Source organism: Bombina bombina, chromosome 6 (assembly GCF_027579735.1).
Source record: "Bombina bombina isolate aBomBom1 chromosome 6, aBomBom1.pri, whole genome shotgun sequence".
NCBI classification, from domain to species: Eukaryota; Metazoa; Chordata; class Amphibia; order Anura; family Bombinatoridae; genus Bombina; species Bombina bombina.
In genome coordinates this window covers 386,756,981-386,829,069 of record NC_069504.1, presented here as the reverse complement: position 1 = coordinate 386,829,069, position 72,089 = coordinate 386,756,981, and positions in this window count along the sequence as shown.

The following is a 72,089-nucleotide window of genomic DNA, read 5'->3' as shown; positions in this document are numbered from 1 at the left end:
CTTGACTCCTGGTACAGTATACCTCCGGTAAACCTTATGCTATGCCTGGGATGCTCTGGTGTTGGCTAACTCCAGGGTGCCCTTTCTACCTACCTTACTAAAGTAAATGTGTTTGTTAATCTGCTGTGATTGCACCCTGCCTTTCCTCAAATTGTAGTGACTCAAGTTTATTCCACTATATTTTCAATGGTATGCTATGTTGGATTTATGCGACTCAATTTGTAGTCAAAGTTTATAATTGCACCCTGCCTTTCCTTAATTTGCAGTGACTATTAAGTTTATCCCATTATTTTTAACTGTTATGCCATGTTGGATTTTTGTGACTCAATTTATAGTCCAATTTTTTTTAGAAGTTCTAGTTGCAACTGTGTTCTTGTGTGACATGTAGTTATCCATGTAACTATCATAGAACGCTATTTAAACAAGGTAAAATATGTTGTTGATTCATACTATCCTCCAACATCTTAGCCCTAGCTGTACCCCACTTACATAGCAGCCACTCTGTAACACCTGAGGAGTGGGTGAGGTGAACCCATTTGCTAATCTCTAACTCCCTAAGCATCACTTCCAGTTTAATGTAATCCTATTCATAGGTGCTACTCTAACGCTAAGTTAAATCACTTCCTCATTGTCTGCGGCCGAGGCAGGGGGAAGTGCTAAATTAAGAAGTGGTTCAGGATGAGGAAATATACTAGAAACAGTACATTGGATCTCAACAGAGATGTAGTGAGAACTCCAGATGGAACAAAGCATGTGTCAGCTGACCCCTAACAAATAGACAGTTTGGAGATACACAGTGTATATATTTAAGAAAATTGTCATTGTCACTGGTTCATAACCCCATAACGGAGTCACTCTGTTAATCTATCATACCATTCTATAGTTCTCAATTAGACTATATTTTAAAACATCCCATTCTCTAGCAGATGACCTCATTGACATTAAGTACTTGCTCTTGTTCCTCTAAGTCACCTAGCGGCTCACTTAGCTTAAAAACCCAGCTCTAATGGCATAAAATAACTCCCAGATCTTGACTAAATTATACAGCAAATAGCTGTAATAATCTGTTGATAGTTTTAACCCACAACAAATTAGCACAGTTTTCTTACCTCCATATTAGCTCATTTATCAATTATCATTTAGAATGGTATATAGTTTTCCTCCTACTATATTATATATTAGTACACTTCAGAGCCCAAAAGTGGCTTTATTATGGAGGCTCAAGATTTACTAAAGCATTACTAAAAGGAGGTTCACCAACTGGGACCCAAGAGTGGTCTCCTTTTGACAAAAACCACCTTCTCCAATTTCTTCATCCTTTGTGCCAAAAGGAGGTCCATAAGAGGCCCTAGATATTATTTAGAAGGTATGCAGTGCAATAGGCAAATTATCTACTCATATATGTGCATATGTTAGCAAGTATATGTCTATGTATATATCAAAGTTCTCAAACTGTGTCATATAATCGTTTAAAGTATATCTACTTTACATATTAGTTATATGTCTTGAACTGAATTCTCTATGTACTCTTACCATTGACACATATTTTTCAGAATTCCTTTAACTGAACCTCAATAAAAATAAAATTAAAAAAAAAAAAAAAATTGTCTAAATCTTTCAGAACAAATATTCAGGGAATATAGTTTTCCCAAATATTCATTGGCTACACTATTCAGTATTGATTTTGTTTTTAAATAAACAAATAATAAATATTTATAGAACATTTACATTAATTTTCATTAAATTAATGTAAATGTTCCAAAGCTAGAGATGAAAAGGTTCACCTGTAGCTTTATACCTACCTTTAATGCACAGGAAATCCATGCTGAGTCCTCTTCTTGACAGAGCCCCAGCATCTTTTAATAGGTCATCTCTGACTGAGTCCCAATCAGTGCTTGGAAATTTTGTACGAAGACTTAAGCAATCCTCGTTCCATCCTGTTTTGACCTTGGCCAAGTTTACCTGTCTGACCCTTATCTGTGCTGTTACCTGTGGACTGATTATTTGGCTAGAAATCCATGAAACTGTTTTATGGTTAAAGAGCTTGTTTTCTACCACTGTTGTGACACGTGGTTTTGACTGATCTCCTGGTGCTGACCCCTGGCTTACCTACAAACTACTCATCTGTTTCACCTGTATGTGCCAGTAAACCTTGTAAAGTATGAGCAAAAGTTGAGAGTTGCTGATAATGTTATAATATTGGCCATTTCTGCTGGATCCATCAGAAACCATGCATCACAACATTGGGAGAAAATTAGCTCTTTAACAAGAAAATAGTTCCAATGGTCTTTGGCCAAATAATCACTCTATAGTTAGCAGTAACAGGCATTTGTCAAAGAGAAGGATGTCTGTTCCTGCTGCAGTATGGTGTACTGTACCTTTAAGGAGGATTAGAAGACCAATAAGGTATTACTTATAGTAAATATTAATTAATTATAGCAGTTCCTATAAGCTCTCTGTTTGCAGCATTATGCTGATTGTGTATTGAGAGTGTTAGCTACCTCTTACTCCAGGAATTTATTATTTAGCTTTTCTGGTTTGACTTGTTTTTTCTGACTTGCTTTTATTTAATCCCTTAGTTTAGACAGACTTTTGATAATTGATTTTGGCTTACCTTTTGGATTTTGCCTCTGTATTCTGTTTTTGTACTGTTTTCCCTGTGTGGCTTTGACCTTGATTGTCTGAATTTGTATTCTCTTATTCTTACCTAAGTATAGTGACTTTGTATACAAAGAGATAAGCGCTCTACCAGGAACGAACAACAGCTCAGTGGCTTGTTCTATGGCGATTTACCACCCGGAAGCAGCCTCTTTTAGACCAGTGTGCTTTTCACAGAAGAAAACTTTCCTGAAGTATATCAGTCTGATCCCGCCAAGTAAGGTCAGTCCAGCCCCAAAATACCAGGCAATTCTCCTCTGAACAAGGAACATGACAACCCCAGACGATCGTTTCGGCCTCCTATGGGCCTCGTCAGTGAGGTGCAGCCACATTCCTCTAAGGACACTGGGCAAGGAGTCCACGTCTGGTTTCCCCCATCACCCATAGGGAGACTTCCCCAGGGTCATAATAATTTGCATACAAAGAGAGAAGCGCTCTACCAGGAACGAACAACAGCTCAGTGGCTTGTTCTATGGCGATTTACCACCCGGAAGCAGTGACTTTGTAGTTTGATTTTTGTATTTGGTTATTTATCTACACTGTTGCTGCTGATTTCTGCATCTTCAGTGTCCTACAGTCTTAATACCACAGATGCCTCTGTTCTCAATAGATCTATATTAAAGGACCACTCAATGCCACTCAATGTAGTAGAATTGCATAGTAAACAAGTACATATTAAAAAGAGAATGATTTAACATCTACTATGAATTTCAAATAAGCAGTAGATTTTTTTCTGACAAATGTATTTTTTCTCCCATTTTCCGGTCCCCTGTATCATCCGACAGATATCAGCCAATCACAGACTAGTATACGTATACCCTCTGAGTTTGTGCACATGCTCAGTAGTATATTGTTACCCAGAAAGTGTGAATATAAAAAGACTGTGCAAGATTTGATAATGGAAGTAAATTAGAAAGTGACTTAAAACTACTGCTCTATCTTAATCATAAAAGTTTATTTTGAGTGTTTATTTAAAGCTATTTATTTTTACTATTTACATTCTGCTCCCTTCTAGAATTTACTTGTTTCTTAACCAACTTTTTTGTTATTTCTAGCTATCAACGCAAGTTTAGATTTCATCTGGATAGAACAACCATACTTTCCCAAGATATTTTTTTTTACTCCAAGGAGAGTAAATAAAACACACTTTATGTCTGACCGGTTTTGGTAAAATGACCATATGAGTACAGTCATTTGACTGAAACCGGCCAGACTTTTACCTTTAACGCTTCTGCTGGGGGATTTCTTATTTTCATTTAAAAGATATTACAATAAAGTGTGTTTTCTTTTACTCTCCTTGGATTGCATTTTGGACTTTTTTTAAAGTCCTCTCTGGATAGAACAACCATACTTTCCCAAGATATTTTTTTTGACTCCAAGGAGAGTAAATAAAACACACTTTATGTCTGACCGGTTTTGGTAAAATGACCATATGAGTACAGTCATTTGACTGAAACCGGCCAGACTTTTACCTTTAACGCTTCTGCTGGGGGATTTCTTATTTTCATTTAAAAGATATTACAATAAAGTGTGTTTTATTTTACTCTCCTTGGATTGCATTTTGGACTTTTTTTAAACTAAAGTTAAATGGATTGCAGGGATCCTTTTTCCATTACCTCTCCAAGGCAAAATAATTTAATCTGTTCAATGATTAATAGAAGCAGTGTTGCAGACCCTTCTCTGTGATGTCATCTGGTATGTCTCGGTTTGTTTCTTCAACATGCAGCAGTGAGTACTTTTTTCATTAGCTACCCTGTGGAGATTTCACTTTGTTTACTTTAACCGGCATTGGGAACTACACTGTGATGGGCGAGTTCTTGTTATAATGGTGTCCAGAAATATAATATTTTATATTGGATGACCGGGGTTTTTAAATATAAACTGGACTCATTCTCACATCTGTGGCGGGTGGGAGCAGACAAGAGGGCCGATTTACTATGATGTGGGCGGACATGATCAGCTGTAGCGGATCATGTCCGCCCAACATTGTAAAATGCCGACAGCAAACGCTGTCGGCATTTAACATTGCACAAGCATTTCTAGTGCAGATTCGCGGCCAATCGGCGGCTAGCAGGTAGTGTCAATCAACCCAATCGTATCCGATCGGGCTGATTGCTGTCCGCCGCCTCAGCAGTGGTGGACGAGTGGAGAAAGCCAATGGGCTCTAATTATTTATCATGGCTGCTGCTTGTGCAATGCCGCCCCTGCTCATGTACAGCAAATCATGTGCGCGCAATCATCCAGATTGGATTAGATTGGGATGATTAAACTCATACTTTAGGTGGCATTGATCTTAAGACTTTACTAGCATTACAGGCGCTGAGGTCTTAAAGATGCATCCACAGCTTAATAAAGTTTAATAAATGGGGCCCTATAACTTAAAAGATTAAATATATATATATATATATATATATATATATATATATATATATATATATATATATATATATTGTATCCCATGAAGCCAAGGGATTTCTGAAAACAAAACATTTTTTTCAGAGCTTCAAATCATATTTGAACAGGACAGAGATTAGCTTTGCATAAGAAAATAATTGCAAGTAAACCAACCTGAAATTTCAGATAATCATTATCCACACATTTTTACTGAAATGCAAAATCTGAGTAAAAGTTTTTTTAAAAATTGCAAACCAAATTCATTTCTTCACTCTTGTTACCAAAAATGCCCCAAAATCTGTAATAAACATTTACTGTTAATTCATCCAAGCCACTGCTTTCATTTTTCTGAAGACCAAACTGGAAATCCAAGGGTGTTGCAATTTTTGCCAGATTAGGAGTGGAGAGCAATTTAATGCTCCCACTTGAGCGTTAATTGTGCTATAAATAAGATTTTTGCGCTCGTCGGTTTGCGCTCATATTACAAGTTGAAAGTAAACTGTTTTTGCTCTAGAGGTAACACAACTAGCGCAAAAATTCGAAGTTAGAATATTGCGTGCGCATTCAAGTATTCCTCCTTAGAAATCAAGGGAGAAAAAAAGAAGAAAAAAAACTAACACCCCACTCTCTTGCGCTAACCCGATATGAAAATATGATTATTTCCCATTCCAATTTTTGGCACATAACAGAATATGTTATATTTATTCATAAATACATATTTCTACATATATCTGATGGTATTTTGGTAGAATATATATCTAAACCTATATATATATATATATATATATATATATATGCATGATTATATATAAGTATAGATTTATACAGATATTTATATATAGGAATATCTAATAAAAATGCAAAGAACATATTTTGCTATGTGCAGAACATTGGAATGTGAAATATTTACAGTAAATAAATAGTTAAAACCTTTATTAAATATGAATATTGCATAAATATGTTTTAACATGTTTCCATCTACTTAACGGTAAAGGGATCCAATGCACTTATATATATGTTTATGCATGTATACAGATGTATTTACATATATATTTATGTGTTTATATTTGTATATATGTCTGTAAATACATATATATACATCTAAATACATAAATATATATTTACACATATATAAGCATGTATATATACAAACATATACATTTTTTCTAAAACCCGAGATCTCGTATCTTTGAGCCATTATAACTTTTGTGTGCAATGTTTTTTTTTAAATATTTTGTATTAAATAGTGTTATGATGAGTGTAAGTGTACTTTTTGTAATGTATTTTTGATGTGTTTTGTGCAACTTTTATGTTTTGCGAAACAGTTAACCACAGCTCTGAAGTAGCTGTAATGAATCTAGTGTAAATCACGATTGTGCTCACGCGATTGTGTTTACTTTCAACGTACAATATGAGCGGTAAGCCCGATGAGCATAAATATATACCTCTTATCGCTCAGGTGCAAATGTTTGCGCTCCACTCGTAATTGACCCTATATTTTTTAAAGAATATAATTAAAATTCATTTAATAACATAAAAAATATGTAATATGAACTATAGCAAGTGAAATAAATGAAGGAAATTGCAAACTATAATTAAGTCACTTTTTACATGATTTTAAAAACAAGTATCAGCAGAAGGCATTTGCGATTATGATCATTTGAAAAACACACTGACAATATGGGCTGAGTTTTAAAACACAAAATAGCCTGTATCAGGAAGGTTAGATTTGAGGCTAATTTAAGCAAAAATACATCATAAGCAATGTTTGTAGTCCATTGGAATAACCCTGGATTGTAGTGTGGATGTGACCAACTAATTTAACTGCAATACAGTAGAAAACAATTACTTGCTGGTTAATAGTTGAAGGTCACAGATGGTACTCTAAGCTGATTAAATAAGGGTAATCAGGCAGGCCAATGTCATACAAAGAGAAGCAGTCAGAACAGGGCTGACAGCACAAAATGCAAATTCAGAAGCATAAAGAGGAACAGACCAAGGAAATTTACAAGAAAGCAGCAAGGGGTCGATCCGATAAAAATCGTCGCCTGCAAAAGTCGGCGACGCCAATATTTGCGCAGGTTTGGTATCCTATATACGGCGTAACCTAGAAGTTACGCGCGTATATATCTGCCGTCGCCCATAGTTTTTTGGGCCATAGGCAGGTATACCAAACCCGCGCAGTTTGGTATCCAATATACAGCGTAAGGACTTACGTGGCGAAAATGGAGAAATCTTACTCCATTTTCACCTCGCCCAAAAAAGCAGCCGTAAGAAGCCTTACGCTGACTATTGGAGCTCCGTAACTCCCTAAACTGGCTGCTAAAATAAACCTAACACCTAACACATGCGCAATGTCTATCTCCCTGTCAACTGCGATCTGCTAAAATAAACCTAACACCTAACGCATGCGCAATGTCTATCTCCCTGTCAACCGCGATCCCCCGCCGCAATCCATAATAAAGTATTTAATCCCTAAACCGTCGCCATCTACATAAACTAACCCCCTACTGTGAGCCCCTAAAACCGCCACCATCTAACTGATCTATCCCCTAATGTGAACCCCTTACACCGCCGCCATCTATATTAAAATTATTAACCCCTAATTTAATCTACCTACCCCGCCGCCAGCTATATTATCTATATTAACCCTAAGTATATTATAGTTAATATAGTTATTACATTATATATATTAACTATATTAACCCTAATTATATTAGGGTTAATATAGTTAATATAGTTACTATAGTATTTATATAAACTATATTAACTCTATCTAACCCTAACACCCCTAACTAAATTCTTATTAAATAAATCTAATTCATATTATAAACTAAAATATTACTATTTAAATCTAAATACTTACCTATAAAATAAACCCTAAGATAGCTACAATGTAATTAATAATTACATTATAGCTATGTTAGGGTTTATATTTATTTTACAGGTAAATTGTTAATTATTTTAACTAGGTATACTAGCTATTAAATAGTTATGAACTATTTAAGAGCTACCTAGTTAAAATAATTACCCAATTACCTGTAAAATAAATCCTAACCTAAGTTACAAATACACCTACACTATCAATAAATTAAATAAACTACAAATATCTATCTAAAAATACAATTAAATAAACTAAACTAAATTACAAAAAAAAAACCCACTAAATTACAAAAAATAAAAAAAAGATTACAAGATTTTTAAGCTAATTACACCTATTCTAAGCCCCCTAATAAAATAATAAACCCCCAAAATAAAAAAAATTCCCTACCCTATTCTAAATTAAAAAAAGTTCAAAGCTCTTTTACCTTACCAGCCCTTAAAAGGGCCTTTTGTGGGGGCATGCCCCAAAGAAAACTGCTCTTTTGCCTGCAAATAAAAACACAATACCACCCCCCAACATTACAACCCACCACCCACATACCCCTAATCTAACCCAAAACCCCCTTAAATAAACCTAACACTACCCCCCCTGAAGATCTCCCTACCTTGTATTCACCCCGCTGGGCAGAACTCCTCATCCGATCCAGGCGATGTGTTCCAGCAAGCGGCAGTGAAGTCTTCTTCCATCCGGGCGATGTCTTGAAGCGAGCGGCAGAGAGTCTTCTTCCATCGGCGACGTCTTCAAGCAAATCGGCATCTTCAATCTTCTTACTTCGGAATTAAGGTAGAAAAATCTGATTGGCTGATTGAATCAGCCAATCAGATTCAAGTTCAATCCGATTGGCTGAACCAATCAGCCAATCGGATTGAACTTGAATCTGATTGGCTGATTCAATCAGCCAATCAGATTTTTCTACCTTAATTCCGATTGGCTGATAGAATCCTATCAGCCAATCGGAATTCGGCGGACGCCATCTTGGATGACGTCATTTAAAGGAACCTCATTCGTCGGGAAGTCATCGTGCCGGATGGATGCTCCGCGGCGGAGGAGCGAACAAAGATTGAAGATGCCGATTTGCTTGAAGACATCGCCGATGGAAGAAGACTCTCTGCCGCTTGCTTCAAGACATTGCCCGGATGGAAGAAGACTTCACTGCCGCTTGCTGGAAGACATCGCCCGGATCGGATGAGGAGTTCTGCCCGGCGGGGTGAATACAAGGTAGGGAGATCTTCAGGGGGGGTAGTGTTAGGTTTATTTAAGGGGGGTTTGGGTTAGATTAGGGGTATGTGGGTGGTGGGTTGTAATGTTGGGGGGTGGTATTGTGTGTTTTTTTGCAGGCAAAAGAGCAGTTTTCTTTGGGGCATGCCCCCACAAAAGGCCCTTTTAAGGGCTGGTAAGGTCAAAGAGCTTTGAACTTTTTTTTAATTTAGAATAGGGTAGGGAATTTTTTTTATTTTGGGGGTTTATTATTTTATTAGGGGGCTTAGAATAGGTGTAATTAGCTTAAAAATCTTGTAATCTTTTTTTTATTTTTTGTAATTTAGTGGGGTTTTTTTGTAATTTAGTTTAGTTTATTTAATTGTATTTTTAGATAGATATTTGTAGTTTATTTAATGTATTGATAGTGTAGGTGTATTTGTAACTTAGGTTAGGATTTATTTTACAGGTAATTGGGTAATTATTTTAACTAGGTAGCTATTAAATAGGTAATAACTATTTAATAGCTATTATACCTAGTTAAAATAATTAACAATTTACCTGTAAAATAAATATAAACCCGAACATAGCTATAATGTAATTATTAATTACATTGTAGCTATCTTAGGGTTTATTTTATAGGTAAGTATTTAGATTTAAATAGGAATATTTTAGTTTATAATATGAATTAGATTTATTTAATAAGAATTTAGTTAGGGGTGTTAGGGTTAGATAGAGTTAATATAGTTTATATAAATACTATAGTAACTATATTAACTATATTAACCCTAATATAATTAGGGTTAATATAGTTAATATATATAATGTAATAACTATATTAACTATAATATACTTAGGGTTAATATAGATAATATAGCTGGCGGCGGGGTAGGTAGATTAAATTAGGGGTTAATAATTTTAATATAGATGGCGGCGGTGTAAGGGGTTCACATTAGGGGATAGATCAGTTAGATGGTGGCGGTTTTAGGGGCTCACAGTAGGGGGTTAGTTTATGTAGATGGCGACGGTTTAGGGGTTAAATACTTTATTATGGATTGCGGCGGGGGATCGCGGTTGACAGGGAGATAGACATTGCGCATGCGTTAGGTGTTAGGTTTATTTTAGCAGATCGCGGTTGACAGGGAGATAGACATTGCGCATGCGTTAGGTGTAAGGTTTATTTTAGCAGATCGCGGTTGACAGGGAGATAGACATTGCGCATGCGTTAGGTGTTTATGGTTTATTTTAGCAGCCAGTTTAGGGAGTTACGGGGCTCCAATAGTCAGCGTAAGGCTTCTTACGGCTGCTTTTTGTGGCGAGGTGAAAATGGAGTAAGATTTCTCCATTTTCGCTACGTAAGTCCTTACGCTGTATATTGGATACCAAACTGCGCGGGTTTGGTATACCTGCCTATGGCCCAAAAAACTACGGGCGACGGCAGAAATATACGCGCGTAACTTCTAGGTTACGCCGTATATAGGATACCAAACCCACGCAAATATTGGCGTCGCCGACTTTTGCGGGCACCAATTTTTATCGGATCGACCCCCAAAAGTCTAAGTCCAGGCAGAGATGAAACAAAGGGGAAGAAAACAGTTACTCGCACCAAACAAGAAACCAACTGATACACAGGGGCCGATTTATCATTGGTCTGTCTGACATGATCCGCTCAGCAGATCATGTCCGACAGACATCAATGAATGCCATCAGCATACGCTGTCGGGATTTATCATTGCACAAGCAATTCTTGTGAACTGCTTGTGCAATGCCGCCCCTGGGCCCCGCTAGCAGGAGGTGTTAATCAGTTGCATCATAACTGCTGTTTCCGGCAAGCCTAAATGCTTGCGTGGAAACAGGGGCATCATGCTCTATTCAGAGCTTGATAATTCAGCCCCACGGGCTCTGAGATGCCAGTGACACCTGCAAAAATGCACAGAAAGATCTTAGGATCAAAGACACAGGCATTATTTTTCATTCTCTACAGAACACATTAAAGGAACATTAATTACTTTGAGATGGTATTGTAAAATGATGAACTGTATATATAAAAAAAAGCTTTGCAATATACTTTCATTATTTATTTAGTCTGCTGTTCCTGTAATTTCATTCTGACAATTGTGTGCTTTTTAGTGCCTGTTAGAAGTGGAAGTACAGAACACAGTCATTGGCTGCACACTCTAGTGACTTTTTTATAACTATCTCTAATCGGCCTCAGCAGAGAAGAAACCTAAGTTACAACATGGCAGCACCCATTGCTTCATATACACTAACATTTTACTCTTATTTTGTCAATATTTAAACAACTAATTAAACTTAAAATCCATCTACATTTTATTCTCAGACTAATCTTTTCTTTGAATGCTTAATTCTATCTAGAATTTATTTAGGACTAGATAATGAGTGGAACGCAAAATTGCGCTAACGAGAGCGCCATATTTGCGCTCCCCTCATAATACCAGTGCGCGCAAATGTGCGCTGGTATTTGAAGTCCAGAGCAAAGTGAATGCAAGCTAACGTTTGCATTGCATGGAAGTTTTGCACTCAATAGAGCGTGCTTCCATAGGCTGAAATGGGGGTCTCGTTCTCATGTTGTGAGACATGGTATGAGAACCTAGCGCAGTGAAGGGGGTAAGTTGCGCAGCGATGGACAGCAAATTTAAAAAGCTTGTAGTAGCAATAACCAACCACTTGTAATGGCTGTTTTTTTATTGCGTGCCCGAAAACGGCACATTTGCGATAAATTCTCCCTTTACTTGTAATCTAACCCTTAGGGGTCAATTTATTATTGACCGAATTGGACCAATTCACCCTGTTTCTGTGCGAACCTTTAGGCTTGCCGAAAACAGGAGTTAAGAAGCAGCAGTCTATAGACCGATGCTCCTTAACTCATACGCCACCTCTGAGGCTGCATATAGTAATCTGCCAGATCCTATACGATCGGGCTGATTGACACCCCCTGCTAGCGTGCTTGTTCAATGCTGAATATGGACAGCGTATGCTGTCCGCATTCAGCGATGTCCACCAGACTTTAAAGGGACACTGAACCCAATTTTTTTCTTTCAGGATTCAGATAGAGCATGCAATTTTAAGCAACTTTCTAATTTACTCATATTATCAAATTTTCTTCTTTCTCTGTATCTTTATTTGAAATGCAAGAATGTAAGTTTAGATGCCGGCCCATTTTTGGTGAATAACATGGGAAGGCCTCTAGAATAATATATCAGCACTACCACCCTGAAGCATCTGCTGTGTGCTGTGATATTTCTACTGAGTGGCAGCACAAGGGAAAGAGGGAAAGATGGTGTAGGCCCTCTGTATGTGAGAGTGTGTCATTGTCCGGTGTGTGAGCTTGCACACTGACAAGCAACTATTGAGTGCTTCTTTGATGTTCAGTCATAGTGAATGGGCAGCCGTACAAGCAAAGTAACACACATGGGAGTGAGAGGTAATGGGGTGGTTGTGAAGGCAGAGGTTTGATGCGGTACTGCCTGTGTATCTGTTAAAATGCTGCGCGCAGGAAGGGAACAGTTGCATTGGCTACCAAGTCCACTCCAGACTCATTGAGTGAAAAAGTTAATTAATTATAAATAAATAAAATTAAAATAAAACTAATTTCTTAGGGAAAGGCCATGCAAATAATGTGTGCTTTGTACACAGTCCACACGGTAGTCTGTCTCCTTCTATAGTCACACAGTGAAGTCATAGCTAAGCCATAATGTCTGAATCAGTCAGTGTCAGTGTGTAACTATGTACAGTGCACAGTATGCACAAACTACTTACCAACAGATATAATCCAACTTCTACTGGCTCTGGTTGTATGTTTAGGGCTAGGACACCCCCAGGACCATGTCCTCCTACAGTTCTCCATCTCGTATGGCTTCAGATTTGAGCATCTTCTCTGTCATCCCTTTGTCAACATGAGAGGGGAACCCCTAAGGGAACCGTGATCGGGGTGTGCTAAGATAAAATGTTAAAATGTTAATAAATGATATCCCTTTGTCAACATGGCTGCCTTTTATAGAACATTCTTGGTAATCGCCCCCCCCAAAGCTGTCAGACAATGGGATTGTTAGGAATTTTAAGGAACACCTAAGCTTAAATGGTCCACATAGACCAAAATGAGGTGATGTCATAAATCTATTAAAGGGACATACTAAGCATGTGTCAACTGCTCTAAAATGGGCCAACATTTAAAAAACATAATTTATGCTTACCTGATAAATTTATTTCTCTTGTAGTGTATCCAGTCCACGGATCATCCATTACTTATGGAATATATTCTCCTTCCCAACAGGAAGCTGCAAGAGTCCACCCACAGCAAAGCTGCTATATAGCTCCTCCCCTAACTGCCATATTCAGTCATTCGACCGAAAACATGCAGAGAAAGGAAAAACCATAGGGTGCAGTGGTGACTGTAGTTCAAATGAAAAAATTACCTGCCTTAAAGTGACAGGGCGGGCCGTGGACTGGATACACTACAAGAGAAATAAATTTATCAGGTAAGCATAAATTATGTTTTCTCTTGTTAAGTGTATCCAGTCCACGGATCATCCATTACTTATGGAATACCAATACCAAAGCTAAAGTACACGGATGATGGGAGGGACAAGGCAGGTACTTAAACATAAGTTACCACTGCCTGTAAAAAACCCTTTCTCCCAAAAATAGCCTCCGAAGAAGCAAGGTATCAAATTTGTTAAATTTGAAAAGTATGAAGCGCAGACCAAGACTCCGTCTTGTAAATCTGTTCAACAGAAGCCACATTTAAAAAAGGCCCAAGTGAAAACCACAGCTCAAGTAGAATGAGCTGTAATCCCTTCAGGAGGCTGCTGTCCAGCAGTCTCATAAGCTAAATGAATTATGCTTTTTAACCATAAAGACAGAGAGGCTGCTGAAGTCTTTTGATCTCTCCTCTGTCCAGAATAGACAACAAACAAGGTGAACGTTTGATGAAAACTGTAGTAGCTTGTAAGTAAAACTTTAAAGCACAAACCACGTCCAATATTGTGTAATAGACGTTCCTTCTTTGAGGAAGGATTAGGATACAAGCATGGAACAACTATCTCTTGAGTGATGTACTTGTTAGATACCACCTTAGGAAAAAACCCAGGTTGGTACGCAGGACTACCTTATCCGTACAAAGGACCAGATAAGGAGAATCACATTGTAACACAGATAACTTGGAGACTCTACGAGTCGAGGAATTAGCTACCCAAAAGGAACTTTCCAAGATAAAGATTGATATCTATGGAACAAAAAAGGTTCAAACGGAACTTCTTGAAGAACCTTAAGAATCAGGTTTAAGCTCCATGGCGGAGCAACAGTTTTAAACACAGGCTTGGATCTAACCAAAGCCTGACCAAATGCCTGAACGTCTAGAATACCTGCCAGACGCTTGTGCAAAAAAATAGACAGAGTAAAAATCTGTCCCCTTTTAAGGAATTAGCTGACAACCCTTTTCTCAAAAACATCTTGGAGAAAAGATAATATCCTGGGAATCCAGACTTTACTCCATGAGTAACCCTTGGATTCATAACAATCAGATATTTACACCATATCTATGTTCAATTTTCCTAGAGACAGGCTTTCATGTCTGTATTAAGGTATCAATGACTGACTCGGAGAAGCCATGCTTTGATAACATCAAGCGTTCAGTCTCCAGGCAGTCCATCTCAGATTGATTCTATTTAGATGGTTGAAAGGACCCTGAGGTAGAGGGACCTGTCTCTGAAGCAGAGATCGTGATGGAAAGGATGACATGTCCACCAGATCTGCATACCAGGTCCTGCGTGGCTACGCAGGCACTGTCAAAAACACCAAAGCCCTCTCCTGCTTGGTCTTGACCTCCGGAGGAAATCCCACTCCCCCGGAAGAAAAGTCTGACGACTTAGAAAATCCACCTCCCAGTTCTCAACACCTGGGATATGGATAGCTGATAGACAAGAGTGAGTCTCTGTCCAGTAAATTATTGTAAGACTTCTAACATCGCTAGGGAACTTCTGTTCCCCCTTGATGGCTGATGTAAGCCACAGTCGTGTATATTGTCCGACTGAGTATGATGTACCTCAGAGTTGCTAACTGAGGCCAAGTCTGAAGAGCATGGAATATCACTCCCAGTTCCAGAATATTTATTAGAAGGAGGGTCTCCTCCTAAGTCCACTATCCCTGAGCCTTCAGGGAGTTCCAGACTGCATCCCAACCTAAAAGGCTGGCATCTATTGTAACAATTGTCCCATCTGACCTGCGGAAGGTCATACCCTTGGACAGATGGACCCGACATAGTCACCAGAGAAGAGAATCTCTGGTCTCTTGGTCCAGGTTTAACAGGGGGACAAATCTGTGTAATCCCCGTTCCTCTGACTGAGCATGCATAGTTGCAGCGGTCTGAAATGTAGACGTGCAAACGGTACTATGTCCCTTGCCGCTACCATTAAGCCGATTTCATTCATGTACTGAGCCACCGAAGGGCGCGGATGGGATGAAAAAAAACACGGCAGAAATTTAGAAACTTTGACAACCTGGACTCCGTCAGGTAAATTTTCATTTCTACAGAATCTATCAGAGTCCCTAGGAGGGAAACCCTTGAGATTGGGGATAGAGAACTCTTTCCTTGTTCACTTTCCACCCATGTGATCTCAGAAATGCCAGTACTACGTCCGTATGAGACTGGGCAATTTGGATGTTTGACGCCTGTATCAGGATGTCGTCTAAATAAGGGGCCACTTCTATGCCCCGCGGTCTAAGGACCGCCAAAGCGACCCCAGAACCTCCATAAAGATTCTTGGGGCTGTAGATATCCCAAAGGAAAGAGCTACAAACTGGTAATGCCTGTCTAGAAAGGCAAACCTGAAAAACGATGGTGATCTTTATGCATCACAATGTGAGGATAAGCATCCTTCAAATCCATTGTAGTCCTCTATTGACTCTCCTGGATCATAGTTAAGATGGTACGAATAGTTTCCATCTTAAATGACGGAATTCTGAGGAATTTGTTTAAGATCTTTAGATCCAAAATAGGTCTGAAGGTTCCCTCTCCTTGGGAACCACAAACAGATTTGAGTAAAAACTCTGTCCCTGTTCCTCTCTTGGAACTGGATGGATCTCGTACACAATGTAAGAATGCCTCCTTCTTTATCTGGTTTGCAGATAATTGTGAAAGGCGAAATCTCCCCTTTTTTTGGGGGGGAATCTTTGAAATCCAGAAGATATCTCTGGGATTTAAATTCCAATGCCTAGGGATCCTGGGCATCTCTTGCCCACGCCTGGGCAAAGAATGAAAGTCTGCCCCCTATAGGATCCGTTACCGGATAGGGGTCCGTTCCTTCATGCTGCCTTAGAGGCAGCAGCAGGCTCCTTGGCCTGCTTATCTTTGTTCCAGGTCCGATTGTCTCCAGACCGCCTTGGACTGAGCAAAAATTCCCTCTTGTTTTGCCTTAGAGGAAGAGGATGCCACACCTGCCCTGAAGTTTTTAAAAGGTACGAAAATTAGACTTTTTTTTTTTTTTTTTTTTTTTTTTTTTGCCCTTGATTTAGACCTATCCTGAGGAAGGGCATGACCTTTTCCTCCAGTGATATAAGCAATAATCTCCTTCAAACCAGGCCCGAATAGGGTCTGCCCCTTGAAGGGAAGTTAAGTAGCTTATTTATTAAAGTCACGACAGCTGACCATGATATAAGCCATAGCGCTCTGCGCGCCAGTATAGTAAAAAACAGAATTCTTAGCCGTTAGTCTAGTCAAATGAACAAGGCATCAGAAAACAAAGGAATTGGCTAGCATAAGCTTGTCAAATATATTCATCCAATGGAGTCGCTTAACTGTAAAGCCTCATCAAGAGACTCAACCCAGAACGCCGCAGCAGCAGTGACAGAAGCAATGTATGCAAGGGGCTGCAGGATAAAACCCTGTTGAATAAACATTTTTTATCCATTGGATCTAAAAAGCACAACTGTCCTCGTCAGAGGTAGTGGTACGCTTAGCTAGAGTAGAAACTCTTCTCTCCACCTTAGGAACTGTCTGCCAGAAGACCCGTGTGGTGGTAACTATTAGAAAACATTCTTCTAAAAAATAGGAGGGGAAGAGAACGGCACACCTGGTCTATCCCATTCCTTATTAAAAAAAATTTTTAGTAAACCTCTTTAGGTATTGGAAAAACATCAGTACACACCGGCACTGCATATTATTTATCCAGTCTACACAATTTCTCTGGCCCTGCGATTGTACACATTCATTCAGAGCAGCCAAAGCCTCCCTGAGCAACAAGTGGAGGTTCTCAAGCATAAATTTTAAATGTAGAAATATCAGAATCAGGTTAAATCATCTTCCCTGAGTCAAAAAAAAAAAAAAAAAATCACCCACAGACTAAGCATATTGTGAGGTAGTATCATACATGGTTCTTAAAGCGTCTGTATGCTCTGTATCTACCCCCAGAGCTAACTGCTTTCCTTTAATTTCAGGTAGTCTGACTAATACTGCTGCCAGAATATTATTCACCACCTTTGCCATGTCTTGTAAAATAAACGCTATGGGCGCCCTTGATGTACTTGGCGCCATTTGAGCGTGAGTCCCTGAAGCGGGAGTCGAAGGGTCTGACACGTGGGGAGAGTTAGTCGGCATAACTTTCCCCTCGACAGAATCCCCTGGTAAAGAAACGCTATGGGTGCCCAAGATGTACTTGGCGCCATTTGAGCGTGAGTCCCTAAAGCGGGAGTCAAAAGGTCTGACACGTGGGGAGAGTTAGTCGGCATAACTACCCCCACGACAGAATCCTCTGGTGATAATGTTTTTAAAGACAAAAAATGATCTTTATTGTTTAACATGAAATCAGTACATCTGGTACACATTCTAAGATGGGGTTCCACCATGGCTTTAAAACATAATGAACACAGAGCTTCCTCTATGTCAGACATGTTAGAACAGACTAATAATGAGACTAGTAAGCTTGGAAAACACTTTAAATCAAGTTAACAAGCAAATATATAAAACGTTACTGTGCCTTTAAGAGAAACAAATTTTGCCAAAATTTGAAATAACAGTGAAAAAAAGGCAGTTAAACTAACAAAATTTTTACAGTGTATGTAACAAGTTAGCAGAGCATTGCACCCACTTGCAAATGGATGATTAACCCCTTAATACAAAAAACAGATTAACAAAACGAAAAATATGTTTTAAACAGTCATAACAGCTCCTACTTTTGAAGCCCTTTTGAGCCCTTCAGAGATGTCCTATAGCATGCAGGGGACTGCTGAGGGAAGCTGAATGTCACTGTTTGTAATTTTAACTGCACCAACTGTAACTTTTATACTATAACAGTGGAAATTGTTTCTATGCAAAATTTAAGCCAGCCATGTGGAAAAAACTTAGGCCCCAATAAGTTTTATCACCAAACATATGTTAAAAACGATTAAACATGCCAGCAAACGTTTTAAAACACATTTTTACAAGAGTATGTATCTCTATTAATAAGCCTGATACCAGTCGCTATCGCTGCATTTAAGGCTTTACTTACATTACTTCGGTATCAGCAGTATTTTCTTAGTGAATTCCATTCCTAGAAAAATATTTTACTGCACATACCTTATCTGCAGGAAAACCTGCACGCCATTCCCCCTCTGAAGTACCTCACTCCTCAGAATGTGTGAGAACAGCAAATGGATCTTAGTTACGTCTGCTAAGATCATAGAAAAACGCAGGCAGATTCTTCTTCCAAATACTGCCTGAGATAAACAGCACACTCCGGTGCCATTTAAAAATAACAAACTTTTGATTGAAGAATAAACTAAGTAGAAAGCACCACAGACTCTCACAACCTCCTATCTATGTTGAGGCTTGCAAGAGAATGACTGAATATGGCAGTTAGGGGAGGAGCTATATAGCAGCTTTGCTGTGGGTGGACTCTTGCAGCTTCCTGTTGGGAAGGAGAATATATTCCATAAGTAATGGATGATCCGTGGACTGGATACACTTAACAAGAGAAAGCCCCCCCCCCCGCCTTAGTTTGAACTTGATGGTTAGATAATAAATTGTTAATTGTTTTACTTGTTTTACAATATCAGATTAAATGCACCAACCCCCCCCCCCCCCACACACACACACACACACTGAAAAAAATAGCAAATTTGACCCACTCTGTACCTCTGACCTTAATGGCATATTTTTTATTTCAATAAACGTTTTTTCCCAAAAAGAATTTTGTGGGGAATTGCCTCTACTGTCCCTATGGGGGAGCCGTCACTGGCTCTGAGTGCCCCAAGCACCCGTATTCAAACACCACACTGGCTCAGAGAGCTGGCAGAGGTGTGTATCTTGTGAGGACTCAGTTTGCCTTGTACAAACCACCATTGACAATCTGAACAGACAAATCGTTTGAACGCAGTGTTTGAATGCACAGGGCACTCACAGCATATATGTATATGCCACTGAAACAGTGATAGATCTTTTGCTATTAAAAAGTATATTGCAAAAATGCTTCTTTTCAAAACTGAAATGCAATGTGTGTAAACGTATCTAAATTACACACAGATGTGGACAGGGCCGCCATCAGGGGGTGACAGGGGTGACTCCTGTCAGGGGCCCAATGAGCCAGGGGGGGGGCCATGAGGCAAGAACTAAAAAAAAAAAATTTTAAATTTGGGCAGCCACCAGTGCAGTGGGTACTACAGCAGAGTGCTAATTGAGCATGGGAAATGTTATTACAAGAAGTAAAGTATTAGCATTTGAGAGGATTTCTTAGTGTGCACTAAACCACTATGTGCAGTGTGAGACAGACTTGGCACTTTGTACAGTGTGTGTCAGTGGTAGTAGTTTTTTTGGGGCTAGGGGTCCATAAAAACAAAATTTTTTAGCAGCAGTGTATTTATGATTATTTGACAATGCTGTAGAAATTCTATATTTAAAACCATGCAGAAATGTTTCCTCCTCAATACACAAATGGTAGATGCCCTTTTGGCAGATATGCATTTTATATATATATATATATATATATATATATATATATATATATATATATATATATATATTACATTCCAGTTTACTGCCCCTTCATGCAAGGACTTTCCAGATGCAAGGAGGCATTTTATCTAAGATTTTTACATCTGCATAAAATTTTATACTCTCAGACTAACGGCTAGTTTTAGAGTTTTGTCGGTAATGACCCGCGTAGCTAACGCTGGCTTTTTTCTGGCTGCACCTTTAAAATAACTCTGGTATTGAGAGTCCACAGAATGGCTGCGTTAGGCTCCAAAAAAGGAGCGTAGAGCATATTTAACGCCACTGCAAGTCTCGATACCAGAGTTGCTTACGGACGCGGCCAGCCTCAAAAACGTGCTCGTGCACGATTCCCCCATAGGAAACAATGGGGCTGTTTGAGCTGAAAAAAAACCTAACACCTGCAAAAAAGCCGCGTTCAGCTCCTAACGCAGCCCCATTGTTTCCTATGGGGAAACACTTCCTACGTCTGCACCTAACACTCTAACATGTACCCCGAGTCTAAACACCCCTAACCTTACACTTATTAACCCCTAATCTGCCGCCCCCGCTATCACTGACCCCTGCATATTATTATTAACCCCTAATCTGCCGCTCCGTAAACCGCCGCTACTTACATTATCCCTATGTACCCCTAAACTGCTGCCCCTAACACCACCGCCACTTGTTAACCCCTAATCTGCCGAGCGGACCGCACCGCTATTATTATAAAGTTATTAACCCCTAATCCGCCTCACTAACCCTATAATAAATAAATAGTATTAACCCCTAATCTGCCCTCCATAACATCGCCGACACCTAACTTCAAACATTAACCCCTAATCTGCCGACTGGAGCTCACCGCTATTCTAATAAATGTATTAACCCCTAAATCTAAATCTAACCCTAACACTAACACCCCCTAAATTAAATATAATTTAAATCTAACGAAATTAATTAACTCTTCTTAAATAAATTATTCCTATTTAAAGCTAAATACTTACCTGTAAAATAAATCCTAATATAGCTACAATATAAATTATATTTATATTATAGCTATTTTAGGATTAATATTTATTTTACAGGTAACTTTGTATTTATTTTAACCAGGTACAATAGCTATTAAATAGTTAAGAACTATTTAATAGCTAATATAGTTAAAATAATTACAAATTTACCTGTAAAATAAATCCTAACCTAAGTTACAATTAAACCTAACACTACACTATCAATAAATTAATTAAATAAAATAACTATAATTATCTACAATTAAACCTAAAATCTTCCTACCTTGAGTCGTCTTCACCCAGCCGAGCCAAATTCTTCATCCAAGCGGAGCAAGAAGAGGTCCTCCATCCGGTAGAAGTCTTCATCCAAGCGGGGCAAGAAGAGGTCCTCCATCCGGTAGAAGTCTTCATCCAAGCGGGGCAGAAGAGGTCTTCCATCCGATTGAAGTCTTCATCCAAGCGGCATCTTCTATCGTCATCCATCCGGAGCGGAGCGGCAGCATCCTGAAGACCTCCGACGCGGAACATCCATCCTGCCCGACGACTGAACGACGAATGACGGTTCCTTTAAATGACGTCATCCAAGATGGCGTCCCTCGAATTCCGATTGGCTGATTCTATCAGCCAATCGGAATTAAGGTAGGAAAATTCTGATTGATGGAGTCAGCCAATCAGAATCAAGTTCAATACAATTGGCTGATCCAATCAGCCAATCAGATTGAGCTCGCATTCTATTGGCTGATCGGAACAGCCAATAGAATGCAAGCTCAATCTGATTGGCTGATTAGATCAGCCAATCGGATTGAACTTGATTCTGATTGGCTGATTCCATCAGCCAATCAGAATATTCTTACCTTAATTCCAATTGGCTGATAGAATCCTATCAGCCAATCGGAATTCGAGGGACGCCATCTTGGATGACGTCATTTAAAGGAACCGTCATTCGTCGTTCAGTCGTCGGCCAGGATGGATGTTCCACGTCGGAGGTCTTCAGGATGCTGCCGCTCCGCTCCGGATGGATGACGATAGAAGATGCCGCTTGGATGAATACTTCAATCGGATGGAAGACCTCTTCTGCCCCGCTTGGATGAAGACTTCTACCGGATGGAGGACCTCTTCTTGCCCCGCTTGGATGAAGACTTCTACCGGATGGAGGACCTCTTCTTGCTCCGCTTGGATGAAGAATTTGGCTCAGCTGGGTGAAGACGACTCAAGGTAGGAAGATCTTCAGGGGCTTAGTGTTAGGTTTATTTAAGGGGGGTTTGGGTTAGATTAGGGGTATGTGGGTGGTGGGTTGTAATGTTGGGGGGGGTATTGCATGTTTTTTTTTACAGGCAAAAGAGCTGAATTTCTTGGGGCATGCCCCGCAAAGGGCCCTGTTCAGGGCTGGTAAGGTAAAAGAGCTTTGAACTTTAGTAATTTAGAATAGAGTAGGGCATTTTTTTATTTTGGGGGTCTTTGTTATTTTATTAGGGGGCTTAGCGTAGGTGTAATTAGTTTAAAATTGTTGTAATATTTTTCTAATGTTTGTAAATATTTTTTTATTTTTTGTAACTTAGTTCTTTTTTATTTTTTGTACTTTAGTTAGTTTATTTCATTGTATTTATTTGTAGGAATTGTATTTAATTTATTTATTGATAGTGTAGTGTTAGGTTTAATTGTAGATAATTATAGGTATTTTATTTAATTAATTTATTGATGGTGTAGTGTTAGGTTTAATTGTAACTTAGGTTAGGATTTATTTTACAGGTAAATTTGTAATTATTTTAACTATTTTAGCTATTACATAGTTCTTAACTATTTAATAGCTATTGTACCTGGTTAAAATAAATACAAAGTTACCTGTAAAATAAATATTAATCCTAAAATAGCTATAATAATTATAATTATAATTTATATTGTAGCTATATTAGGATTTATTTTCCGGGTAAGTATTTAGCTTTAAATAGGAATAATTTATTTAAGAAGAGTTAATTAATTTCGTTAGATTAAAATTATATTTAATTTAGGGGGGTGTTAGTGTTAGGGTTAGATTTAGCTTTAGGGGTTAATACATTTATTAGAATAGCGGTGAGCTCCAGTTGGCAGATTAGGGGTTAATACTTGAAGTTAGCTGTCGGCGATGTTAGGGAGGGCAGATTAGGGGTTAATACTATTTATTATAGGGTTAGTGAGGCGGATTAGGGGTTAATAACTTTATTATAGTAGCGGTGCGGTCCGCTCGGCAGATTAGGGGTTAATAAGTGTAGGCAGGTGGAGGCGACGTTGAGGTGGGCAGATTAGGGGTTAATAAATATAATATAGGGGTCGGCGGTGTTAGGGGCAGCAGATTAGGGGTACATAAGTATAACGTAGGTGGCGGTCGGCAGATTAGGGGTTAAAAAAATTTAATCGAGTGGCGGCGATGTGGGGGGGGCTCGGTTTAGGGGTACATAGGTAGTTTATGGGTGTTAGTGTACTTTAGAGCACAGTAGTTAAGAGCTTTATGAACCGGCGTTAGCCCAGAAAGCTCTTAACTACTGACTTTTTTTTGCGGCTGGAGTTTTGTCGTTAGATTTCTAACGCTCACTTCAGACACGACTCTAAATACCGGAGTTAGAAAGATCCCATTGAAAAGATAGGATACGCAATTGACATAAGGGGATCTGCGGTATGGAAAAGTCGCGGCTGAAAAGTGAGCGTTAGACCCTTTTTTGAATGACTCCAAATTCCGGCGGTAGCCTAAAACCAGCGTTAGGAGCCTCTAACGCTGGTTTTCACGGCTACCGCCAAACTCTAAATCTAGGCCTATGATTGCTCAGTGTTTGAAATGAGACAGGTTAACTTAAAACTGTTCAGTTTACACTACAGCTGGCTTAATTTTGAAATACATACCAACAAGCCTAAATCCTGCATTTATCCAGATCTAATGGTATGAGTACCACAGCTTATGGTCCCACCAAGACCATATAGAGTACAGCATTTTCAAAATCCATAAGTACAGCTGACAGCTGGGAAAATGTATACACTATATTTGAAGTGGGGCGCTTGGTTGGGGAAAATGGGGAAAAAACAAACAAACATTATATGTTAACCTTTTAAAAGTACTTTTCTTCATCTAGCCATCTACCCAGCTCATTAATGTACAATTTTTAATTCACAGAATTATTTTTGTTTGCACATTTACAAATATGATTCTTTAAAAAGTGATCTCTTAATTTCTAAAAAAATTTTTATCATGCATGTCACACACTGTTGATTTAGGGGATGCAAGGTGCATAAATGTTATCTCCTGTGAGTGTTTCTGTGGGTGTCTGTGTTTGTCTTTGTGCTTTGGTTTGTGTCTCTGAGTGTGTATGTATTTTTTATCTGTGGGTCTCTCTGTGAGCGTGGGTGTGTTTGTCTTTGTGCATTTTCTGTGGATGTCTGTGAGGGTGTGTGCATACGTTGTTGAGCTTTTTCTGTGGGTGTCTCTGTGAGGGTGTGTGTATGTTTGTCTTTGTGTATTTTCTTTGGATGCCTCTATGAGGGTGGGTGTGTATGTCTGTGTTTTCTGTGGATGTCTCTGTGAGGGTGTGTGTTTTATGTGGGTGACTTTGTGTGTTTTCTGTGGATGTCTCAGTGAGAGTGTGTGTATGTATGTCTTTCTGTGTTTTTTATGTGGTTGTCTCTCTGTGTATGTATGTCTTTGTGTGTTTTCTGTGGGTGTCTCTGTGTGTGTGCAAGTTTGAGTTTGTGTGTGTGTGTCCATTGTCTGTTCCTTTTTAGGACATTTTGACTTTACTACTAATTATTCACATCTTTCTACAGACTTTGAGACTAACAAGACCTTTCCGGAAGTAACCAATCCACCATTTAACCTTTAAATTATTGTTTAGACAGTTCAGGGCCCTTCCTTTCAGCCACTGCATGCTGTTGTCATAATTTAGTTGGCATCTTCCTTTACAAAAAGATAATCAGAACTCCATATTTTGTTTTCTAATTCTCCTTTTTTTTTTTTACAAAACTGTAGTTTACCTCATTACTTGTCAGGTCAATGTAAACGAGGGCTAAGTGTCTGTTTGGGTGTCAGTGTCTGAGTGTGTTTCTTTGCGTGTCTGCTAGAGTGTCTGTCTATATGTGAATCCTTATGTGTGTTTGTGTGTTTCTTTGCGTGTCTGCTATATGTAAATCCTTATGTGTGAGTGAGTGTTTCAGTGTATGAGTGTGTCTGTGTGTTTGTATGTTACTAACTTTACAACATTTCCAAGTTTAAATAGACACTTAAGAATAAAGTGCATATACGTTTTAGTCACTTGGTCAAAATATGCACATGTCAAAGGGGCGGGGGGGGCTGATCAATGGTTGAGTCAGGGGCCCCAAAATTTCTAGTGGCGGCCCTGGATGTGGACATCAATGACATGAAGTGAATTTACAATTTTCTTACAAAGATATCTCAAGGAGAAGCAGCCATAATCCAGAGACACCTAGGGAAGCGCTATGATATAGAAGCCCCAAAATGCAGTGCTATACCACAGCTACTTATTCTTCCATGTATAGCTCCAGACTGTGTCCAGTTTGACTAAGATTAGTCCCTGGTGCCATCTCTATTACACTGTAAGTCCCTTCACTGCCACAGATGCTAAAATATGTTGGGATATCATAAGTAAACTGGTTTTACTGAGTTTATAAAGGAAAAGTAGCAAGTAACTAATAAATACTTTAAATGTAAACCGTTTGTACAGAGTGAATAAGTGTTTGTTTTCCTTTTTTTCAGTTTCTCTTTTATTGCAGTCTTTTAATTAACAACCTGATGCAATAAAAATAAATATCCTGGAGCTATAAGATCCATCAATAAACCTGTAAATAGCAAGTATAATTACACCACTTTGAATATACTAATACTATCTTTGATGTAATAATTAGGTTTATTTTTTTTTTTCTCTAAGACAGTAATATACGTCCTGCCCATGCTAATAGCTTGTGTCTTATTTTGACTGCTATGAAGACACAGCAAAGTCTGTAGGCATTATATTCTGGTTTGCTAAAAGTCAAGAGTATATATATATATATATATATATATATATATATATATATATATAGTATATAGTATATATATACTGTATATGTAACTGTATTCAGGGATCAGGCTGCTTGTAATAAACGGCACTTGCTAGATTTAAGCAACAGAATTCACTATTGATGTGACATTTCAGAAGGGCTTTTTTTCAGAGTTTTACACAGACCTTAAACAGACATTAAACATCTGATAATAATTGTGCTTTGTCCCACAATCTGAAATAGAGTACATATCATGGAATGAAAAATCCTGACATTCTAAATGCTGCACAGAGATTGGTTGATATGTACAGGATTTTATTTATATCTGTCTAACTGGTCACAGAAAAGGAAATAAGATCTTTTTCAAGGGTGTCTCCCAGATCTACAAAACAATGCATAGTTTACTTAAAGGGATAGGAAAGTCAAAATTAAACTTGCATGATTCAGATAGAGCATGTCATTTTAAGACACTTTTAAATTCACTTCTATTTTCAAATGTGCTTCGTTCTCTTAGTATTCCTTGTTAAAAAATTAATACGCACATATCATACACTAGTGGGAGCTGCTGCTAATTGGTGCCTGCACACATTTGTCTCTTGTGATTGGCTAAATAGATATTTTCAGCTTCCTGTCAGTAGGCAATGCTGTCCCTTCAGCAATGGATAACAAGAGCATGAAGAAAATTTGATAATAGAATTAAATTGGAAAGTTGGTTACATTTGTATGTTCTATCTGAATCATAAAAGAAACTTTTGGGGTTTACTATCCCTTTAAAAAAATTACAGTTTTAAATTATTCTAAAATATTTATTGTGCATGTAGCTCTTCCGTAATGCTGTAAACAAATTCTAGTAGATATTGATACTTGTTTATTAGTGAAACATCCCAATTACTACTTAGGGTAAAATATACTATCCCTGCAGGTGAACCTGTCCACCTACATTTGCCACTAGAGCAGGGAATGTCAATCACTCCAAATGAGCGAGTGCCGGGGGATTGATTTTGCCACCTCTGAGGTGGCAGAGAGGAAAAACAAGCAGTTTTTGCTTCTTAAATATGTAGCAACAGGCTCACTTATGCCAACCTGCTCCATATAGCCAAAAATGCTACAAATGCAGCTTCATAAATCTAGCCCTTAAAGGATCAGTAAATACAGTAGATCTGCATAAACAACAAATGCATCATAAAAAGACAATGCAATAGTACATAGGGGCCGAATTATCATCAGCGATGTCTGTCGGACATGATAAATTGGCCCCTTAGTCTAATCTTGAAATGAGTAGTAGATGTTTTTCTGACAAGTTTCAAATTTATGTCTATTTCCACTCCTCCTGTATTATGCGACAGCCATTAGCCAATCACAAATGCATATACGTATATTCTGTGAATTCACATGCTCAGTAGGAGCTGGTGACTCAAAAAGTGTAAATATTAAAAGACTGTGCTCATTTTGCTAATGGAATAAATTGGAAAGTTGTTTAAATTACATGCTGTATCTGAATCATGAAAGTTTAATTTTGACTTGAGTGTCCCTTTAATTTAGTTTCGGCAACTAACCCTTAGCCAAACCATTACCAGTTGTATAATTATTTGCATTCTTTTAGAATGTTCAAAGGTTAATTCATAAGTTAACTATTGACGTAGTTCTATTTTCTACAATTTGAGTATTAGCTGATAATTACCACTACAATATTAGTATCCATGAACTCTTGTGGATCATTAACTAATCCGATTTTTATGCTAATTCCCATTATATGGTGCCTAATCCCAGTGGCGTAGCGTGGCTTGTCAGCGCCCAGGGCAAGGCAAAAATTGTGCCCCCCTAACCCATTAGCACTGACTGCATCTCTTCCACCAGTACAGTAGGGATTGGCAAATTTGCTTTGAATCTAGGAGCCATCTCAACAATTTAGGAGACAGGTTTTTGTTTTAAAACAAACAAAGCTTTATTTTTAACAACAAAAATATATACTATATATATAATTGTAAACTCTACATTCATCCTTAAAAATTAGGACTCAATATGGTTGCAGGCAGCCATTACTTTATTATATACATTAAGTAAGTACATTATAGAACTTAACAATTACATTTTTTTTTTTGGTTCAATATTTAAACATGGGATTTCATTTTTAAAATACATCTGAGCCAGCATGTCAGAGTGTGAGAGTGATCTATGCTGCTTTAAAGTGAAAGACGGTTATTTTATTTCAAATTCATTTTTAACCTGGGTAAAACATACAAGATGTAGACAAATTAATTTTTAACCTGGGTAAAACATACAAGATGTAGATCCTACATCTTGTATGTTTTACCCAGGTTAAAAATGAATTTGAAATAAAATAACCGTCTTTCACTTATCTACATCTTGTATGTTTTATTTTATGCAGGTTAAAAATGAGTTTGAAATAAAATAACCGGCTTTCACTTTAAAGCAGCATAGATCACTCGCACACTCTGGCATGCTGGCTGGCTCAGACTCTGGGTCCTTTGGAAGTTGGAACTTGGCTGGCTGGCTCAGAGTGACTCTGGGTCCTTTGGAACTTGGCTGGCTGGCCCTGGGACATCACCTGGGTAATGGTAGAGTCTAAGCTGCATATTGTGCAATTTGTTATTTCCAAACCCCATATAGCCCCAAAAACAGCAACAGGGGCTATAATAATTTAATTATAATTCTGGCTGGCAGTGGCACTGGTGGTCTGGTCCTGATACAGACCCGGTGATGAGTTTGGTAATTTTGGTTGACACTAACCTTATCGTTGCGGTGGCGGCGTGCTAGTCAGTCTAATTCCACTCTGGCTCTGCTGCTCTGACTTCTTCCTCCCTCCTGACATGCATGCTGGGAGTGGACCATGCTAAATGGTGACGTAAACGCTAGTCTAGCAGCAGGTAACGGTCAGATAGGATTATACTAATAAATTATGATAATTAAATCATTATCAGCACGTCTTGCCTTCAGAGTAGTAGACAGCTCACTTGAGAGACAGATCGGCTGGGCGCAGGCGCCTGTCGGATTTTTTAGCCTCCCTGTAATGCCGCTGGGAGTGGCACTGTGACTGTCTACTGTCTTGAGATGGTGGGGACTGGGGAGGCTGGGAGCTGAGCATTTTGCGCCCCTCAGAATTATGCGCCCGGGGCAACCGCCCCTGTGGCCCCCCCCACGCTACGCCACTGCCTAATCCTTTCTCTAAACAAAAGGGTCACAATTTGACCCTTTTGTTTAAGGGATATTAAACACCTTGTTTTTTTGTAAAAAAAATGCACTTTGTGCCACACTCCCTAGACATGCCATAACCTAGCTTTTCAAAATACTGTCATTTGTGTAAACCAGCTATTTGATTTGCAGGAGGTGCAGGCTCCATAATTTACTTGTGGCATCACTAGGGAGTGTCGGACATGTACAATTTTACACAAAAGCAATATGTGTTTAAATATCTATTTATCTGAGCTTGACTGTTTTTAATCCATTTTAATTCTAACACAAATGAAGAGCTAAAATAAAATTGTAGTTATTCTGTATACTTTCTAAAGTAAAAAATGTTTTGAAAAATCAAGTAAAAAACTAAACAAAGGTCTTTAAAGGGACATTGTACACTAGATTTTTTTTTGCATAAATATTTTGTAGATGATCCATTCATATAGCCCATCTGGGAGTGTTGTTGTAACAATGTATAGTTTGTTTATTTTTTAATAACATTGTGCTGATTTTCAGACTCCTAACCAAGCCCCACAGTTTCAGATGTATACATGCGTTTACAGAATCTTGCCGGCTTCTGTTTATGTTATCTGTCCTTTCATATGCAGGGAGGGTGGGGGGGAAGTGTCTGCTCATTGTTTTTCCAGCCCCTTTCACTGGGAGCTTCTAAGTTTGTTTTTAAAAGGTTTAATACTGGATTTTGTAGGTCAGTGTCTGTGCATATTATTCTTTAGAGTAGTGTCAATTATATGCAGTTATATGAAAATTGATGTACGCTGTCCCTTTAAAGAGATATTAATGCCCGTTTTGCATGTTAGTGATATCTAAAACAGGGTGTATTAAATGGATATTAAAGTATTTTTTTTTTATATGCTGTATATTAAAAAAACTTTTCAGTTTACTTATATTATTAATTTGTGCACAATCTTTTTTATATGCACACGTTCTTATCTAGCAACTCCTAAACATGTGCAAGAGTTCACAGTGTATACATTTATGAGTCTTTGATTTGATAATGGCTGTCACGTGATACAGGAGGCTGGCAAACGGAAGAAAGTATCAGAAAAAAATCTATTGCTCATTTCAGTTTCTGAGTAAGTGCTATAGTGTTACCTTTTTACTATGCATCTGACAAGTATGCAATTCTACTGTATTGTATTGTATGGCTCTTTAAAATATTACAGATTTTTATGTTCTTTTACTAAATAAAACGACTTTTCACACATGTTATTGTGAGCCCCTGCCCACCAGTAGATCTGAGTATCAGCCAGTGAGCAATTTATCCTTGAGTAGCATGTTAACAAATATAAAATATATATATATTTATTTGATATATCAATCAGATGAGGCGCACTCACAATTTCAATCCATCTCACAGCCAGTGTGAAGATAATATTAATACACAACAAGCGGGCACTCACTGATCTTTTCAGCAAACCATATTTGTTTAATGTGAAACCCTGAGGAAGGGGAGAGTTCACCCAAAAAACATTCACATTAAAAGAATAGAAAAGTGAAAATTAAACTTGCATGATCCAGACAGAGCATAGAATTTAAAGACACTTTTAAATTCACTTCTACTTTCAAATGTGCTTTGTTCTTTTGGTATCCCTTGTTGAAGCTAGCTGCTGATTGGTGCCTGCACACATTTGTCTGTTGTGATTGGCTGACAAGATGTGTTCAGTTCAGCTAGCTGCCAGTAGTGCAATGTTGTTCCTTCAGCAAAGGATAACAAGAGAATGAAGCAAATTTGATAATAAAAGTTAATTAGAAACTTTTTTTTTATGTTTTATGTTTTATCCAAATCATGAAAGAAAATTTTCGGGTTTCCTGTCCCTTTAAGCATTATTTGCTAAAAAGAGCAGTGAGTGCCTAATCAATAAGATCTATACACTTATACAAATACTTTAATATTTAAAAATAGATCTCAAGTGCAAATGAGAGCATGTGCCCTAGAATGGCCAATTTTCTTTTAAGTCAACATACTTTTCTCATATAATTGTTACAAATGTATTTGTATCATGTTTTCATATTTTAAAATACTTTTTCCTGTGTTTATGTAATAGTTCTGTGTTAAGAATCAATGTACAGAAAAACTATATAATATATCTTTGTTTATAATGAGTAAAGCAAGTGCATTATGTCACAATTACAGCCGTCATCTGAAACTCCAGCAGGTGTGCTTTGTCTATCAACTGCTTCCCTTGGGATCCTCCAGAGATGGATACTGCCAGATGAATACAGACCTTAAAGGGATATAAAATTGCAAAAGGAAAATGCTCTATGTTGCTTGCACATAACTTATGGCTAAACCCATGTAAAGAGATTAAACTCATAGTTAAAATCAGCTATTGAGCAGCAATGCACTACTGGGAGCTAGCTGAACATATGTGGTAAGCCAATAATAAGAAGCAAATGTGTTTAGCCTCCAATCACCAGCTAGATCCTATTAGTGAGCTGCTGCTGCTGCTCACAATATGGAAATATGTTTTTTGTTTTATGTTTAATTTTTTATAATGGTAGTGAATTTAAAGGGACATGAAACTGCTGTGCATAGCTACAAAAGAATAATAACTACTAAATATGTTATTGAATTTGTAAACTAAACAAATTAAATTAGTAACAACAATGATCTATGATTTTTGTGGTTAATAGTTGTTAAAGAGACATCCTATTAGAAAAATAAAATGTTCCATTTTATTTATAAACAGATTCCCTTCATTCACTATGTATTTAATTGACACATAAGGGTTAAATGTGTAGTCAGATCTGCAATCCTGGAAAACCTCCATTCTGCTCCAGATGAGGGTGCAGCCAGTTATTGGAGCATACACATGTATGCCTGTTCCTGATTAGCTTACTGGCTGTTTCCTCCTCTGGAGTGGCACAGGAGCATAACTTTCACTATGTATTTGCAAGAATTCAGTACATAGTAAAAGAAAGGCATCTGTTTACAAATAAAATGCACTACAAAACATAGAACTTTTTACAATACATTGTCCCTTTCCGTTTATGATTATAATATGATCTAGGCAAGTGCCTCAATAAAATGCAGTCTGATTATTTTTATCTTTTACTTCACTGGATACATGTATTATTTTGCAATAAAATGAAAGTTATTTTGTTCTTCAAAAGGTGCCTCTCCTATAAATGACTGAGTTGATGGCAGCCTCCCAGCGAAATAATGAGTGGTAACACAAGTTTGAACCATGCTCCCCTTTGGGCTCAATACATGATTCGCCTAACAGACGCCTAGATTACGAGTTTTGTCGGTAAGGCTGTGCGGTGCTAATTAGCAGTTTTCCCTCACCGCTCGCCTACAGACAATGCTGGTATTACAGGTTTTTACAAACCCGGCGTTAGCCGCAAAAAAGTGAGCGTAGAGCAAAATTTAGCTCCACATCTCACCTCAATACCAGCGCTGCTTACGTTAGCGGTGAGCTGGTAAAACATGCTTGTGCACGATTTCCCCATAGGAATCAATAGGGGAGAGCAGGCTGAAAAAACCCTAACACCTGCAAAAAAGCAGTGTAAAGCTCCTAATGCAGCCCCATTGATTCCTATTGGGAAATAAAAGTTATGTCTACACCTAACACCCTAACATGAACCCCCAGTCTAAACACCCCTTATCTTACACTTATTAACCTTTAATCTGCTGCCCCCGACATCGCTGACACCTACATTATATTATTAACCCCTAATCTGCCGCTCCGGACACCGCCGCCACCTACATTATACTTATGAACCCCTAATCTGCTGCCCCCAACATCGCCGCCACTATATTAAACTTACTAAGCCCTAAATCTAAGTCTAACCCTAACACCCCCCTAACTTAAATATAATTTAAATAAATCTAAATAAAATAACTATCATTAACTAAATTATTCCTATTTAAAACTAAATACTTACCTATAAAATAAACCCTAAGATAGCTACAATATATATATATATATATAGGGATTATATATATAAGGTAGAAAAAATCCTATTGGATTTTTTCTACCTTAATTCCGATTGGCTGATATAATTTTATCAGCCAATCGGAATTCAAGGGACGCCATCTTGGATGACGTCATTTAAAGGAACCTTCATTCTTCAGTTGGAATGCATTTGAAGAGCATGCTCTGCATCGGATGTCTTGAAGATGGACCCGCTCCGTGCCGGATGGATGAAGATAGAAGATGCCGCCTGGATGAAGACTTCTGCCCGACTGGAGGACCGCTCCTGGCCGGCTTTGATGAAGACTTCTGCCCGTCTGGAGGACCACTTCGCCCGGCTTCATTGAGGACTTCGGCCCTGCTGGGTGAAGACTTCTCAAGGTAGGGTGATCTTCAAGGGGTTAGTGTTAGGTTTTATTAAGGGGGTATTGAGTGGGTTTTAGAGTAGGGTTGGGTGTGTGGGTGGCGAGTTTTAATGTTGGGGGGGTATTGTACTTTTTTTGACAGGTAATAGAGCTGATTACTTTGGGCCAATGCCCCGCAAAAGGCCCTTTTAAGGGCTATTTGTAATTTAGTATAGGGTAGGGCTTTTTATTATTTTGGGGGGCTTTTTATTTTATTAGGGGGATTAGATTAGGTGTAATTAGTTTAAAAAAAACTTGTAATTATTTTATTATTTTCTGTAATTTAGTGGGGGGTTTCTTCGTACTTTAGATAATTTTTTTAAATTGTATTTAATTGTATTTAGTTTAGGTAATTAATTTAATTATAGTTTAGTGTTAGGTGTAATTGTAACTTAGGTTAGGATTTATTTTACAGGTAAATTTGTCTTTATTTTAACTAGGTAGCTATTAAATAGTTAATAACTATTTAATAACTATTGTACCTAGTTAAAATAAATACAAAGTTGCCTGTAAAATGAAAATAAACCCTAAGATAGATACAATGTAACTATTAGTTATATTGTAGCTATCTTAGGGTTTATTTTATCGGTAAGTATTCAGTTTTAAATAGGAATAATTTAGGGAATTGTAGTAATTTTATTTAGATTTATTTAAATTATATTTAAGTTAGGGGGGTTAGGGTTAGGGTTAGACTTACATTTAGGGGTTAATAACTTTAAAATAGTTGCGGCGATGTTGGGGGCCGCAGATTAGGGGTTAATAAATGTTAAACATTGTTGGGGTTAAACATTTTTATTTAGTGTTTGCGATGTGGGGGGGCCTCGGTTTAGGGGTTAATAGGTAGTTTATGGATGTTAGTGTACGTTTTAGCACTTTAGTCAAGAGTTTTATGTTACGGCGTTAGCCCATAAAACTCTTAACTACTGACTTTCAAATGCGGTATCAGTCTTGACAGGAGAGGCTGTACTGCTCACTTTTTGTCAGACTCATAATACCGGCGTTATGCAAGTCCCATAGAAAATATAGGATACGCAATCGACATAAGTGGATTTGCGGTATTTTCACATCTGATCAAAAAAGTGAGCGGTGAGCCTGTCATTTCAAGACTCGTAATACCAGCGTTAGGAAAAAAGCAGCGTTAGGACCTCTTAATGCTGCTTTTTAACCCTAACGAACAACTCGTAATCTAGGTGAGAGTTTCTGGACAAGGCAGATATAAGATAAATTGTCACTCTTTGTCACTGTGTGGAAATTTCGCAGTAGTGACAAACTTCTTTACTTCTGAAAATTAGCTGTCGAGGGAGGTTTGGAAGGAAGAATGTATATTATCATTTATTTGTATAACATTGCAAAATTCTGTAAAGCTGACTATTATATATTATACCAATTCATAATTTAGTGACCAAAAATATTCTCCCTTCTCAAAAGTCTGACCAAATAATGTCACATGGTCAGGGGATATCAGGAAGTGAAGTGTCTACACTTTTTTTTAGTGTTACTGAACATAAGTCAAACCAATTATCATTACTAATAAAGCAAATGCCACTGTTATTATTTTCAATTTTTCCGATTTAGGGCTAGATTACAAGTGGAGCGGATTTTGTGCTCCCGCTCGTGTGTTACCTCTGCTAGACAGAGGCACTTTGTGTGTGCCGGGTAGCGCGAGTATTACAAGTTGAAAGTAAAACGTTTTTGCACAAGAGCTAACCCAACGCACGCAAAAAGCAGAACTTAGAATATCACAACCTTGTTAAAGGAACACTGAACCCAAATTTTTTCTTCCGTGATTCAGATAGAGCATGCAATTTTAAACAACTTTCTAATTTACTCCTATTATCAAATTATCTTCATTCTCTTGGTATCTTTATTTGAAATTCAAGAATGTAAGTTTAGATGCCGGCCCATTTTTGGTGAACACACTGTGTTGTTCTTGCTGATTGGTGGATAAATTCACCCACCAATAAACAAGTGCTTTCCATGGTCTGAACCAAAAAAATAGCTTAGATGCCTCCTTTTTCAAATAAAGAAAGCAAGAGAACGAAGAAAAATTGATAATAGAAGTAAATTAGAAAGTTTCTTAAATTTGCATGCTCTATCTGAATCACAAAATAAAAAATTTGGGTTCAGTGTCCCTTTAATGTATTGCTCCATAGACTTCAATGTAGCACAAAAAGTGGAGAACAAAAACTAACACCCTACTAATGCGCAAACCTGATCGCGTTTAACCAAAGTGCGCTAACCTGACATGAAATATGAATATTATATATATATATATAAAACAAAAACACACAGCACTTTACCAAGGGATATAAATGATCATCCATGGTAGGTGCTTATCACCTTCCAGTCTTCCCTCTAACAGCCCAAGGAGTATATGAAAAAATTCAAGGAGAAGGTGGCCCTCAAATAGAAAGCAATTCTTTATTACAGAGCAACATTTTGCAAGGTTAGCTTAAGAAAGGGGCAGGAGCACCGAAACGTTGCTCTGTAATAAAGGATTGCTTTCTATAAGTGTGTAAACAATTAAAAAAATGTAAAGCTCACATTATGTATCATGCACACTAATTCCAAGCTGGGCACTGTTTCTGACACAGGCTGTGAGAATACCTGAGCTCCAAGATGGCGGCACCCAGTATGAAGAGGTGGAGCTTCAGCATCTGTCACCTTTAAACTATTAAAACTGGAAAACTGATTTGAAAACAGCTGCAGTAGAAATGCAATAACATAGTGAGTAGTTACTAATCTTTTGTAGTTGTGCTCACCAGTTTAAGGTCCCTTTAACGGTGTTATTTTCCACCCAATCATTGGTTGAACACTCTACTGACCCATTTATAGCTGTTCCTTATTGGCCTCAGAAAAAAGGAAACCTAGGTTACAACATGGTGGTGCTCATTGCTTTATGGATACTAAAATGTTACACTTATTATTTCAACAGTTAAACAATTAATATAATATTTTTAAAAATGTATCTGCATATCTTTTGCTTTAAAGTGTCAGTGAAGTAAAACTTAATTGCATGCAATTTTAAACAACTTTCCAATTTACTTTTATCATCAAAGTTGCTTTGTTCTCTTGGTATTCTTTTTTGAAAGCTAAACCTAAGTAGGCTCCAACTGATTTCTAAACTGTTGAAGGCCGCCTCTTAGTGCATTTCCACAGTTTTTCACAATTAGACATTGCTAGTTCAGGTGTGCCATATACACATTGTGCTCACTCATGAGGAGTTATTTATGAGTCAGCACTGATTGGCTAAAATGCAAGTCTGTCAAAAGAACTGAGATAAGGGGGCAGTCGGCAGGTGATTAGATACAAGGTAATCATAGAGGTAAAAAGTGTATTAATATAACAGTTGGTTATGCAAAACTGGAGAATGGGTAAAAAAAGGGATTATCTATCAATAACAATGTTTAAGTCGACTGTCCTTTTAAAGACATCACAATATATAGCATTTATTTAGTGTTTAATGTCCCTTTAAATATTAACTATTTTAAAATACTAATAATATTAATTCAAACTTACTTCTTTATTATGTTCCTACATGATTCTATTTGAGTGTGCTACTGGCAGAAATACAGTTATACCATGGCTCTGTCAGTTACTGTCCAAAAATGGCTAAATGAATAGTGTCACTGGCATCTAAGGGCATTATGTCACTACTGTGTATGTGTGACTGGTTGCCAAGGGTTTAGATCTATAATGTTATGTTTGGTTTGCTGACAACAAAGTCACTGCTTTTTTCATTTTATTTTATTTATTTATTTATTTTGCTTTAGGGTAGTAAAATAATATACCCTGCCAATGCCCATTCTTCCCCAAATATTTTTGTTCTGATATTAAAACAGACATGTTTACTAATATTTTTCCTATTGACTTGTTCAAAGTAGGATAGGCTTTAGATATGAGTGATGGGGTATTTTAAAGAGCTTATCCCAATATTATTTTTTAAATTATAGATACATGAAATCTTTATTTATAGCCTGCACAATTATAAGTATTTAATGTGAAATATGGAAAAACAGTAAAGCCTGCGCTTCCGAACTACAGTATACAATATGACATAAAAAAATATGAATGATATACTATGAAAAAATAATAATAATAAAAACAAGGAGATATAAAGTCAGAAATGATCTGTATATTATAAACCAGATCACATAGTTGTCACACCTGCTGGTTGGTAAGTTCCTAAATAGGATGTAGTATTAGGAATGTCTTTCCATTAGGTAGTCTTTGCACTCAGATTTTAGTGCTTGAAACTCCAAATGGTGGCCTCAGGTTAGGATGCCTCTGGGTGTTGCTCAAATAACGGAGAGGACTGTGATCCACCTCCCAAAGGGAACTTGAAAGACAAAAAAAGAGAAGAACGCAGGCCCACTGTAAGAGTGTTTAATACATATCAAATAGTGCAAGTAAAAACAAACGTACCGAATATCATAGTAAAATGTACACTAATTAAATGTCACCAGAGGTCCTCCACTGTAAGCTGGTTGGATGTCAGTTTGAAGCCGATTGATCCTTCCTGTAGTTACAGCGTTACCAGAATGCCTTTGTGTCCCAGGAGAGCAGCGGAGCTACTAAAAGTAGTTGGTACTTGTGTTGACCGGACCTTAGGACTTTTTTAGTGTCTTCAACGCGTTTCTTCGGGTTCCGACCCAACTTTTTCAAGAGGTAATAGTTCAGTGAGTAACTCACTTCCTTTTAAAACAAGCACACTGTCAAAATGAAATACATGGCAGCGTGTGATAGGCTGACTACGTGTCCGCCAGAGATTGGCTAAATATCACCAATAATAAATCAGCAAAAATTAGTTAGCTTGACATAATATGTAACAACACATAGCGGTTAAAAACAAGAAATAAGAGAAAACACATACCTGCAAATTTAGATGTACTATACAGCTTAGTAGCACTATACATAAGATATGAACTTATTACAGGTTACGTGTTCACCATAATACATATACAAAGAAGTATTTAACACTGTAGAAGAAAAGGGTAAAACATGAATAAAAGCAATACATATTATAAACGAAACTCAATAGAAAAGCAATGATAACAGGACATTATATACAAAGCGTTAATAATTGGTAACTGTAAACATATAGAGTCAATGTTTACATATTCGAAAAGCACAATACAGAGTCAAGAATATGGAGTACGTATGAATGAAGCATAGATCTAGATAAACACAGATAGATGATCAATAGAATGTAAGACAGACTATATGGACCGACACAATAAAAAAATGTATGGACCTAAAAAGTAACATATAGACCTATAATAAGCACTATAGGGGGATAGATATATGTGAATTAATATATTAACATAATCTCCACATCCCCAAATATTAAACTTAAAAAATAATATTAATGTATGTACAGTATATGAATTGATGTATATGCAAAGAGTGAATATGTGATCAGTGATTAAATAAAAAACCCTGATATCTATCTACATAGAAAGGACCAACGAATACCTAAAAATACACTTATACGCATATGGAATACTTAAAAGTGATAATTCTGCATGAATATATGCAGAAAAACAATATACATCTGATTTATCAATTTAACTAAGACAAAAAAATCTATGTCAAAATATCAGAGAGAACTGCAAATTATTACTAATATTTTACTAGGATTCTACCCGTACCACTTGCAATGCTGGTTATATGTTAGAAGAAATAATAAGCATTGAGAGTAAGGCCAAAAGCCTGTAGGTCTAGATCTCTGTTTAATCCCTTAGAATTAGCTATATACTAGGATATACTATATTTATATTTGTTAGAAAAACTTTTCAAATGCATTCCAGTTTATTCAAAGTTTTTCAAATTGTTTTATACCACAGATACTATTTAATTTGCTTTCTGTTAGTATGACACTTAAAGGAATAGTGTATTCAAAATTAAACTTTCATGATTCAGATAGAACATGCAATTTTAAAGGGACATAAAACAGGTTGAGATTTGTGCATAGCCTAAAAGGGCTAATTAATTAAAATTAGTTTGCATAAAAGAACTGTTTAAAATTGCTGGCAAGTATTTTAAAATAATTTTAAAAAATAATCAAAATGAATTACATAGCTAAGCTGCCTGGAGAAGCCAACTCCATCCCCTTATCAGTGTTTAGACACAGGCATTGTATTTCAACTGTGTTCACAGCTTCTTGGCATGCTCCAGCAGATCATCAGTATGCATTTTTGCATTCTACCAAAACAACAATAGATATACAGTAGATACAGCCATAGAAGGAAATGTGTGGGGGGAGTTAGAGCTTTACAATTCAGAAACTAAGAAGAAATGGTTAATGGCGAGGTACTGCAGTATACATTTGCAGGTAAAGTAATTAAAGTACATATTATATTATTTTGTCTCTATCCCAACTTGTTTTATGTCCCTTTAAGCAACTAAACTCCTATTATCGATTTTCTTTGTTCTTTTGGTATATTTATTTGAAAAAGGAAGCATGTAAGCATATTATTGGTTCAGCACCTGGGTAGCACTTTCTGATTGGTGTCTAAATGTAGTCACCAATCAGCAAGCGCTATCCAGGTGCTGAATCAAAAATGGGCCGGCTCCTATGCTTACATTCAAATAAAAATACCAAGAGAACGAAGAAAAATTGATAATAGGAGTAAATTAGAAAGTTGCTTAAAATTGCCTGCTCTATCTGAATCATGAAAGTTTAATTTTGAATAGACTATTCCTTTAATAAAGACCTGTTTTGTTTTAGAATTAGTATATCATATTCATATTAACGTCCATACTTCTCAAATGGAAATCCTCACACGTGTTCTTTATATAATCAGAGGATGTGTCAGCCAATGAGCAAAGCACTCCCATCAATGAGCTTTTTTTTTTCTTAGCTGCTCAACACTGAAGGAGCACTGTGGAGTGGTACTGCACACACTGTGGAGTGGACTGCATATTGTTGTTCCTGAGATCTGGTGTAACCAATGACTAAGTAAAGAGCTCTCAATATGTAGAGTGCCTCTTTGTTGTGCTTGCAGAGCCACAGAGAGGCTGCATATGGCAACTCAGCTCACCGCACTTCATAACCTTGAAAACATAAAGGGCTGGATTACAAGTGGAGCGTTAGCTGTGCTAGAATTAATCTTTTTGCGCGCTTTGGGTTGGGCTCGTATTAGAACTAGAAAGTAAACAGTTTTGGCTTGCGCGCTAACCCGAAGAGTGTAAAAAGCCGAATTTACAATCCCCCATAGAAGTCAATGGAGCAAAAAAAGTGGGGAAAAACACAACATGAACATTTCACATTGCAATGTTCTTCACATAGCAGAATCTACTGCTCTTTCATATATATGTATTGGGTACTTGTAAAGCGCGGCTAATCACCCGTAAGGGACTCAAGACGCTGCTCATTTAATCGACCTCGGAAGGATGAAAGGCTGAATGGATCTCACCAGGAATCGAACCTGCAACCCTCAGGTTGCTACAGAGCTCAACCACAGTGCATGCTGAGCTATCTGTCCGGCTTTAATAAAAGAAAAGTTTAAGCTAATACCAAGATACCATCCAAATAAGGAAGCACCACAATACCCTACTGTCTGAATACAGAAAGAAGGGCACCAAGAACCTTTGAAAAGATTCATAAAGCTGTCGCTAAACCAAATGGAAAAGCGACAAATTGGTAAAGCTTATCTAAAAAAGAGAATCTCACAATCCACAAGTGGTCTGAATAAAATAAAATACGAGGACAAACAGCCTGTAAAATGGAGTGGACATGAAATGACCTTGCTGAACAAAAAGGCATAATAGTACTTATAATCGCCAACTTAAAAGTTGAGACTCTAACAAAACAAAACTTTATTTTTGCTGCTCAAGAAGATAAGTATACATTAACTCTGCTCTGCAGTTTAAATAAAAAAAAATAGTTTTTTTATGTTTTTTCTTATATTTTACCTTTCATTTTACGTCTATGGCCTCTATTTATGAAAGGTCTTGCGGACCTGATCCAACAGTGTGGATCAGGTCTGCAAGACCTCGCTGAATGTGGAGAGCAATACGCTCTCTGTATTCAGCATTGTACCAGCAGCTCACAAGAGCTGCTGGTGCAACGCTGCCCTCTGCTGACTCGTGGCCAATCGGCCGCCAGCAGGGAGGTGTCAATCAACTCGATCGTATTCGATTGGATTGATTTCCGGCAATTACTGTCCCCCTGCTCAAAGCAGGCGGACAGGGTTATGGAGCAGCGGTCTTTAGACCATTGCTTCATAACTTGTGTTTCTGGCAAGTCTGAAGACTCGCCAGAAACACGGGCCGTCAAGCTCCATTCAGAGCTTGATAGATAGGCCCCAGTATATATAAGAGAATTGGCTAGTAAAAAAGGCGAAAGAGAATGGGTCCTTTATATGCAGAAAATGTATTATCTGTAAGTTTATGATAAAAAGTAATAAAATTGTAAATTTGGAAGGTACAGCTTTCAAAATAAAGGGGCATATAACATGCAAAAGTATTGGAGTAATTTATATGGTGACCTGTTCTTGTCCCAAATTCTACATAGGAAAAACCTACAGGGAATTACATGAGAGGATAAAGGAACATAGGAGGGATATCCTAAATGAAAATGTTAAGAATAGTGGAATTGCTCGACATTTTCAGGAACATCATAGGAGTCTGGACACTGACTTTAAATGGATAGGTCTAGAATTAATAGACTTTAAGGATAGAGGTGGGGATATTGATCAGGCTTTATTGAAGGCAGAATGCAAATGGATTTATAATATGAATTCTTTGACCCCTAACGGTCTAAATGAAGAAATCAACTATGCCCCTTTCCTTGGTTAAAATGCATCCATCAAATAATAAAACCTAGTCAAAGTATAAATCCAATATCCTTTTTCTCTTTTTGTATTTTAGAATCTGAAATTTATTCCATTATAGAATAGAGATTATAGAAGGCGAGTTATGTGCTCCTGTTTCTTAAATGATCTTAAGTGTAATGGTAGATCTCAATATTTTTATAACGATGATATGTATAGGGGCAACTGACTATAAATAATAATGTGTCCTCGGATTCTCACTCCCACTCTCTAAATGATTAACTTAACGTATATGTATATAGGTAAATTTTGTAGATATTTTCAAATAGTACTTTGAGAAACAGTTAGTTTAAATAAGTATGTGATATAAAAGTAATCCTGTGCAGATATTTCACCAGATTGTAATTAGGAACAGCCTATATAAGTTGCCATTAACTTGACGCTTGAGAAAGCCCAATTTGAATCTTCAGTGGGTGAAACGCGCATTGCGTGAAGGTGACACCTCTGAGAAGGTAGAGGCGTTGAACGTTAACCTGGGAAGAGTTTGGCCAGTTTACTTGTGCAGCTGGATTCTACTTGCGGAGCAGTTTAGACGGAGACAGAGGGGCAGCTCTCATCATTGTGGCCGTAATACCGCGGAGGACACACTAGCCTGGTCTGGTGAGCGGGAGGCGTCAAGCCTGGTCTGGTGAGCTGTGGGCTATGAGCCTTTGATCCCGGTCTCTCTCTATTTTGTCTATATATAAGGACACTTTGCTGAATTGTCCGTTCCAACTGTGCTTGCTTTACTGTGGGTCTATGTGACTACATTACTGCTTAAAAGTCTGTGAGCAACTACTGCTATAATAAGCCGCTTTGAAGTGCTGGAAAAGTTTGTGTGCCTAACATCCGCTTTTGCCATAATACACCGCTTTGACAATCTGCTGACATTATGCTTAAATGACTATGCACCCAAACATTTGCTACGACAAGCTGGTATAAATCTGTGTGCTATCATTGTAATAACAAGTCGCCTTTGAAGTGAGGATAAGTTTTACTTTGGCTACAAACACACCGCTTTAACTAATTACTCAGCTACAGTGACTATGTGCTTAAACATTTCATCTTTGCTACGTTAACCTGCATATACATGTTGCTGAGCCCTTGATTATTATCTACTTCTGCTACAATAAGCTGCTTTTTGAGATTCTGCTGATATCATGTTATTGTGCTTTGATACCATGCTGTAAACTTGCTTAACGATACACTTTTGCCGCCTGACTTTTATGCATACAAGCTTCAATTTTGAGGTTAACTATAGTCTAGGCCTTGAATACAGTTACATTATTATTAGTATATATACCGGTATATTTAGGTTATATAAGGCCTGATTTTTCCTGGGTATTTAGGATTACTAGGGTAATAGATTTAGTTCTATATACATGTTATATTGATTGTTGTTATTTACAGAGGAGGTTATTAACTAATAACTTGCTTTCTCTGGCTTGAACTAGCAGCTTCCTGTGATTATTCATAGACTTATTTAATTATTGTATTTGGTTTGTAATTTAGTTTGTGCTGGATTAACTCATCTTTCTATTTTCTTACTTTTTCCATATATATATATATATATATATATATATATATATATATATATTTGTTTTTCATTCTTATATTTCTTCTTTTACGCTTTGTTTTATTTCGTTTTTATCTTTTATGTTTATTTTATTTTACTCATTTATTTTGCCATGTTATTTATTTTAATATTTTTCTTCCCATTTTACTTTTGGTTTTGTTTAATTTTTGGCTCTGATTAACAGTTATTCGCCTGATCTTTTCTCTTTATTACTACGTCCATTTTGGACGCTCGCGCTCCTTCTTCCTCCCCCCTTTCTCGCCTTTGATATTTTTCCCACCTTACCTAAGCTCGAGACCTCTGTCTCCTTCTGTGACGTTTCCCTAACTGAAGCACCGCCTCATTACATCTTAGTCTCCTTCTGGTTCCTCCTCAGTTCGGACGTCTTTGACAGTGTGTCTCCTCCCTCACATAACGTCACGGACTTGTCATTTACCATTCTCATTCTTACAAATAGCAACATTGTTATATTGTTACTATAATAACTTTGATACTAGTATTTTATTTAAGTACTTATATGTATATAGTGAAATTTAGCCCTTCATTATAGCTTAGTGGTTAAGCTTTAGGCTGGGAATCATAAGGTTATAGGTGCTATACCCAATAAGTTTATATTTTAAAATATATTTTATTACTATTTTGTTTTATCTATTATTTTATCATTTACATTATATACATTATTTATTTATATTATGTCTCAAGAACATAATATTATTTCTGAAAAATCTGTACAGCAGATGATACATTCCTCTATGGAAAATGTTAGAAAACAAATTTCTGCAGATATTCAATCTTTAAATAAACCTCAATCTACTCCAAAAAAGGCAACGCAAAAAAAGAAAACATATTTCTCATAAATTGGCACATAAAATCTCTGCCAATAATGTTGTTAAAGGGGCATTACGTTTGCATAGTTCAAACAATAAAAAGAAATTTGTACCTACTACATCTAAAAATATTTCTATTTCTTTTTCTGATTCAGAAGATAATTTTATTTTTAAAACCAAAACTAATAAGCCCCATGTAGACTTTGATTCTACACCTGAGTCTTCGGACTCCTTTTCAAATGATAATAATGATTCTAATTCTTGGCAATCTGTATTTACTCCCAAATTTTCACAAAATTCTTACTCTAATTCATCTCCCAAAAATAAAAAATCTAAAAAACTTTTTAAAAAACATAAACATGTTTTATTTGTAATTTAGGTAATCCCTATCTAAAACCTGAAGATTTACAACATCCTCGTTCCACACAATGGCATCCCTCTAAAAGGGTAGCAAAATGTTTAGATTTTTATATTAGAAAACCTTTAGATAAACAATCTAAAAATAATTTACATTCAGAATGTCCTTGTCCTGAACTCCCTCATGAATCTTCAATCACCCCTGACATTGATGCCAATTTACTTAAATTTATTTATTCTCCAAAATTTAACATATGCCATGGTCCTGACAGATTCCTTAAATCATGTCAGGACAAATTCTTAGATTCCCTTGGTCCCATAGCAAGAATAAGCTATTACTGTTAATTCTTTGGTGAACCCTCTGGTCCTTAGATAATGTATTCAAAGAACCATTTATTTAATTGGTAATACCAACTCAGCCTTGGCCACACAGAGATGCAGAATTATTCTAAGAAAATGAGTTCCTAAACTAGCAGATTTTGCTCCTACTGAAATCGGACCTAAGGCTGAAGGACTATTATTTGGAGAATTGGGTCTTAAAGAATTGGATAATTATGTGAACACCTTTAATAGCCTTAATAAAGTTAAGACTTCAACTAAGAAAATCTTTTATCCTCAAAACCAGGTTTTCGACACGGCCGGGAAAATGGCCTCTACCTTTCCCTTTCCCTTCCATCAACAGGTCTCACTATCACAACAGACCACAATTCTCAAACCCTTCACTCGCTACCTTCTATCCAACAAGGACAAGACAATGGCAAAACAGACCCTACAGATCAAGACCTCACTCAAGACCTTTCTCAGGTATTTATACTCAATCCACATTTTATTTTTTCTTTCCCACAAAAGATAGGTGGCAGACTTTCTCTTTTCTTACAAAATTGGAACCTTATTACAACAGACCCATGGGTTCTTCAGCCCATTGCAGGTTTTCAGATATCATTCATAAACACTCCTGTTCAATCTTAAATTCCTACTCATTTCCATTTTTCAAAATCAGACCTTCTTCTTCTAAACACAGAACTCCAAAATCTCTTAAACAAATCTGCCATAGAACCAGCCAATCCTTCCTCAAATTTTTTTTATCAGCAACATGTTTCTAGTAAAAAAGAAGAATGGCCTTTTTCATTCTGTTATAAATTTAAGAAACCTAAGTGTTTTCGTTTCCTATAATCATTTCAAACTAGAAGGAATTCACCTTCGAAGAGACTGTTTAAGAGACAAAGATTTGTTGGTTCGATTGGATCTTACAGATGCTTATCTCACTATTCCCATTCATCACACTTTCAGGAAATTCCTTTGTTTCTTTTGGCAAAACTCTTTATGGCATTTTTCTTGTTTACCCTTTGGCTTATTGTCTGCTCCCTGGGTATTTACGAAAGTCTTAAAACCAGTAGTTACGTGGTTAAGATTAAGAGAGATTTGTCTAATTATTTATCTAGACGATATTTTAATTATGCATCAGAATCCTCAAATTTTAGCCAGTCATCTTTCTACTTCTATTCTTCTTCTAGAGAACATTGGTTTTATTATAAACAAAGAGAAATCCATCCTTTCTCCTACTCAAAATTTAACTTTTCTAGGTTTTTCCATAGATACAATTTCTTCCACTCTCAGCCTTCCGAAAGACAAATTATAGAATATAAAAAGGAAATTTCTTATCTTCTAAAATTAAATTATTTTCCTATCAGGAATTTGGCTTTGATTGTTGGGCTACTCTCGTCCTCGATTCAAGCCATATTTCCTGCCCCTCTTCACTATCGTGCTCTTCAACGTCTAAAAATTTCCAGTTTAAACAAAGGCCTCAGTTATTCTCACAAAATATCTCTATCTTCAGAAGCGAAGGAGGAACTCCTCTGGTGGTTATCCAACATAGATGCTTGGAATGGCAAAGCGATTTTTGGAAATTTACCAGATCTGATTATAGAATCAGATGCCAGCAAGACTGGTTGGGGAGCCCACTGTGGAATTCTATAACCAGAGGGAAATGGTCCCCTTCAGAACAAAATTTCGACATTAATTGTCTGGAATTCATAGCAGGATCCTTTGCAATAAAAAGTTTTATAAAAAATGATTCCCCTATTACCATTCTTTTTAAAATGGACAACATCTCCGCAGTTCGTTACACCAATCGCTTAGGAGGTACCAAATCAAAACAACTTTCAGATTTAACCTCTTCAATTATTCATCAATGCCTCAATCTCAATATTTCTATCCTCACAGAATACATTCCGGGTTTATCAAATACCGCGGTAGATTGGGGTTCTCGTTATCTCAGAGATTCAAGCATTTGGAAACTTCTCAGAAAGTTTTTCTTCAGATTCAATCCTTAAGTGGTCCGTTTCTTATAGACCTGTTTGCATCTCGCTTGAATTTCCAGATAAAACAATTTTTCAGTTGGCGTCCGAATCCAGATGCCTTAGCTATAGACGCTTTTATCCAAACTTGGCCCCTTCTAGCAGCTTATGCTTTTCCTTCTTTTTCCATGATTTCCAGGACCATAACTTTTGTTCGCAAACATCTCAACTCTATCCTGCTAATAACTCCCCTTTGGCCATCCCAACCTTGGTACCCATCCCTCCTAGAGATTATTTATCTCCCCTCCTTCTCCCTCCCCATCCTCTCCTTCTCTCAGATCATCTAGGGAACCCTCATCCTCTGAATTACCAGGACTCCCTTCGACTTGTTGCTTGGACAATTTCTTGGTCTTGCGAAGGCCTTTCTTCAAGAGCTAGTTCTCTCCTCAGAGATTCTTGGGCCCCAGGTACTAGAAAAAGTTATGTTTCCACATGGTCCAGATGGGATGGCTGGTGCTCTCAAAGGAATTTGGATCCATTTTCAGCTCCTTTGACTCAAATTTTAAATTATTTATCTTTTCTTTTTGATCAAGGATTAGCCTATCGATCTATTAATATTGTTAGATCAGCCATTTCTGCAGGTCATTTTCCAATTTCTGATATCCCTATTGGATGTCATTTTCAAATTTGTAGACTTTTAAAAGCTATCCGTCTTAATAGACATCCCTAAATATCTTAAAAAGGGAAAAAAAAGATCAACATCACAGAATTTAATTCTTGGCCTTCTAATAAATCGCTTTCCTTAAAACAACTTTCTTTCAAACTTACTACTCTTCTTTGTCTTCTCTCTTGTAAAAGAATCTCTGACATCAAAGCGATTGATTTCAATTTTAAAATCTTTTCTCCTCAAAGTATTGTATTTAACATTATTCGTAGAACTAAAACTAATATTTCTACTATTTTTTACCCTTAATTTTACGAACACCCTAAATTATGTGGGGTTCTTTGTTTCAAAGAATATGAGTTAAAAAACTTCTCGTTTTAGAGCTACTTCTTCTTCTAATCAACTTTTATTATCTTTCATTCCACCTCATAAACCTGTTTCTTCCATAACTATAGCTAGATGGGTTAGATGTACTATGTCCGAAGCTGGAGTAGATAATAGTTTTACTTCTCATTCTATTAGAGGAGCATCTGCCTTTAAAGCTTTCTTTAAATCATGTTCCTTACAAAATATTTTAAATGCAGCTGATTGGTCTTCCGATTCTTTCAGACAATTTTATTTTAAACCTATTTCTTCTATTCCTCATAGTCTTATTAATTAATTTTATTTTGCTTTAAACTAGCAAAATATGAGTCTCTGGTCTTGTAATAAAATTCCGAATACTAATTGTAGTGTAGATATAATCTAGATTTTATTAAAGACACAGAGACGAATATTTTCCCTCCTCTTTTTTCTTCCCACCCATTTATTTCAGGAACATTTAATTGTTATAATAAAATATGTTAATATCTTTTATATTTTTCAGCTCCAAACCCTTTCTCTTCAGGAATCTAATTTGTCGCTTCAAACGGAACTTCAAGGACCATCGAACTACAATCAAAATGAATTTCCAGTTAGAATCTTCAGGTTATGGATTTCAAAGTTTTCAACATTCTTCAAGTTCCTGTTTCAAAGACTTCTCAATTTTTCCATCCAACATTGGTTTCTTTGTTTTACCTACATGTTTCTTTGTTTGGTGAACTTTATGTTTATTTTTCGCAACAATTCAGAAAGAGGACAGTTTGGGTCTTACTGGTCATTATTTGGATATGTCTTTTTTGTCACTGTCCACTCAAAATGTTATCTCAATTTTTCTGGCAGTTTGTTCTCTGTTTTATTTTTAAAATTTTTATGATGCTTTAACTTTATTTATAAATTCCGCCCTGGGCAGTAAATTGAAGGACTATGCAAAATATTCGTCTCTGTGTCTTTAATAAAATCTAGATTATATCTACACTAAAGTTACGATGATCGGAATTTATCAAAATAAATTGTTGGATTAGTATCTGGGCCATATTTATCATTGAAAATAAACATCTGCCCCTTAGTAGCTTTGTTATGCCATTCTTCAACAAACTGCCATGTAAGAAAATAGATCTACATATTCATTGTTTATGTGCTGCTATTTTACTGCTTCTTTTATATCTTATTTTTTGCCCAATAGATGTAATTTGTGTTCTTTGTTAAATATTATTTTTGCCCTCCATTATATATTTTTTTAACACCACAATATATATTAATTTAGCTTTCCAATATAAATTATTATTGCTGTCCAAAAAACATTATTATTGCGCTTTGTTATATAATATTTTTGCACCTTGTAGAGCTCTTTTTTGTCACATTGTTTCTACAACTGGTAGAGATTAGATTTCTAAAGCTGTTATCCACATTAGCTAGGAAGAGCTTTAATGCAGGCACTTGCAGAACTTTCAGTCCTCTATAGGAGAATCTAAATGATACATTTGTAACTAAGATAATTAATGAGGAGAACTATATGAAATACGACTTAAAGGATCTAATTTAACTTTTTTTTTGGAGCACATGTAGGAGAATTTGACAGTCGAACTAGCCCAATTTTAGGCACATTTTAAATGATAAATAGGGGCATTATTTCTCATGCGCATTTTTAGGAGAAAATATAGGAGAATATGAATGATAAATCGAGCCCAAAAAGTCTAATTTAGAGTGCAAATTAGTGTCTACTGCCTCAGAGTGTAAAAAGGAAATATATGCATGCTGGCAATATAACAATTGATAATAAAAAATAACACAACTGTAAATATTTATTATACTGTATATTAATATATATAGATACAGTATATATATATATATATATATATATATATATATATATATATATATATATATATACTCTATGTACACACACACATACAGTGGGGCAAAAAAGTATTTAGTCAGCCACCAATTGTGCAAGTTCTCCCACTTAAGAAGATGAGCGAGGCCTGTAATTTTCATCATAGGTATACCTCAACTATGAGAGACAAAATGTGGAAACAAATCCAGACAATCACATTGTCTGATTTGGAAAGAATTTATTTGCAAATTATGGTGGAAAATAAGTATTTGGTCAATATCAAAAGTTCATCTCAATACGTTGTTATATATACTTTGTTGGCAATGACAGAGGTCAAATGTTTTCTGTAAGTCTTCACAAGGTTGTCACACACTGTTGCTGGTATGTTGGCCCATTGCTGCATGCAGATCTCCTCTAGAGCAGTGATGTTTTGGGGCTGTTGCTGGGCAACACAGACTTTCAGCTCCCTCCAAAGGTTTTCTATGGGGTTGACATCTGGAGACTGGCTAGGCCACTCCAGGACCTTGAAATGCTTCTTACGAAGCCACTCCTTCATTGCACGGGCGGTGTGTTTGGGATCATTGCCATGCTGAAAGACCCAGCCACGTTTCATCTTCAATGCCCTTGCTGATGGAAGGAGGTTTGCACTCAAAATCTCACAATACATGCCCCATTCATTCTTTCATGTACACAGATCAGTCATCCTGTTCCCTTTGCAGAGAAACAGCCCCAAAGCATGATGTTGCCACCCCCATGCTTCACAGTAGGTATGGTGTTCTTTGGTTGCAACTCAGCATTCTCTCTCCTCCAAACACGACGAGTTGTGTTTCTACCAAACATTCTCCCAATCCGCTTCTGGATAATCCAAATGCTCTCTAGCATACTTCAGATGGGCCCGGACATGTACTGGCTTAAGCAGGGGGACACGTCTGACACTGCAGGATCTGAGTCCCTGGCAGCGTAGTGTGTTACTGATGGTAGCGTTTGTTACATTGGTCCCAGCTCTCTGCAGGTCATACACTAGGTCCCCCCTTGTGGTTCTGGGATGTTTGCTCACTGTTCTTGTGATCATTTTGACCCCACAGGGTGAGATCTTGCGTGGAGCCCCAGATCGAGGGAGATTATCAGTGGTCTTGTATGTCTTCCATTTTCTAGTTATTGCTCCCACAGTTGATTTCTTCACACCAAGCTGCTTGCCTATTGCAGATTCAGTCTCCCCAGCCTGGTGCAGGTCTACAATTTTGTTTCTGGTGACCTTCAACAGCTCTTTGGTCTTCACCATAGTGGAGTTTGGAGTGTGACTGTTTGAAGTTGTGGACAAGTGTCTTTTATACTGATAACAAGTTCAAACAGATGCCATTAATACAGGTAATGAGTGGAGGACAGAGGAGCCTCTTAAAGAAGAAGATAGAGGTCTGTGAGAGCCAGAAATCTTGCTTGTTTGTAGGTGACCAAATACTTATTTTCCACCATAATATGCAAATAAATTCTTTCCAAATCAGACAATGTGATTGTCTGGATTTGTTTCCACATTTTGTCTCGCATAGTTGAGGTATACCTATGATGAAAATTACAGGCCTCTCTCATCTTCTTAAGTGGGAGAACTTGCACAATTGGTGGCTGACTAAATACTTTTTTGCCCCACTGTACATGTATCTGTAATGACACACAAACTAAAAATGTGCCCTGTAGGTTTATTTAGCAAAGAAGATATGCAAAACAGATGTGAGACATTGATGTAAGTAAATGGAGTGAACTATTTTCGCACTTGTCTTTCTGTTATGCATACTTCCATCTTTTTGCTATGCAATTAAAGATTTTAGTTCTCTTTGACATTTCAATATAACAAAAACTATTCAATCTCTTATTGCCAAATTTAAATTCTAGAAGCAGATCACACACCATCTAAAAGGAACATAAACTAGGGATGGGCGAATGTGTAAATTTTTCGAATTTCGAATGTAGAATGAATGTTATTACCAAAATTTGAATTATAAATCCGAATGTTGATAAGAACAAATATTCTTAAAAATTCTATAATCAAATGTTATTTACAGCCGAATGTCACTTTCGAATTTGAATGTTTATAATTATATCCACATTCGAAATTTCGAATTTAACATTCTATTTAACAAATACTATTCAGAAGTTCAATAGTTCATGTGGTAGGGCGGGAATCTAGTAAATTGATACATAATAGATACAAATATATCATTTTGAATGTTTCTATATAGAATATTGCATAATTTGAATATTACATTTAAAGAAAGCATTAGAAATACTATTACAAAGTTAAATTCAAATTTTTTTGAATTCGAATATTGCATAATTCGAATATTACATTTAAAGAAAAAGCATTAGAAATACTATTACAATCTAGATTCGAATTTTTCGAAAATAATATTTTCGAATGTAATCATAAAATTAGAATCCGAACATTCGAAAATTCAATGTTAGAATGTTATGTATACATTCGAAATTCGATTCGAACAAACAAATGTGTTAAAATTCATGCCGTTTTTCGAATGTTTTGCGAAACATTCGGCCATCCTAACATACACACACATATATAAGCAATTAAAGGGACAGTCAAATCCCAAAAAAACTTTCATGATTCAAATAGGGCATGCCATTTTAAACAACTTTCCAATTTACTTTTATCACCAATTTTCCTTTGTTCTCTTGGTATTCTTAGTTGAAAGCTAAACCTAGGAGGTTCATATGCAAATTTCTTAGACCTTGAAGACCGCCTTTAATCTAAATGCATTTTGACAGGTTTTTCACCACTAGAGGGCATTAGTTCATGTGTTTAATATATATAACATTGAGCTCATGCACGTGAATTTGACCTTGGAGTGAGCACTGATTGGCTAAAATGCAAGTCTGTCAAAAGAACTGAAATAAGGGGGCAGTCTGCAGAGGCTTAGATACAAGGTAATTACAGAGGTATTTTGAATGTCTGCTTTCTTTAAGTAATCTGCAATAATGATTGCAAGGTCAATTTCATCTGTTGTATCATTGTATCAGTTATTCTGTATAAAGCCTTTTGATTGATGAGACTCAATAGCTTTATTGTGCTGCCCAACCATTTTCACATAAAAGTAAAAGACATGCCAAAGTGTGGCCTGCTCATCGCGCTCATTAAATGTTGCAGGTATTTGGATAAACAAAAAATTCTAAATCAATTGGATATATGTGTACAGCAACAATGTGCACTTTCTTATAGCATGACTACTCTAAATGGTAGAGATCGGAGAAGCATTCTACAGGTAACATAACTTTTCTGTCATTGCATCACTTTAATCAGAACCTTCTGTCACCTATCACTCAATACTTTACCCATTTAAGAACCAAGTATAAACACTGACATTTGTTAATTAGTTCTCTAATAAAAACAGGCGTATTAAGTCTAAGTAAACTACTTTCTTCCCCAAACTAGTTTAGTATTTTAGCTACTCAACCAAAAACATGATTATGTTGACATGATCTCTTTGCATTAAATTTAAAGCCCTCCGTGTCAAACCATAAAAGTTTGCATTTTATTCAGCTTGGATGATTGATGCCATTCCAATCCAACAGAAATGTACAAAAGACCAAAGAGACAGCACCCGGGAAGTCCAATTATCCAAAAGAAATCTTCAGGAACAGGAAATAAAAGCAAAAATTCACTCTTTATTAGTTAAGCACAAAAACAAAAAATGCACACAATACAGAGTACAAAGTACAAACCATCAACAAAAGAAATGGTCTAACATGTTTCATAGGTCATTTACATATTACTTTCTCAGTGACCAGTATATGGCTATGACTAAATGCACCAGTATATACTATTCTAAACCCCTCCCCTATTAATGAGATCTCCTATCAGATAAGTGCTAAAACAAAATGTAACACCTGTTGTCTATTTAACCTTAACGAGTTTGGAGAGAGGAGAATAGATCATACAAACTGCAAATCCTAAAATAGTATGTACAAAAACATATGTATTATGCTAAATAGTCATATTACTGATGACTAGTAACATTATTAGATAAAAACGCCTTATATAATTAAAGGAAGAATGTTATTTGAATGAATTATATGCTCCAATACAGTGTGAAACATATAAGTTTAGACAGATAATATAAGACTACTATTCTTAAACAAATAATTTTACATCCCATTCTGAGTTCAATCCTTTTGGCATCCTAGTGTCCAAATGGAATATCCAAAAAACTTCTCGCTGTCTTAAGATTTCCTCTCTATCCCCCCTCCCCTGGAGTGTCTGGGAATGATTTGTATGCACTGGAATGCCAAAAGGGAACTATCTCCCTTGTGTTCCTTTTTGAAGTGTTTAGAAATGGGAGTGGTAGACTCAGGGTCCTCTATGGCTCTCAGATGTTCTAAGAAACTATCCTTAAAGGGACAGTTTACTCAAAAATTTTCTCCCCTTTAATTTGTTCCCAATGATCCACTTTACCTTCTGGAGTGTATTAAATTGTTTACAAGTAGCTCCTTTACCCTTATATTGACATTTGAAATTGTTGATTTAGCATGTGGTATCCCCACCTATTCTGAAAGTTTGTGGCCTCGCGTACCAGCTATAGATAAGCTTTATAAACACAGCCAGCAGAATAAATTACACTCCCAGTGGGATATAGCAGAGATAAGGTAATAAAATGTTTATTTTTCATTGTTCTCTCAAAATACTGGTGATTGTTTTAAGGACAGATATAAGATAAAGAAGCCGGTATATGAACACAATGTGATACAGTAATGAGATCTGATTATACCTACAAGCTCAACCCATTTTATTAGGTTGTGGCTTTAAAACACAAAATCAGAGCTTTAATATATAAAAATAAGCCTTAAAAAGCTAATTTTCATACATTTTTTTACTCTGCAGTTGGTAAAAAAAGCAATTGTAAACACATTAAGGGAAAAACTATTTTACAGTATACTGTCCCTTTAAGGGCATGTGCGGTAAGACCTACATTTTGCTTACAGCACCCCCTACAGGTCAAAAGATATACTGCAAAACAAGAAGTAGAGTACTGACGTATTGTATATGTTTTACCTGTCACATGTGAGGTAAATTCTTTACCAAAAATTGCATGTGAACAGGATTTACACCTAGTACTATTACATTTGAAAAAACCTGGTTTCAGGGACAGTCAATTGGTTTTTGAGCATATAGGTAACATAGATGGCGATAATATGTTACCCAAAGTTTTCGCTTTTCTCGACACAAAGGTATAACCTTCACTCAGGATATTCCTCAGTTTATCATCAACATCTAAAATATGCAGTGAATCTCTAACAATACCACATATCTTATGGTATTTACTGCTATTCTCAAAGTTTTTTGTCCTTGCTCTAGGGGCAAACAAAGTGCCTCTCTCCAGGCAATCAACCTTTTTTTAATGTCTACCAAAACATCCTGTTTGTATCACCGCTCCACAAACCTATTTTTAAGGTCATTAGCATATTTTTCATATTTTATAGGGTCAGTGCAATTTCGTTTGACCCATATGTACTGGCTTTTTGAAATAGCATTAATGGTGTGTTTGGGATGGCAAGACTCAGCATTAAGAATAGTATTGCCTGCTATCTCTTTTCTAAATAGTTCAACCTCAATACTATGTTTATCCATGTTAGTTTTCAAAAATATGTCCAAATAGGCAATGCTCTCCTGACTATAAATATGTGTACAGGTCAAATGTAAATCATTATCTTGAAGGAAACTCAGAAAAAAGGAGATCTCTTCCCCCAGACCTTTCCAAACAAATAAAAAGTCGTCAATATAGCGACTATAATAGAGAATGTTCTCCCTGAAAGGATTACTATCTCCAAAGAATTGGAAAAGCTCCCACCAACCTAAATATAGGTTGGCATAAGAGAGAGCAAATTTAGCTCCCATTGCTGTTCCTTGGCGATAGTAATTACCCTCAAACATGAAGAAATTGTGTGTTAACAAAAAATCTACAGATCTCAAGATAAATTCCTTTACTGCTTCACTATAGGTAGAGTGATGATTCAGAAAACAATTCTATGGCCTGTATACCCTTGCCATGAGGGATAGAAGTATACAGGGACACAACGTCTATTGAAATAAATGAAAAACCATTTTGTCTGGTGTCCCTGACATAGCTCTTTAAGTTCAAAACCAGAGGTTGTAAATAGTGATCAATTAGTTACAGAAATGTAAACTCTGAAATAGTTAATTGGATATTAAATAGTACACCTTTAGTACAAAGAAATATGCTAAATCAAAGTAAATATAATAATTAAACAGATTGTGTAAAAAACAGCAAACAATTTACTTGTTTCTTAGTCCATGCCCTAAGTAAGTGCTGATATGTTGGTAACTGAGGTAGTATTCTGTCGTCTTCTGAGCATGGGCAAAACAAATCCGCTTGCATTCACTAAACACCAAGCCAGCTAATGTTAATCTAGAATATCTATGACATCGAGATAGATATGCGTTCATGTAGAGACCCCAGCCCCCTTGTAGAACTGTGAAAGGAAGTAATGCGCAAATGAAGTTAAAAGAAAAGAAAAAATGGTAAAATCCTTTTAGAATGCAAAATAATACATTTTACAATGATTTCTATTAAATATAAGCAACTGCTTAGTTATTATTATTTTGACTGCTATATATCCCTTTAAGCTGCCAGAAATAGTGTTTTGAATATATAAGGAAAATCCAGTTTTCTTACACTTGGATTGGACAAATACACCAGAAGACAATGAGAAACTCCTTATTAAAGGGACATGAAACCCATTTTTTTTCTTTCATGATTTAGAAAGAGCATACAATTTTAAACAAATTTCTATTTTACTTCTTTTATCTAATTTGCTTCATTCTCACACTTTGCTGAAAAGCATATCTATATAGGCTCTGTGGCTGCTGATTTGTTGCTGCACATAGATGCCTTGTGTGATTGGCTCAATCATGTGCATTGCTATTTCTTCAACAAAGGATCTTAAGAATAAAGCAAATTAGATAATAGAAGTTAATTGGTATGTTGTTTAAAATTGTATTCTTTACTTGAATCATGAAAGAAAATGTTTGGGTTTAGTGTCCCTTTAAGGAGGAATGGACACAAACTGACCACTTCCCTTTTATAACCATAAAAGGGGCTTCCCTTGCTGACCTCTCCACAGTTCTAGCCATCACAGAATTCATAGGACTAGGCTTCTGCTTCTCTCTCCTTACTAGCCTGTTGTGAGTATGTGCACTCAATGAGGTCCAGTTGCAGGCTGAAGTCAGTAGGGACATGGCAGTTAAATATAGCCTCTCTGTGACCTCATGGCTGTGGAGGTTAAGATGGGAGCTGCAATATTGGCTAAATATTGAGTGCACACATAAATGGGTGTACTTGTCATGGTCACATAATGCATGCCAATGTGTGCAAAAGGTTAAATTGGTGCTAATTACAGTGCAAACCATTGAACACCAGGTTAACTGGAACTACACCAGGCATGCAGCAGCCACAGCAGGAGGCACCATAAGTTCTTTTGTTATCCCTGTGCCAACCGGCATTTGTTTTCAAGCATTTTCACAGTTGCTTTTCTATTTTCAGGTGAGAGCCTGTGCCAGAACTGCATACCCAGGAGATAAATGCTGAAGGATCAACCAGAAAAGAAACGTTCATTCTGAGGCTCACTAAGCAGTAATCTGTGTTTTAATTACAGTGCTCTAATGTAGCCATGAGCTCAGAAAAAACTACTATGCCATAAAAAGTCTGGGCCCTTTGCAGTAATCCAGCAAGGAATGAAAAGAAGTTCTGTTCTGTGTGCATTGGACAAGTTTATGGAGGAAATTTTGTACAAAGCTCATAACTAGTGATGTCGCAAATAGTTCCCAGCGAAGATAGCATGTTCGCGTTTGCCGCGGCGGGCGAACATATGCGATGTTCGATCCACCCCCTATTCGTCATCATTGAGTAAACTTTGACCCTGTATCTCACAGTCTGCAAACACATTCCAGCCAATCAGCAGCAAACCCTCCCTCCCAGACCCTCCCAGCTCCTGGACAGCAGTCATTTTCGATTCATTTGGAAGCTGCATTGTTATTGAGAAGAGGGACAGTGTAGCTGCTGGTGATTTAATAGGGAAATTGATAGCTAGGCTAGTGTATTCAGTGTCCACTACAGTCCTGAAGGACTCATCTGATCGCTGCTGTAAGGACAGCACCCCAAAAAGCCCTTTTTAGGGCTAGAACATCATTTTCTTTTTTTCCTGTGTAATCTAATTGCAGTTGCCTGCCTGCCAAGCCACTTGCCCAGTGCCACCACTCATATCTGGTGTAACAGTAGTGTAAATTTAAAAAAAAAAACTTTTTGACTGTGAAACATCAGTCTGCTTGTGTAATCTAATTGCAGTTGCCTGCCAGCGTGTGTGCCAGGCCCACTTGCCCAGTGCCACCACTCATATCTGGTGTAACAGTAGTGTAAATTTAAAAAAAAAAAACTTTTTTGACTGTGAAGCATCAGTCTGCTAGGGTAATCTAATTGCAGTTGCCTGCCTGCCAGCGTGTGTGCTAGGCCCACTTGCCCAGTGCCACCACTCATATCTGCTGTAACAGTAGTGTAAATTTAAAAAAAAAACACTTTTTTGACTGTGAAACATCAGTCTGCTAGTGTAATCTAATTGCAGTTGCCTGTCTGCCAGCGTGTGTGCCAGGCCCACTTGCCCAGTGCCACCACTCATATCTGGTGTAACAGTAGTGTAAATTTAAAAAAAAAAAACTTTTTTGACTGTGAAACATCAGTCTGCTTGTGTAATCTAATTGCAGTTGTCTGCCTGCCTGACAGCATGTGTGCCAGACCCACTTGCCCAGTGCCACCACTCATATCTGGTGTAACAGTAGTGTAAATTTAAAAAAAGACTTTTTTGACTGGGAAACATCAGTTTGCTAGTGTAATCTAATTGCAGTTGCCTGCCTGCCAGCGTGTGTGCCAGGCCCACTTGCCCAGTGCCACCACTCATATCTGGTGTAACAGTAGTGTAAATTTAAAAAAAAAAAAAAACTTTTTTGACTGTGAAACATCAGTCTGCTAGTGTAATCTAATTGCAGTTGCCTGCCTGCCAGCGTGTGCCAGGCTCACAGCGTATACTGTGTCCACTTGCCCAGTGCCACCACTGATATCTGGTGTAACAGTAGTGTAAATTTAAAAACAAAAACCTTTTTGGACTGTGAAACATCAGTCTGCTTTTTTGTGTCAGGCTCACAGCGTATACTGTGCCCACTTGCCCAGTGACACCACTCATATCTTGTTTAATAGTAGTGTAAGTGTACATTTAAAAACAAAAAAAAACTTTTTGGACTGTGAAACATCAGTCTGCTTTTTTGTGTCAGGCTCACAGCTTATACTGGGCCCACTTGCCCAGTGCCACCACTCATATCTTGTTTAATTGTAGTGTAAGTGTACATTTAATAAAATAAAAACTTTTTGGACTGTGAAACATCAGTCTGCTTTTTTGTGTCAGGCTCACAGCGTATACTGGGCCCACTTGCCCAGTGCCACCACTCATATCTTGTTTAATAGTAGTGTAAGTGTACATTTAAAAAAATAAAAACTTTTTGGACTGTGAAACATCAGTCTGCTTTTTGGTGTCAAGCTCACAGCGTATACTGTGCCCACTTGCCCAGTGCCACCACTCATATCTTGTTTAATAGTAGTGTAAGTGTACATTTAAAAAAATAAAAACTTTTTGGACTGTGAAACATCAGTCTGCCTTTTTGTGTCAGGCTCACCGCGTATACTGTGCCCACTTGCCCAGTGCCACCACTCATATCTTGTTTAATAGTAGTGTAAGTGTACATTTAAAAAAATAAAAACTTTTTGGACTGTGAAACATCAGTCTGCCTTTTTGTGTCAGGCTCACCGCGTATACTGTGCCCACTTGCCCAGTGCCACCACTCATATCTTGTTTAATAGTAGTGTAAGTGTGCATTTAAAAAAATAAAACCCTTTTGGACTGTGAAACATCAGTCTGCTTTTTTATGTCAGGCTCACAGCGCATAATGTGCCCACTTGCCCAGTGTCACCACTCATATCTTGTTTAATAGTAGTGTAAGTGTACATTTAAAAAAATAAAAACTTTTTGGACTGTGAAACATCAGTCTGATTTTTTGTGTCAGGCTCATAGCGTATACTGTGCCCACTTGCCCAGTGCCACCACCCATATCTTGTTTAATAGTAGTGTAAGTGTACATTTAAAAACAAAAAATCCTTTTTGGACTGTGAAACATCAGTCTGCTTTTTTTGTGTCAGGCTCACAGCGTATACTGTGCACACTTGCCCAGTACCACCACTCATATCTTGTTTAATAGTAGTGTAAGTGTACATTTAAAAAAATAAAAACTTTTTGGACTGTGAAACATCAGTCTGCTTTTTGGTGTCAAGCTCACAGCGTATACTGTGCCCACTTGCCCAGTGCCACCACTCATATCTTGTTTAATAGTAGTGTAAGTGTACATTTAAAAAAATAAAAACTTTTTGGACTGTGAAACATCAGTCTGCCTTTTTGTGTCAGGCTCACCGCGTATACTGTGCCCACTTGCCCAGTGCCACCACTCATATCTTGTTTAATAGTAGTGTAAGTGTGCATTTAAAAAAATAAAACCCTTTTGGACTGTGAAACATCAGTCTGCTTTTTTATGTCAGGCTCACAGCGTATACTGTGCCCACTTGCCCAGTGTCACCACTCATATCTTGTTTAATAGTAGTGTAAGTGTACATTTAAAAAAATAAAAACTTTTTGGACTGTGAAACATCAGTCTGATTTTTTGTGTCAGGCTCATAGCGTATACTGTGCCCACTTGCCCAGTGCCACCACCCATATCTTGTTAAATAGTAGTGTAAGTGTACATTTAAAAACAAAAAATCCTTTTTGGACTATGAAACATCAGTCTGCTTTTTTTGTGTCAGGCTCACAGCGTATACTGTGCACACTTGCCCAGTGCCACCACTCATATCTTGTTTAATAGTAGTGTAAGTGTACATTTAAAAACATAAAAACTTTTTGGACTGTGAAACATCAGTCTGCTTTTTTTGTGTCAGGCTCACAGCGTATACTGTGCCCACTTGCTCAGTGCCACCACTCATATCTTGTTTAATAATAGTGTAAGTGTACATTTAAAAAAACGAAAAAAAACTTTTTGGACTGTGAAACATCAGTCTGCTTTTTTGTTTCAGGCTCACAGCTTATACTGGGCCCACTTGCCCAGTGCCACCTCTCATATCTTGTTTAATAGTAGTGTAAGTGTACATTTAAAAAAATAAAAACTTTTTGGACTGTGAAACATCAGTCTGCTTTTTTTGTGTCAGGCTCACAGCGTATACTGTGCCCACTTGCCCAGTGCCACCACTCATATCTTGTTTAATAGTAGTGTAAGTGTACATTTAAAAACAAAAAAAACTTTTTGGACTGTGAAACATCAGTCTGCTTTTTTGTGTCAGGCTCACAGCTTATACTGGGCCCACTTGCCCAGTGCCACCACTCATATCTTGTTTAATTGTAGTGTAAGTGTACATTTAAAAAAATAAAAACTTTTTGGACTGTGAAACATCAGTCTGCTTTTTTGTGTCAGGCTCACAGCGTATACTGTGCCCACTTGCCCAGTGCCACCACTCATATCTTGTTTAATAGTAGTGTAAGTGTACATTTAAAAAAATAAAAACTTTTTGGACTGTGAAACATCAGTCTGCTTTTTTGTGTCAGGCTAACAGCGTATACTTTGCCCACTTGCCCAGTGCCACCACTCATATCTTGTTTAATAGTAGTGTAAGTGTACATTTAAAAACAAAAACAAAATTTTTGAACTGTGAAACATCAGTCTGCTTTTTTGTGTCAGACTCACAGCTTATACTGGGCCCACTTGCCCAGTGCCAACACTCATATCTTGTTTAATAGTAGTGTAAGTGTACATTTAAAAAAATAAAAACTTTTTGGACTGTGAAACATCAGTCTGCTTTTTTGTGTCAGGCTCACCGCGTATACTGTGCCCACTTGCCCAGTGCCACCAATCATATCTTGTTTAATAGTAGTGTAAGTGTACATTTTTTTTAAAATGACAGGCAGAGGCAGGCCACCCCGCAGGTGCCGTTGTGGTCGGGGTGCTGTGATTCCCTTTGGCCCTAGAATAATGCCCAGTGTTCAGAGGCCACGTCCCATGAACTCAAAAATTTCTGAGGAAATAGTTGACTTTTTAACACAGGACACCCAATCTTCTATAGCTTCCGCTCCGAACCTTGACGCACTATCCTCCTCCAGCTTATCTTCAGACACCTCTCAAGTTACCACTCGCCCACCTGCCGCCACCACCAACACTAGCACCACAGCCGCTTCACTTGATCTGTCAGAGGAGTTTTTTACACATCAGTTGGAAGAAATGAGTAATGCCCAACCATCATTGACAGAGGATGTAGATAACAATGATATGTCTCAGTCAGGCAGCATTACAGACATGGACGTACGGTGTGATGATGATGATGTTGTTCCAGCTGCTGCTTCCTTTGTTGATTTGTCAGATACAAGTGAAGCGGTTGATGATGTCGCTGCATCCGTGGATGTCAGGTGGGTGCACGGTAGAAGAGAAGAAGAACAGGGGGAAAGTTCAGATGGGGAGACAGAAAGGAGGAGGAGGAGACGAGTTGGAAGCAGGGGGAGGTCATCGCAAGGAGCTAGTGGCACAGTCAGACAGCATGCATGGGCACCCGGAGTCAGCCAGACAGCACGCCAATCAACGCATGCTGTTGCCACCACCAGAATGCCGTCATCGCAGAGCTCAGCAGTGTTGCATTTTTTTGTGTGTCTGCCTCTGACAACAGCAATGCCATTTGCAACCTGTGCCAAAAGAAACTGAGTTGTGGGAAGTCCAACACCCACCTAGGTACAACTGCTTTGCGAAGGCACATGATCGCACATCACAAACGCCTATGGGATCAACACATGAGTAGACGCAGCACACAAACTCAAAGCTGCCATCCTCCTCCTGGTCCAGCATCTTCAGCCACGTCAACCACTGCTGTCCTCCTTGCCACCTCTCAACCATCCGCCACTCCGTCTCTCTTCCGGTGCAGTTCCTGCTCATCTGCCCACAGTCAGGTGTCTGTCAAGGACATGTTTGAGCGTAAGAAGCCAATGTCACAAAGTCACCCCCTTGCCCGGCGTCTGACAGCTGGCTTGTCTGAACTCTTAGCCCGCCAGTTTTTACCATACAAGCTGGTGGAGTCTGAGGCGTTCCAAAAATTTGTAGCTATTGGGAAACCACAGTGGAAGGTACCCGGCTGAAATTTCTTTGCACAAAAGGCAATCCCCAACCTGTACTCGATTGTGCAAAAGGAAGTAAAGGCATGTCTGGCACACAGTGTTGGGACAAGGGTCCATATGACCACTGATAGCTGGTCTGCAAAGCATGGTCAGGGCAGGTATATCACCTACACTGCGCATTGGTAAACCTGCTGACGGCTGCCAAGCATGGAATGCATGGCTCTACAGAGGAGGAGTTGTTGACACTGCCACGACTTGCAGGAAGGCCTGCTGCCACCTCCTCTACTCCTCCTACTCCATCCTCTGTCATAACCTCCTCGGCTGAGTTCTCTTCTGCTGCTGTGTCTTGCTCCACATCAACGGCAACCCCCCCCCCCCCCCAGCTCCCCAGGTACTATTCCAGATCCCGGATACGGCAGTGTCACGCCATCTTGGGGTGGACTTGCCTGAAAGCAGAGAGTCACACCGGACCAGCACTCCTGTCCGCCCTGAATGCACAGGTGGATCAGTGGCTGACCCCGCACCAACTGGAGATCAGCAAAGTGGTTTCTGACAACGGAAGTAATTTGGTGGCGGCATTGAAATTGGGCAAGTTGACACATGTGCCGTGCATGGCACATGTGTGTAATCTGATCGTACAACGCTTTTTGCATAAGTACCCAGGCTTACAGGACATCCTGAAGCAGGCCAGGAAGGTGTGTGGCCATTTGAGGCATTCCTACACGGCCATGGCGCACTTTTCCGATATCCAGCGGCGAAACAACATGCCAGTGAGGCGCTTGATTTGCGACAGCCCGACATGTTGGAATTCAACACTCCTAATGTTCGACCGCCTGCTCCAACAAGAAAAAGCCGTTAACAAGTATTTGTATGACCGGGGTGCTAGGACAGCCTCTGCGGAGCTGGGATTTTTTTTTGCCACGTTACTGGACGCTCATGCGCAATGCCTGTAGGTTCATGCGTCCTTTTGAGGAGGTAACAAACCTAGTCAGTCGCATCGAAGGCACCATCAGCGACATCATACCATTTGTTTTCTTCCTGGAGCGTACCCTGCAAAGAGTGCTGGATCAGGCCGTAGATGAGCGTGAAGAGAAAGAGGAAGAGTTGTGGTCACCATCACCACCAGAAACAGCCTTATCAGCATCGCTTGCTGGACCAGCGGCAATGCTGGAAGAGGATTGTGAGGAAGAGGAGTCAGAGGAGGAATGTGGCTTTAAGGAGGAGGAGGAAGACCAACCACAACAGGCATCCCAGGGTACTCGTTGTCACCTATCTGGTACCCGTGGTGTTGTACGTGGCTGGGGGGAAGAAGATACCTTCAGTGAGATCACTGAGGACGAGGAACGGGACATGAGTAGCTCGGCATCCAACCTTGTGCAAATAGCGTCTTTCATGCTGTCGTGCCTGTTAAGTGACACTCGTATAAAAAAACCTGAAGGAGAACGATCTGTACTGGGTGTCCACGCTACTAGACCCCCGGTATAAGCATAAAGTGCCTGAAATGTTACCGAATTACCGCAAGTCGGAAAGGATGCAGTAGTTCCAAAATAAATTAAAAAGTATGCTTTATACAGCGTATAAGGGTGATGTCACAGCACAACGGTAATCTAACAGGGGAAGAGGTGAAAGTAATCCTACGACTCCCACGACCACGCCGTCAAGGACAGGACGCTTTACAGACGTGTTGTTGATGGAGGACATGCAGAGCTTTTTAACTCCTATGCATCACCACAGCCCTTCGGGGTCCACCCTCAGAGAACGACTCGACCAACAGGTAGCAGACTACCTCGTCTTAACTGCAGATCTCGACACTCAGAGGAGCGATGAACCCCTTGACTACTGGGTGTGCAGGCTTGACCTGTGGCCTGAGCTATCCCAATTTGCGATAGAACTTCTGGCCTGCCCTGCTTCAAGTGTCCTGTCAGAAAGGACCTTCAGTGCAGCAGGAGGTATTGTCACTGAGAAGAGAAGTCGCCTAGGTCAAAAAACTCTAGATTACCTCACCTTTATTAAGATGAATGAGGGATGGATCCCGAAGGGACTGACATTGGGCGATACATTCGAGTAAAAAAGGCCTCATGAGATGAGCTGCCTTGGGCTAAAAATGGTCCACAAGGTGCTGTATTTTATCTTCGAATGCCGGATGACTTGTGTGACTTATCCGCCACCAACTAGGGTTCAAGCCGCAATGTTTTAGGGCACTTTCTGCCTGGGAAACAAACATCAATTTTTCTGGCCGCTGCTACAGCAGCGGCTGCAACAATACCTGATTTTTCAGACATGTGTACATGCCTAATTTTTCTGGCCTCTGGTGCAGCACTGTGGCTTCAAAAACCAAACCAATAAAAAAAGGCACATAACAGGGATTAAACTGATAGGAATAGTATTACTTAACACATCACTCTTATCTGGTGGCACATTAGATTGCACGCGCAGTGCCCCAAATTTGAAATAGGAGGACCGACCAAGCATATTTTTCCATCTCCCGGTTCCTAAAATCCATGCCATATACACGTCCCCTGATAGGGGACGGAACAGGGATTAAACTGATAGGAATAGTACTACTTAACACACCTTATAATAACACAGAGAGAGGCAATGCAGAGAGAGGAGTCTGAAGAAGAGGAGTCAGAGGAGGAAGGTGGCTTTGAGGAGGTGGAAGACCAAACACAGCGTCCCAGGGGGCTTGTTGTCACCTTTCGGGGACCCTTGGTGTTGTACATGGCTGGGTGGAGGAAGAGACCTTCAATGACATCAGTGAGGACAAGGAACGGGACATGGCTAGCTTGGTATCCAACCTTGTGCAAATGGGGAGTTTGCGGTTGTGCAAATGGACTGTTTGCGGTTGTTTGCGGTGCGTTAAACAAGGAGTTTGGTCTGTCACTGTGAAGCGGGCGTAACCCTTACACTACCTGATACAAAATCATACCTGATGTTTTAAAGCACGTTTTTCCAAACAATTTAGGAATGTTAGGTGATTTATGCCCTTTATGGATTAAAACCAGACTCTGCATCAACTATGTAATTTTACGTGGGAGTTTTGCCATGAATCCCCCTTCCGGCATGCCACATTCCAGGTGTTAGTACCCTTGAAACAACATTTCCATCACTATTGTGGCCAGAAAGAGTCCCTGTGGGTTTTAAAATTCGCCTGCATATTGAAGTCAATGGCGGTTCGCCCGGTTCGCCTGTTCGCAGACTTTTGCCGACATTCGCGTTCGCCGTTCGCGAACGGAAAATTTTAAGTTTGCGACATCACTACTCATAACACATTGCTGCAGACTATTCTATTAACTCACTAGTTGTCATGTATTCTTTAGATACCTGATGAATTTTCTATTTCAGATGCTAGTAAAGAAATGTATGAGGAGAATTTCCCAGTAATGTGACAGCTACATGTCCCTGAGAAAAAATGTAAACCTTTTCCTTTTCTAAAGTCTGTTTCAGTTGTTCCTACTTTTATTTCCTAAAGGTTCCATTTAAATGCTGATTGTATTTTTTCTACCACTGATTCCAGGGTATTTATAGATATCTTTGAAAGAAATAGGTACTAAATCTTAAAAAGGCCTTTTGCAGCAGGATACTAAATTCTATCCTATATTAGATATGTTTTCGTTATTAAAACCACAGTGTCAGGGTAGCAGGCTAAGACATGGTCTAGTGTATAGAGGCTGGTTCATGGTCACTGGAGTCAAATTCATGGTCACATAAGGAAAAACACACTCATGTGTGTAGCAGTTCAATAGTGTTCTATCATCGGCATCGCTTGGAGGGGGCCAGGAGGTCACTTTTCCCCATTCATGGAAGCTGACCCCTGTGTGCTACGTGATTATCCTCTCACTATGGTGGTGTTTTCATACTAAATATAATATTAATATGCACATTTAAGTGAATGGTTCATTATTTAATTAATAATTCTTTGACATTGGCCCCTTTGCTTTGATTCTTTGACCCTAAATATTGTTCTTGGAGACAACTATATGTTCTGTGTGCCCATACTAATGCTATTCTTAAAGGGATATGAAACCCCAATTTTGTTTTTAATGAATAATTTTAAACAACTTTCCAATTAACTTTTATCTAATTTGCTTTGTTCTGTTGGTATCCTTTGTTGCAAAGCATATGTTCAGGAGCTATGAGCTAGTTGCTGATTGGTGGCTGTGCATACATACCTCTTATTATTGGCTTACCTATGTGTTAAGCTAACTCCCAGTAGCGTATTGCTGCTCCTTCAACAAGGGATACCAAGAGCATAAAGCAAAATTGATAACAGAAGTTACACGGATAGTTGTTTAAAATTGCATGCTATGTGGGAGATTTATCAAGAAGCCGATGCTGCTTGCTCTGCCTGATGTTTCCAGGTCGCAGGAAACATAAGTTAAGAAGCTAGAAGCTGATTGGCCGCAAATGTGCAGGGGGCGGCATTGCACAAGCATTTCACCAGAAATGCTTGTGCAATGTTAAATGCTGACAGTGAATCATGTCCGCCCGCCATTTGTTAAATTGGTCCCTATATCATCTCAATCATGGGTTTCATGTGCCTTTCAGTTCTGGTGACAGTGACACAACATCAGTATCAATCTGTCTGCTCATTTCTAGTATCGCACAAGATTTCCTGAGTTGTGCCTGCACAATGGAAAATGTTATGAATACTTATAATACATTAACACCAGTGCTTGCATATTCTGGTACCTCTGTATCAGAAAACTCAGCTACAGAAAAAGTCTCTCCATGTGCTATCTGCATTTCTTCTTGTTTCTTGCCTGTGTCCATGCTTATTCCTTGATTTCTGGACTACTAGCTAATTCTCTCTAATACCACATCTCTGCTTATCCCCATCAGCCCTGTCATCTGCATCTCACCGCTCACTTAAGACAACGCTGCTATTACAGGTTTTTTTCAACCCGGCGTTGCCTCTAAAAAGTGAGTGTTGAGCAAGATTTAGCTCCACATCTCACCTCAATACCAGCGTTGCTTCAGTCAGCGATGAGCTGGTGTAACGTGCTCGTGCGCAATTTCCCCATAGGAAACAATGGGGCTGAGCTGGCTGAAAAAAAAACTAACACCTGCAAAAAAGCAGCGTTCAACTCCTTACGCAGACCCATTGATTCCTATGGGGAAATACTTTTTATGTCTACACCTAACACCCTAACATGAACCCCAAGTCTAAACACCCCTAATCTTACATTTATTAACCCCTAATCTGCCGCCCCCGACATCGCCGACACCTACATTATATTATTAACCCCGAATCTGCCGCTCCGGACACTGCCGTCACCTACATTATACTAATGAACCCCTAATCTGCTGCCCCCAACATCGCTGACACCTACATTATATTTATTAACCCCTAATCTGCCGCCCTCAAATGTCGCCGCAACCTACCTACATTTTTTAACCCCTAATCTGCCGCCCCCAACGTCGCCGCCACTATAATAAATATATTAACCCCTAAACCTAAGTCTAATCCTAACCCTAACACCCCCCCTAATTTAAATATAATTTAAAATAATCTTAATAAAATTACTACAATTAAATAAATTAATCCTATTTAAAACTAAATACTTACCTATAAAATAAACCCTAAAATAGCTACAATATAACTAATACTTACATTGTAGCTGTCTCAGGATTTATTTTTATTTTACAGGCAACTTTGTATTTATTTTAACTAGGTACAATAGTTATTAAATAGTTATTAACTATTTAATAACTACCTAGCTAAAATAAATTCAAATTTACCTGTAAAATAAATCCTAACCTAAATTACAATTACACCTAACACTACACTGTCATTAAAAATATTAACTAAATTACCTACAATTAACTACAATTAAATAAAATAAAGTACGGAAAAAAACAACACTAAATTACAAAAAATAATAAAATAATTACAAGAATTTTAAACTAATTACATCTACTCTAATCCCCCTAATAAAATAAAAAAGCCCCCCAAAATAAAAAAAATCCCTACCCTATACTAAATTACAAATAGCCCTTAAAAGGGCCTTTTGCGGGGCATTGCCCCAAAGTAATCAGCTCTTTAACCTGTAAAAAAAATACAATACCCCCCAACATTAAAACCCACCACCCACACACCCAACCCTACTCTTAAACCCACCCAATCCCCCCTTAATAAAACCTAACACTAACCCCTTGAAGATCACCCTACCTTGAGACGTCTTTAGGGTTAGGGTTAGACTTAGGTTTAGGGGTTAATACATTTATTATAGTAGCGGTGACGTTGGGGGCGGCAGATTAGGGGTTAATAAATGTAGGTAGGTGTCGGCAATGTTAGGGATGGCAGATTAGGGGTTAATAAAATTTAACTAGTGTTTGAGAGGCGGGAGTGTGGCAGTTTAGGGGTTAATATATTTATTAAAGTGGCAGCGATGTCCGGTCAGCAGATTAGGGGTTAAAAACTTTATTTAAGTGTTTGCGATGTGGGGGGCCTCGGTTTAGGGGTTAATAGGTAGTTTATGAGTGTTAGTGTACTTTTTAGCACTTTAGTTAAGAGTTTTATGTTACGGCGTTAGCCCATAAAACTCTTAACTACTGACTTTTAAATGCGGCAGTAGTCTTGACAGGAGAGGCTGTACCGCTCACTTCTTCCAAGACTCGTAATACCGGCGTTATGCAAGTCCCATTGAAAAGATAGGATACGCAATTGACGTAAAGGGATTTGCGGTAAGCTCGAGTCGCGGAAAAAAAATGAGCGGTACACCTGTACCTGCCAGACTCGTAATACCAGCGGGCATTAAAAAGCAGCATTGGGACCTCTCAACGCTGCTTTTTAAGGCTAACGCAAGACTCGTAATCCAGGCGAATATTTTTTATATGTAGGATGTGCGGAATGTTTTGCCCTCTCCTTCATATTCGTTACACTGTAAATCTCCTGAAGGTAAACATATTCAAATGCCTTTAGAAGTATTTTTGTTGTTTGGAAAATAATTAAATAATTAACTTCTAAGAGACTAGGAGGTAAAACTAAAACCCCTTAGCATGTAAGCTCACTAGCCCAGCTGTCCTGTAAATCACCTTTATGAAAAGTGATCTACAGTTGGCCCTCTACCCATTCATCCATTATAGCCTCTTATAAATTGTACTATTGCATATTGCACCTATGACTATAGTGCTTTGGAATCTGTTTAAAATACACTTTAAAATACATTGGTGTACCTTCTTACTGTAAAAAAAGGAAGATGAAACATTTTAAGCCATTTTGCAGACTGGATGTTGTCAGAAGTTTATGAACTTAGGGCCAGATTACAAATGGCACGCTAACTGTTAATTGGGTCCATCGCGGGTGTTTAGGAGCATCTGAAGTAACGGGCATAATTTGCGTTGAAAGTAAAGTTGTTTGCTCGAGCGCAATTGAATTAAATGTGCGTCAGGTTATCACAACCTCTGAGCTCTGGTTAACTGTTATGCTCAAATAAAAAGTGTCACAAAAAACATCAAAAATACATTTAAAAGTACAGTTCCACTTATAATACTAATGTCTTTTAAAAATTATTAACAAAAATATCGCAATAAAACATTATAAGGGCTCAAAGATATGAGGTCTCAGGTGCTAGAAAAAAACAAAAGGCTGCAAAGGGCTTTAACATAGACATGCATACATACACATGTCTAAAGATGTATATTTAGGTAGCTATTTATGTACATGTGTGTGTGGGCATATGTATTTATGTATTTATGTGTTTATGTGTTAACTTTACATATTTAACATTCCAATGTTCTTTACTTACAGGATAATGTCCTTTTTACTCTTAAATACATATTTCTAAACGTATGTGTATATACCTATACCAGCATATCTATTCCTATACATATATAGGTATAGATATGTATTTTACATGAACAGTATCAGATATATATATATAAATATATATTTGATTATAAAAAAGTACATTATTTTCTATGTGAAGAACATAGGGATGTAAAATATGAATTTTGCGCATCATGTTTCTCAATTTAGATCTTAACGTGGTCGGGTTAGCACACATGAGAACTTAAAATTTTTAAGACGCGTTATTGAAATATTACATATAAAATATTAATAAAAAATGAATATAAATTTATATAAATTATTAAAAATTAATAAACATACTGTAATACTGAAATACATATCTATACCTATATAGACATATATATAAGTGCATTGGAGCCCTTTGCAATTAAGTAGCTAAAAACATGTAAAATAATTTTTAGGCATTATTCATTTTAATAAAGTGTTTAATTATGTATTTACTGTAAACATTTCTAATGTTCTTCACAGAAGGGAATATGTTCTTCATGGTTTTATGCGAGACCAGGGTGTTATATTTTTTTTCTCATTGTACTCTCTATTGAAGTCTATGGGAAAATACATTAACATAAATGTGATATTGTAACTTTGAATTTTTGCACGCATGCAAAAACTTTTTACTTTCA